Below are 71,389 nucleotides of genomic sequence, written 5' to 3' on the forward strand. Positions count from 1 at the left end.
TTAAATATATCAATGTCACATTCTGCAGCACAGGATGCTTCTTTGCCCTTCAAAAATTGGTTGGAGCTTCTTCCACAATGAAGTGTTGTGTTAAAAAAGCTAGCTGCCATTTTTAGTCTTTGTAACACTGGTTTGTTTTTCTTGTAGCTGTAACCTCCTCTGATAAGATACACAGTGCTCAGGATATGGCTATCTTAGGTGGTACATTAGCAGCACTGCTATTAATTGCCTTAGTCTTCCTTGGAGTGATGATACATAAACAGTATGGAAAACGAGTCAAATACATGATGAGGAAAAAGGTAAGTAAGTGCCTTGTTTGTACCTGAATTTCTTAGAGTTAGAAAGTGGGATCTGAGGAGGTTTTAAAGTGTGGACAGGCTGTCCAGATACTACACAAGTTTGTGTGAGGGTGATAAATCACTCCTGAGACCATGTTTGCAAAAGTAGCATTGCTTTGGTGGTGTTTGCTGCTGTTCTTTTCTGCCCCCTGAGGCTGGAGCTGTATGGTAGATGACAAGCAGACATGGTAAGGAGACAACCACAGCTCCATGGAGCACAAAATCTAGGATGAACGTGACACATACCAGAGGTAGTCTCTGAAAAACATGTATCTGTGGCATAAACCACTGTTCATCCTCCTCCTATAGTCAAAGGAGAGAAAGCCCCCTTCATATCCTATCCTAAAGCCTGGGCTTAGACAGTTGTCTGCACCTGAGCTATTTACTTTTGGCTCTCTCAAGTCCCTGGCAGGCTGCTTACTTTGAAGTTTAGGGTGTAATTCATCTGACCAGATGTTGGTCTCTGCCTTAGGATGGGACCGTCAGGAGCCTTGACTCCACTGACTACAACATCAGTCCAGAGCACATAGCTCAAGTGAGTAACAACAGTCCTTCACCCTGAGTGAGGTAAATCCCATTCCAGAGTAATACCTCAAATGGATGGGTACAAATCAGTATACATTGCTGGTGCTCAGCCCTCCTGGAAAACATGCCCATGCTTATCTGAAAAAAATCCAGAAAGGGAGTCAATAAAAATAGCTGTTCTAGGGAGCTGTATCTTTCCCAGGCTTCAAATAGGTCTAACTGCAAAACAAGCTGAAGCTTTCCTGAGCAGCAGCTCCGTTGCTTCAGCTGCCTCTTCCTGCGCCTCCCCTCCCCCCGCCCCGTTTCTTTCCCTTTCACTACAATCACAAGGTGTCTCTCCTGTAGTTCTCCAGGGAAATCTCTGGGGGTTACCACAACGAATCTTACAAGCCAGATGAACACCCAGATGTGAGCACCAAACAGGATGAGACTTCAGAAAATGGCAGTGTCCAGTCAACGACACATGTGCTAGAGCAGCCAGCACTTCCCTTGCCCTCTTCAAAAGCAAAAGAAATTGATAGCCTCCCAAAGGCTTCTATAACTTCCACCATCATCTTTGACCAGGAAGAGAAAGAGGAAGAAGTGGAAGAAGAGACTGAGCATGAGAAAGAAGTGAAATCTATCCTCAAGACAGACAGGCATGTGGCAGATGATGGTTACAAAGCTGTGTGGTTTAAGACTGATGTGGATCCAGATGCTGGAGAGAGGGTTGCAGTGATTGAGGACAATGCAGCAGATGGTGATGATGACAGTGACCAAGATCTGCAGAACAATGAGGAGGAGGAGGAAGAAGATTATGACAAGGACTATCACCACAGAGGTCTGGGAGTGTCCTTTGCCTCAGAGAGCTCATCACTCCCAGCTGCAGAAGTGATAGCCAACACATCTCGCACAGATGCAGTGACAGAAGATGACAGTGACATATAATGGAAATAGATCTGCACTCCCCTCCCCCAAAATGGGGGAGTGTCAGCTGCTTTGCTGACATGAAGCCCATCTTTCTGCTCAGGGGGGAAACTGGAATGCAGGAGGACAAGGTTGCCTGTTCTGCTTGTCTGAATGCAGCAATTATATCTGGAAGAGATTACAGCTAATTCAACATTTTAGTGAGACCTTGAAATACCACTTAGGATTTGGGGGGGCGGGAAACACATACCTCATCTCTCCACCTTCCTGCCTGTTCCCCCTGGGGCCCCTTACATCACATTTCCCAAACTGGCTCCAGGTAGAGCTGAGATGTAGCTGAACTGACTTTGAAGCAGTTAGCCCAGCTCGCGGTAGCAATTTAGTTACACAACACAGTGTTCATCTCCCCTTGGTGGGTAAATAACTCAGCACTGACTGCTTGGCTGTTCCCTTTAGGGTGTTACAGTTTGATACCAGCTGCAGGGTGTAAGCCAGCGCAAGTCACCCTGGCCCTGCAGTTGCTCATATGACTGTATCCAGGAGCTCACTTCAGGGCTTGGCTCTACTCTCTGCTGTGCCAGACTCTGTGCTCCCAGCACAAGCAGCTGGCATGTGCCACCATGGTCCTCGTCCTGCCAGCAGCCGGGTGTTTACATGCTCAGGAGCTGCTGTTTCCTCTATCACTGGTAAGCAAGGACTGATCACATGTTCTTTACTGAAGGACTTTGTCCTCAATTTTTCTATGTCATAAAACCACTAATCGTGCAGTACTTCTTTGGCTGTCTGTCTCCTATCTGACAGGGAAAAGAAGAGCTCCTGCCGGGACGTGCCTACAAAATGCCAGGGGTATTTCCATCTCTCTGGGTTTTTGGCAGCAATGGGTGTCATTCTAGAAGTATTGGATGTGGGGTCAGCACGTTCTTTCCCATTATTTCCCTTGTCCAATAAGGCTCAAGGTGTCCCTTTTATCATTGCTGCTGAAGGTGGCAGTCAGTACTGCCTCCAAGTGCCAGATGACACCGTCATTTTTCTGCTCCTCTTGTCTCAGATGCCAACCCCTTTGTATACCACCTTTCTCCATTCATGAGGACCCCGGCAGGCTCTTTTGCTGGTAAAATACCATCTTTTAAGCTTCACCTAGAGCCAAGATGCAGCCTGAGAGCAGAGGTGGTTCACTGAGAGCAAGTCAGCTCTGCTGTGCTTGGCTTATGAGTTCAGGCTTGAGCTGGAAAGCCTGCTGACCTCTGGATTTACTTCATGGGGTGACAGCACCATAGAATGTTGGACCCCTCCTCCCTCAATCCTCCCTCATCTTTCAGCAATATTGTCTTCAATTTTGGTTCTGCCGTAAAACCCCAGTTCAGCAAAGTGAGCACACCATTTCCAGGCAGCATGAGGAGTAAAGTGTTTGATGCTCTGGTCTAGATTTACACCTCCCATCAACCAACCTCTTCCCCCACCTAGCAACCAAAAGCTGGGCTGATTTCCACTGTCTGAGAATATGGCTTGTGCATTTGCACACAAAATTTGTGCTGCTCCTGGTTTTCTCATCTTGGGGCTAGCTACAGCGCAGACATGGACTGTTGCCCCAGTTGCTTCCAGTAAAAAGCTCGGGAGTGTCCAAGGCAGGGATGCAGCAGAAGGAGCTTGGGTCATTAATGTTTATCTCACTTTCTCAGCTTAGCACAACAGCACAGGATTGCAACAAGTCTCATGATAGAGAAGTGAAACCAATAAATAACCCTGCCTTTTCCCTACAAGCCAATCTCCACATTGCTGCCATTACTCCAAATAAACCCTTGAGAGAGAAACCAAAATATGGCTGTTGGGATCCACATGTGCATCAAAGCACAAATTATTTCCAAGGAGGCTTCTATCTTCTTGATCCCTACCTTATTTCCGTACATCTCCCTGTCCCAGTGTTGCTAATGCTCAGTTCTGCTCTCCTTTCTCTGAGGAGTGCTGCCCTTGCTGTGTGGACTTCAGGAGCTGCACTTTTGCTGAAGGTGGAGATTGAGATGTGGAAAGCTTTCCTCCTTACTGCAATAAAGCTATTTGCCCAGAAATTACAAGTACGGTTTGTCTGATAACAGAGGGTGGGGAGTGTGCCCTGTGTTTGCCATGTAAGCATGGTTCCTCCAGTAGCATTATCTCCAGCAAACATTTCCCATGGGGCTGTGAGAACTCTCCAGTAGTTGCTAATTGCTAGCCCAACACCTTCAGCCACCAGCAGGGGTGAGGGTAGAGCCCAGCCTGCCCTCCAAGCTGATGCTACTCATAGGAGGATTCCTGATGGGTGGGCAAAGCTGGAGTGTTTCTACTCTGACCTCTTTTTCCACTTCTGGCTAAAGGTCTGAAAATGTGCCACCAGCTTGCTGTGCACCAAGAATCAGCATTTATGATGTTTCAGTGGTGCTAAGTGCCCAGCTGATTATGGATCATTTTGGCAATGCAGGATTGTGCCTCAGGTCAGTGGCTGACATAACCCATAGAACTTACATAGAACAAGGGATGAACTCTGTGGAAGCAAAGCAGAAAGCTGAACTAAGCAGCAGATGTGGCACTAATGCAGCAGTGAGTGCTCCCCATCAGATGAGGAAAGGGAACACACACAGCACCGTGCTTTCTAACCCATGTGGGTATGGGAAGAGACTGGAAAGGACAGAGGAAGTTTAAGAGAAGGAGCAAAGTGCAGATAAAAGCAATCTGATGTTCACCAGCCCCCCTGCCCCAGTTTTCTGCAATTGAGACCAGTGCTTATCAGAACCCAGTTATTGTTATCCACAGCTATGTTCATGGGTTGCAATTGGCCATTCCAACCCCAATGCATTAATAAGGAGCTTTGAATTATTTTAAAGTGTAATGACCTGAAAAGTGACTGACTGGCATTGGGAAGGAGAACTGCTGATTGTCAGATCCTGTATGCCTTTAACGAACCAGGAAGAACATTTCTGAGAGAAATGCTGACACAGACAGACCTGTTTACTGAAAGCAAGGGACAGGGGGATAGGCTCACATCAGTCCTGGTGCAGCTGGATACGTGCAGTCAGGTAGTGCTGGTCTGGTATCTATAGCAGCACAGTGAGTTTGGCCCCATCAGCTGTTGCCAAAGATGATACCACCCCAGTGATGAAGGGACATAGACATACGCACACACAACTCTCCTTAGACCAGCTGTCCCTAGTGTCTAGTGTGCTAGAGCAGAAATACCTCCTCATTTCCTGCAGCATTTTGCTAGCCTCGTAATTATTTGAGGCACAACTTCCTCTCACTTTTACATTTGGAGACTGTTTTTCTGTGGACTATCCTTCTCTAAATCTTCTTTCTACACACCCAGAGAAAGGAAAAATCCTTTTCTGCTTATCCAGAAGACACTTTCTTGATACCTGTGACCAATGACTGAACTGAATGGTTTCCAGCAGAAGGCAGTTCATGTGGGCTGACACAGTGTAGCTCCTCCATTTCCCTCATTGCTGTGCTTATGCGGTCTATTGCTGCTCGTTGGCACACTATTGTCAGACTGTCTTCCGTCTGCTGCTGTATTGTCTGGGCTTCTGGGCACATGCATTGGCACACTGATTTATGAGCTCCCTCGATTTGCAATCTGTACTCATCTGTTGGTGCTTTACCTTCCCCTCATTGGTATGCTTCTCATGCTTTTGGCCTTTTGTGTTGGCATGCTGTTTGAATCCAGGCACCCTCCGTTTGCATTCCTTGGCTGTTGGTGCTCTGGCTTCCCTCCACTGGTGTGCAATTGAAATCTCGTCAGTGTGCCACCCACCTGCCAGGCTACCTGTTGGCAGTTCGTTCCTCTGCAGCCCCAGCTGCTCAGTCTGTCCCCCTGCAAGCTTTTATGTTCTTGTTCTTTTATCCTGCAAAATTCGTACTGGAAATACCCAGAAGTTTGTGCTTGTTAAGACAAAAGTTAAACCGCAGCACTCAGAAGGGCAAAAGTGTGTTCAAATAGTGCCATCACATGGACAGCAAAGGCATCTGTCTTTTATTCTACACAGCTTGAACGAGAAAGCAGAAAGTGAAGGTGCTTCTGCCAACTCCTTTCAGCACTTGACCCTTCCTTCAGAGCCTTGTGGTGAATTGGGGTATCCTGCCAGCGGGAAGGTTTCACTGACCTTTCCTCTCTTGGGATAACAGCCCCACACAAAGACAGCATGCATCTGCAGGACATAATTATGATTTGTACAGTGAGCGTATGAATTACAGGACTGGCTGCAGCCCTGGAATGAGGGTGTTGAGATGCTACCAGTGCCATGACTTCATCGATTTGCCATATCAGAAGTTCTCACTGGGCATGGCAGGGAGAGGGAAGTGTGGCTGCTGGTCCTCTTTATGCCATTTTTGAAGCCAGGACTGGCAGAGCTAGGATGGTGCTGAGAGAGCGGGACAGTGGGAGGCTGGGGGCTGTCTTCCTTTGCGTGCACCTGGATGGGCAGTAGCGACCAAGAGAAAGTGTTCAGGTTCTTGTCTCCTGTCTTGGGCCTGTCCTGACAGTATTTTGGTTTAAGCAAATCATTTGAACTGGATGAAAAAATAGTAATGACTGTGAAAAAAGGCAAAAAACCCTTTTCATTTTTATCTTACTTCTAAGATGTTATGGCTATTTCTGATTTGTTTGGGTTTTTTTTAATGGAAATAATATACAACAAAGAAAATTACTGATTTTAAAGAGGAAGAGCCTTTTTCCCCTTTCAATCTCACATTATTTTTTGAAAGGAAATGAAGAAAAATGTGAAAGGAACAAGAAGAAAATGTAATCTTTTAAGTTCAAGTCCACCTGAGATTACACTAAATCTGGTTGGATTTGTTTGTCTGTTTAGGCTGGAAAGGTTGACTAACTTTTTGCATTATTGTACAACAATCATGTTCATTTATAAACATTTGTATGAGAAAGAAAAATATACTAAGTGATAGAAATGTTTTTATAAAATTGTTTGGATCAGTCAGAAGACGTTTGATAAAGCAAAGTAACAAAAAATGTTTCAATAAGCTTTTAAATAAATATCATAGGTTCAGATATAAATATTATGAAGAGCACTATGACTTTCCTGAGACAGGCATAAAGTGTCATGCACTGGTTTCTAAATGGACCCTTTTCTGTGCAGGACTGAAAAGCATGTAAGTGCTTAAACTGAAGTGTTTTTTGATGGCAAATGAGCATCTAAGTACCTTTAAAAGCTCATCCTTAAACTCCAAAGACATTCAAATGTTTTTGAAAGTTTTAACTCTACAGGTAGATTTAAGAAATCTCTTTCACCCCATCCACAATCAAGCTCTGATTTTTATTCCTGTACCAGCTTAGAATAATCTTGGTTTAATATCTGTGATGCAGATCTATAAAAAGCCAAATCTGGTCTTGAGTTTTGCAGATGACTGCCTTTCTCTACTGATTATTTTATCTCACTGGAGTAAGACAAAACTCAGAAGTGGCCATTTCATTTTCATTCTTGACCTCTGCAGAGATAAGAAGCAACGTCCCTTCTTGGCTGCCAGGGAAAACTGTAAAGCTGAATTGAAATCAGCAGACCCAAGCAGGGAATTTGAAAAATCAAGCCAAATACAGACATTTTACCTTCAGGAAGTAACAGAAAGAAACCAAAAAATTCCCAGGTGTCTGAAAATCCATTTCTGCTAGCCCAAACTCTGTCCCCATTTAGAAGTGAATAACCTCACAGATTTCATCAAGCCTTCACCGGCATAGCTGGCAGCAAGTACATCCTTTGGCATTTTTTGCCTCCAAGAGAAAAATGTCTTTGCTACACGGCTAATTAGAGTGCAGAGGACACTTCTCAGTTTAATTTTGAAGGGATGGAAGGTAACTGGAGACCTATTCTCTCTGTATGTAGGATAGCAGAACTACCTAGTATTTATCTGAATCAATAATGAACCCTGACCTCTTCAATCACATAATCCAGAGAAAATTATTCTTGATCTAAACAAAAAAAACCTTCCAAATGATAGTCAACTGTAGAAGACCTGTTTTAATCTGATTTGCCTTGGATATACAGTGCTTTTAGCTCCAAAAGGGATTCTTTTTCTTTTAAAAAAAGTTAATTCAATTTTATTCTTGTTTGTACAATTTATTTTTTCATTACTTGGTTACTAAGTCCTCATAAAAGTAAAACTGACCCCAGCAGACCTATAAATGGAAACTTAAAGAAATGGGATCAACTCCATCACATGGATTTTAAGCAAATTAGGGCCTTTTCTTTTTATAAATACATATTTTATCCAATCAATGAAAACAAAGCAGTCCACAAAATAGATTCAAAGGAACAGAACTGGAACTATAATAAAAAGTGAGGCTGCAGAAAAGACCTGTGGAGAGCAATGACGTAGTAGTAATACTTAGATACAAACTGTATTTCAGAGAGTGCAATCCCATCTTTTGCTCCTAAAAGAGGGAACGATCCAAAAGATGGTGGTGTTTACAGCAGCAAAGGCAGCGGCTGAAGCAGAGTGACAACAAGCATAAAGATTTGGTGGGGTGGAAAATCTGCATTCCTCAATCGAAATTGCCTGTTCTTTCCATATGTGCAAGAAGTTTTCCTCCTAAAGCCTCCTCCCAATGCCTCTTTCCCCTGTTTGTGGCTCAACACAGTCAAATTTTACATTATAAAATCAGAAAGTCACATAAACTCACTGACTTGCATTCAAGATTTCACAAGAAGAAGCAATCGTCCATTAACGACATGATCACAGTTTGCCTTTAATATAGGCACCTTTTCTCACCCCCCCCCCCAGCAACCCAAATATCAGGCTGTGATTTTCTTTTGTGTTTGCTTTGTGTACTTGCACTCACAAGATGACTGATGCCTTTTATTGATACCATGTGAATGCTATAGAATATCTAAACAGTGAAGGGTGATTATTAAATTTCATCTGTGAGTATGAAAGTTTCATAACTCACAGGCATCACAAATGCCTTCAGAGACTGAGCCATTAAGATCAGTTGTGAAGAAAAAAATCACTTTTTACTCATGAAATACTCAATTTGTTCTAAGATAATTTTTTTTTTTAAGTTGATCACCTTTCCCATAATACCAGGCAGCTAATCTGTATTACTCAGGAAATTTCTGTCCATGTCTATGGCAATTTTTTTTTCAGCTGCCTCATATTTCAGTTTTTGCAGATATAGAATGCAGAAGGGAGCAAGACATCTGTACATTTAAGACCCTGAAGATACTGGATTTTATTTAGATCTTAACTTTGACTTAAAGAGAGGTAAACAACCAGTCCTAACTCATTTCAGTTAGCCTGCAGGAACAGAAGCCAGTGCTGAAGAACAATGTGAAACTAGTGTGGGGAGCTGTAAAGCATTTCAGCCACCTTATTAGGTTGCTAACTCTGAGGACATGCCTATACCATGTAAATAAGGGCAGACCAGGAGAATTTGGTCTCTCACTGCACGATCTCGCTCTGGCACTGGAAGCAGTGTAGCAATATTTCTGCAGCCTGTTGGGCTAATTAGTTCCCTCTTGCAATGCTGTAGGAGACAAGGCAATTAACCGGGCTGAGCATCACATTAACACAGCAATGCTGCCTCGGGGGGCTGAGCTAGTACCTCTGCACACTCTTTTGTTCGGACCAAAGAGGTTACTTGGAGCCAGTCTGGGGGTCACAAACGCTGCATTGTATTTGACAGGGATACCTGGAAAGTGAGTTTTTTCTGGGATAACAAGGCTGAGCGAATGGCTAGTTGCATGCCGAAAGGCGCGCTCCCCTCAGAGAAAATAACAGAATTATTTTCTGGCAGAGAAATAACCTGGTGAAATCAGATTTCTGTCCGTTAGCAGAGCCACCGTCAGGTCAGACGAGCACCAGCACTGAGGAAGAGAAACGATGGGAACACATGCGAGCAGGAAAATGAGGACGCAGGAACGTTCCTTGTGGTGACAGATGCCTTTTATATGAGATTAATTATACGGTCATTAATTCTAAAATTAATTATGTATTTCTCCCTGCCGGCAGCACGCGGCGCGAGCCGCCTGAGGGAAACTATAATTCCCATGATGCACCGGCGCGGCAGGGCGGGCTCGGGGCGGAACCAATCAGGCAGGGCGTGGTGAAGGGGTGGCCAATGGGGAGGAGGCTGGCGGCGGTTGGAGTTTGAATTTGGAAGGGGGCTGAGGCAGGCCTGCCGTTAGGGCGCGGGGCTCGCGCGCTCGCCGCGGACCTGGGACCCCTGCGCTTGGTGCGTGTGGCTGTGGGTTTTGGCGGGCGGCGCGGGCTGAGGGACGCCTTCCTCTTCCCTCCGGTCGCTGCCAGGGGAGCGCGGGGCTCTGCACCCCGGCGTGAGGGAAGAGGGGCGGGGGCGTCCCGGGGACGAACAGCCATTCTGGAACTGCGTGGCTAAACGGCTTCTCCTCTCGCTCAGCGCTAGCGGGGAGCCTGCTCGCTTGCTGCGCGGTGGGGGGAGAGTCTCCGCCGCGCTGCTCGTCCCCTCCCAGCAGGGAGGCAGGGGTCGGGACTCGCCTTTACCGCAAGCCCGCTACAACTGCTCGTAGGCGAAAAGCCAGAGGGACCTGACTCGGTTTACGGCGCTGCCGAGGGTGCCCTCGGCCGGAGGTCGCCGGTCGCCAGCCTCGGAGAAGGTGATCATCTCGCGGGAAGGAAGGGAGCACGCAGATGGGGAGGGAAAGAGCTTAACCTTAGTAGCCTCTCCTGCTAACATCTTCCTGAGATTCTTTATTGTAAAGAAGTGCTAAGCTCTTGTTTCATATAATTTCCACGGAGGGGAATTAAATGCTCAGTTCTCTCTAAAAGTGGGGGACCTAAACGGTGTGCTTGTGGCCACACAGAAAGTGTGTGGTGGAGCGGCTAAAGAAAGCCAGGTCTGTCATGTTTCAGGTCAGTATCCTACCTAATAAATCAATTCCTTATTGTTTTTATTATTAACGCAGAATCTAAAGGAGAGGCTGTCATGTCACAGGACTGCAACGATGAGTGGGAGCTGAGCAAAGAGAATGTGCAGCCCCTCCGGCAGGGGCGTGTTATGTCCACCTTACAGGAAGCCCTGGCTCAGCAGGAGACCTCCACCCACACTGCTGTTCAGCTGAAAAGACAGTGAGCAATGTTTTGACATCTTCTTTCCCTTTATCTTTCTGCCTCTTCATCATTTTTTTTCTATGTCTTATTTAACTGTACTAACCTCATAGGTATTAAAAAAAGCATAAAAGAACAGGAGTTCAGTAACTGCTTTCTATGCTGCTATCACACTCCAGGTATTTAGGACTACTTGCTATGGGTGCTGTACAGTATCGACTGCTATTTTTAGGTTTGCAATGGAGCATTTAAACAGCAAACATTGGGGAATAGATTATACACAGTTATACACATGCATTTATTGGATGAATAATTTTTTTTAGGGAGTTTGAATCAGAAATCCGATTTTACTCTGGAGATGATCCACTGGATGTCTGGGACCGGTATGTTTCCTTTTATTTCAGAAGAAAGAATAGAAAGGTCAGATGTCCTTGTTAAAGCTTTGGAAAAAAGATATTCTAATTTAATAAGAAACTCATTAAAAGGTAAATTCTGTAACAGTTTTTTTGACTAATATGTTGTTTTTCAATACCATGCCTAATTTTTTTTCTAAATCTTACATTGTACAGAAACAGAAGCCTTGTATCTTACTCCGAACTGACTTCCTATGAATATATTCCATCTCTAGGTACATCAAGTGGACAGAGCAAACGTTCCCTCAAGGTGGAAAGGAGAGTAATCTCGCCGCAATATTGGAAAGGGCAGTGAAAGCACTCAATGAACAGCAGCGATACTACAAAGATCCCCGCTATCTTAATCTCTGGCTCAAGTTTGTGAGTGTTTTGTGAATACATCTTGGGTGCTGCCTTTTCTTGGTACTTGTCATGTCATTTGCACACAGTTAAGCTGATTTTTGTAACAACAGAGTCAAAGAATATGTTGTACAACTAGTGCAATATTAGAAGTATCTCTCTGCAGACATGTTACCTACTCTTGAATTCCACTTCTCATTTTCAATAGGATCTTAGACCTTTTTTAGTATTATTCAGTTTGGACAGCTACAAACTCCCGAAGTTTTGTTTCAGAAAAGCTAGTTTGAATGATGAGTAGAGCTTGATTATTTATTTAAGGAGGAAAGAAAGTGATTTAAAGATACATTTTAGGTGTTATATCTGCCCTACCAGTTATTTTAACTTCTAACTGCCTTGTATCCACATCCTGTGTTTAAGCAATACCAAGCTGAGTGTGTTCTGGTCTTGCCCTGTCTCTCCATTGCTATAGTTTTTGTCGTTCTTGTCTTTGTAAAGTAGCTTTTCTCCAGTTTTAGCTCCCTGAGCTGATTTACCAGTTCTAAAAGTGATAAGAAATGCATTGTACTTTATCTAAAGCTAAAATAACTATTCTCAGGATTTCCAGTATGACATAGTTCAATCATTGAATTATCTTAGATTAAAAAAAAAAAAAAATCTAAGAAATGACTGACTTTAAATACGTGGGCTAGAATTAAGGGATTGGTAATAATATTGAAAAATATATATATGCAGTTAGAGGCTTTTATTGTTATTCTTCCCCTATTGAATTCCTTTCCTTTACCCTGTGCGCCATGACACGATACAATTTTATGTCCTGGCCTTACAGCTGCTCCTGCAAGACTTGTATTGAAATCAATGGGGTCTTGCAGGAGGCATCAAAGGGCAGACATTGACTTTGGAATCCTTTGTAGTCCAATGTGATTACTCAAATACTTTGGTTGTTTCAGGGAGATTGTTGTAATGAGCCCTTGGATCTGTACAGTTACTTACATAGCCAGGAAATTGGCACAACACTGGCACTATTCTACATCACATGGGCAGAAGTACTTGAGGCTAGAGGAAGTTTTAAGAAAGCAGATCTGATATTCCAGGAAGGTCTTCAGCGCAAGGCTGAGCCTTTGGACAAACTCCTGTCCCATCACAGGTAAGCTTCCAGCTAAAGGTAAGAACTTAGTCTTATGTGCTTCAGTGGATACCTGCTATAGTGAAGTTTATGCTGACTTCTCCAACGTTTTTCTAAGGCAATTTCAGGCCCGTGTTTCTCGGCAGACGCTACTGGGGCTTGAGGAAACTGCTGATGAAAAAGATATGGGTCTTCTGGGAACTGCAGAACCTCAGAGAAGCTCATTGGCAGATCTAAAAGGCAGGGGGAAGAAAAAAGTGAGAGCGCCAATTAGTCGTGTAGGAGATGCACTTAAAGGTACATTCAGCTGCTGAAACCACATATTATTGGAAGAGTTACACCTTTGGAATTTTCACTTGAGTGTGATATTTAAAGGTTAATTTGCATAAATCTTTTTGCTTATAGCCACGAACCAAACCAGAAGCTTCCAGACTGTAACTTCTCAGCAGTTTTCAAATACTCCAGGTTTTGCCGTGTTTGATGAAAATTCAGCTTCTGGACCTGAGATTCCTGTACTTACACCACAGCCATGGACAGCACCTCCAGCTCCGCGGGCCAAGGAGAATGAACAAAGCGCAGGACCTTGGAACTCTGGCAGGGTAAGGAGTCTCAAAATGGACTGGCAAAAAAGAGGAGGATGTGTTTAAGCTGATGACTCCTTCTGATCCCTGAGACAAAGGTCATGTTCTTTCTCCCTTGCCTGGGGTTTGTGTCTATTTGTAACTAAAGATCTTCCTAGCTTCTTTCTGAAGAGTCTCTGGCTATGCATAACCTATTCAAGTTTAGCAAGCTGATCTTGCTAGAATAAGTTTATAAAGCTCTCTAGAGTTCTTAAATCAAGAAGTTATAATTCTTGCTAATCAGAAAAATTGGTAATGATAGCCTGCCAAACTGTTTGGAGGGCAAAAAAGGAAGAGAAGAGGGAAAACCCTAGCCAAAGAAAGTGAGAGAAACCAGGCATTAGTTAATTCTGTAAGAAAGAAGAGCAAGAGTTAAATTGCTCATACAATCATACAATACAACCTAAAGGAAGAACTTGTTGCCTATTTTCTTATGAAAATAAGGTATGTACAGCATTCTGCAAGTCTGTTTTGAAGTGCTTGTAAGGAAAACAGAAGAGTGGAGATCAAAAGAGCTGAAGAACTACAGGATCAATGGAATATTTATCCTGACAATATAGGGAAGCTTGCCAGTAGATGAAAAAAGGGTGACAGAAAGTAGGTTCCAATAGTTTAAACTAATGCTGGAGACATGAAAAGAAGCAGCTGTGCTACAGGTGTTTAATCTGTTCTAGAGAAATGATCCAAGACATTATCTGAAGGAAATTAATCCTATGAAATCAAGTTTGTTTCATAGGTCCTTAGATAACTCCCAGAGTTCCCCTGTTCTTTGTAGATTAGACAGGAAGAATAGAAGGTAATAAGATGATAAAAATATTTTAGACTTCTCAATACAGAAATTGTTATAAGCGAAGCTTAGAAACAAAAACTAGTATGAGGGGAGGAAACAAATGGGCTGAAATTGGTGGAAACTCCAGAAAGAATTACTGTCAGATACAAAGCAATTTGATTAAGTGAATGGAAAAGTTCAGTAAATCACAGGTTTAATTTAGCTGAGAAAAATGAGGAGGAATTATTAATGTAAAACTTCTTTTATCGTTGCCTTGCTTTGGGCTGCTTAACACAGTCATTCTGGTCCCCAAATGCTTCTGTATTCTTTTAATATTTGTCCTTAGAGTTATCTGTTCCCACTTTCATGAAATTTGTTAGATTTAATTTAAAAAGAAAATAAAAGCTGCAACTAACAAAAGAGTTGAGGGTGTTTAATTCCCCTTCACTGGAGTGTGGTGCTCATTCTGGCTTGTATTAAAGTGAAAGAATAACCTTTTGTGAACGCTTTGAGATATTAAAAGCTGCAGAGGAAAGGGGCTTCTCTTTTACGGCCAGTGCGAAGATGGCCAAGTAAACAGTTTGAAAAATGGTAGAAAAGAGAAGTCAGTTTGTGAAGTATCTCCACCATGTAACTTTTTCTGTTTAAGAGTCTAGGGGAATTTCAAGTAGGCAGATGAGTAGCATGTTGTCAGGCTAAATTCCATCTATCTTCTGTTAAATAATGGACCCCAGAAGCAGTTAAGGGATTTTTGTGGTGTTGGAATGGCCTCTTAGAGGAAAATTGAGAAGTCTGGAGGTTCTTGATGGACAGCAGAAGGAATACTGTCATAAAATTAGGACAGTCTTGGCTGAACAATGAGGACTGTAGCATTTTTGGAAAACAAACAAGAGGAGCAACCAAATACCCAGCTTGACCAGCATTCCTTCAGAATAACAGAAACTAGGTACTGATGAGGACACGCAGGAGGAATGTGTCTTGCTTTTTTAGGTGCTAGTGCTCAGCTGATGGTCTGTAACTGTTTATATATCAGAATGGAATTAATCTTGTAAATTAATGTTGGAAAAGTCTATCACGGTTAACTTTTTTAAATAACAAGAAGTACAAATGAGCCAAACACTGGGAAAAGGGAGATTCAGAGTATAGAGGAATGTAGAGTCTAAAAATGAATCTTTAAGCTGTTAATGTTGACTTTTCCTTCCTCAGCGTCCTCGCAGCAGTGCAAATTCTGGTATAGAAGTGCCCTGCCCACTGCCCAGTTTCACCCCGTATGTGGAAGAGTCAGCTCAGCAACAAGTCATGTGAGTCTTCAGTTTGAAATGGAGATTGCATTTGAAATTATCAAAGCTGCTTTGTAAAATTCAGACTCATTTTGCCAAGTAGCCAAGGCTCTAGATCTATAAGAATTTAAAAATATGTCAACCTGGATGCCCTTAGTGCTTTAGCTTGGTGGCAGAGGCTTCAGTGGAGGATGCATAAGGACATGGGAGGTATTTGACTATCACTGCTCATTATGTGGCAGTCTATATCATATTTATATATGCTAATTAGTTTAATAGCTTAACTCAGTGTGTTCACACAAAACCACAGTTACCTCTCTTAAGATGCTGTTTGCTATGAAAGCAGCCCCAAATTGAAACAGGCTTATTGCTGTTTTCCTCTATCTTGGGAACTCTATGCTCATTTTATCTGGAGTTTTATTCTGAAATAAGCTATTCAAAGTTCCCATGACAACAGTGTTGGTTGGGTTATGGAGCAGTATGCTGTTTTGCCTGAAATTACCTTCCTGCTTGTACAGTGCTCACTGAAATGCTGATAAATCCCAGGAGATGGGGTTGCTCTGTTTTGCTAGAGCAGAGGAAAACGCATTATTTTGCAAAGCTGCTTAACTTTCTTGTTCTGTGGCTCTTCCTAAGAGGCAAGTGGAAAAGAATGTTTGATATTACAGACGGCTGCCGTGGCTTTGAATTGCATATAATCAAAGAATGTTGAAAGGTGGCTAACAGCATGGATTTTTCCTGTGGCTTTTGTATATTGCAGAAGACTGCAGAGTAACTCTGACCAAGGATGTATCATAATTTAGTTTAAGAATATGTAAAAAATTAAGATTCTGTCTAAGCTATAAGAATATTTCTTGCTGCTGAAAGTCAGTGATGCCATGGAATTAGATCTTTTGACATGCTGGTCTCTCTTAAATGAACACTTACTACACTTACTATCTCTTTAGCTTAGCATGTTTTCATACCAGGAAAGAAAGGAGTGGGTGGGAACTGAACATCATGTGAAATTAGCTGTAAGCAACTTGAGCAGAGAGTTTGTACGTAGCTTTATACTATGTAGTTGAAGGCTTAAAAGCACATTTTTTTTTTTCCTGCCTTTGAGTCCATTTCCTCATGATGCCATGATCATCAACCAAATCAATTCAAAGTGTTCTGTTGAAAATGTGTAAACATGATGCAAATGTGCCATCGGTTGCCATCTGGAGATTTGGGTAGAAGGACCATGTATTGATCCTGGGAATAAGCCCCACCCTCACAAATAAAAGCTGCCACCCCCCCCCCCCCCATTAGGAGCACCTGTCTGCCTCATAATCTCCCAGATGGCCTCAGAGTTGTGAGTCCACATGCAAAAGAAAACAGGTATCTTAGAACTGTGCACTGTTTTCTTTTGAACTATTTACCCAGACCACAGTTAACACATCTTTTCAAGGTCAGTTGTTCAGATCATCTTCTGTTGAGGTACAGATAATTGCTGGAGTCATCTGGATTACTGGTATCTGTAAAACTCTACAAATTTTGGTTCCTCTCTCCTGAAATTAGCATGCTGCACTTTGTTGTGGTTTAACCCCAGCCAGCAACTAAGTACCACACAGCTGCTCACTGAATACCCACCCTCCCCCCCCCAGTGGGATGGGGGAGAGAATCAGGGAAAAAAAGTAAAACTCATGGGTTGAGATAAGAACAGTTTAATAGAACGAAAAGGAAGAAAATAATTATGATAATAACAATAATAAAATGACAATAATAATAACAAAACAATTGGAATATACAAAACAAGTGATGCACAATGCAGTTGTTCATCACCTGCTGACCAATGCCCAGTTAATTCCTGAGCAGTGATCTGCCCCCCAGGCCAATTCCCCCCACTTTATATACTGGGCATGACATCATATGGTATGGAATATTCCTTTGGCCACTTTGGGTCAGCTGTCCTGGCTGTGTCCCCTCCCAACTTCTTGTGCCTCTCCAGCCTTCTTGCTGGCTGGGCATGAGAAGGGGAAAAATCCTTGACTTAGTATAAACATTACTTAGCAACAACTGAAAACATCAGTGTGTTATCCACATTATTCTCATAGTGAATCCAAAACTTAACACTATACTAGCTACTAGAAAGAAAATTAACTCTGTCCCAGCTGAAACCAGGACACACTTTCAGAAAGCACTTTCAAGCGAAGAAGTTGACTGCTACTGACTCCTTTCACTGTACAGTGATGGGGGGTTTTGTGGGGTTTGTTTGTTTGTTTTTGTAATGGTGGACTTCATTTCTGTCACTTGGCATGCAAAACATTCTCTTTGAGCAAATTCCCCTCTTATTGCATCTTAAGTCTTCTCTTTTTTTCTTAACCTAAAATTCCAGGCTTAATCTAGTCCAAGATCTTCCATTTTTGAGTCCCACAGATTCTTTCCCCCACTCCCCCAGATAAACTCTCTTTCGTAGGACAATTAGGGACTTGTCACCTGTGTGGTCACACAGATCAATGGAGCTAAAGTAAACATAAATCCTGCTCCAAAATGCACAATTCAGAGTATCATAAGAATTTTGACTGGGCCTTTATTAACTCTTTGTTTTGAGGTTGGGGTTGGTTTTTTTTGATTACACAATTCTGACTTGGTATGCTTGCCTCTTATGTGCTGTCATCCCATTTTTCTTGTTTGTTTTTTTCTATGAACAGAACAGAATATTTTTACGCTATTCTACAACTAGATTCTGAAATTAGCTATTTTCTCTCCTATGCTTGCTTTTCTATGTTACAGTGATATATGTATAATTAAAGTAATAACTGCGTGTTTTTTCAGGACTCCCTGCAAAATTGAACCCAGCATAAACCGTGTTTTAAGTGCTCGCAAACCTGAGAAAGAGGAGGACCCACTACAGCGAGTGCAAAATTATCAGCAGGACACTCAAGAAAAGAAAGAAGTGGTGATGTACTGTAAAGATAAAGTTTATGCTGGAGTTGAAGAATTTTCTTTGGAAGAGATCCGAGCTGAAATCTACAGAAAGAAAGCAAAAAAGAAAACTGAAGGTATGCTTTGAAATGGCATGACATAAGACTTTCTGAGATGGAATCATAAAATTATACTTACTTCTTATCAGCATACAGATGTCTTTTATTGCAGCTGCTTTTCTTTTTCTACTGGAATAGTTATTTAACTGCTCTGAGGTATAGGGAAAGTAACATATCTGACAGCTTTATATGTAAGCTGTGAAACGGAAAAGACCAGAGTTTTAGCCCTTTAAAAATAATTTAGGCTTTAGCCACAGATTGCATGTGAAATATGCGTTGTGCCTTATAAGCTTTTCTTCCTTAGAGGAGATGCAGGCCATAGCACAGAAAAAGGAAGAAATACAAAGGAAAATTGAGGAGCTGGAGAAGAAATTAAAGACGAAAGAAGGTGATAAGCAGCAACAGCTGCGTGAACAGGTATTGTCCTAATTTAACTGGTCTTTTACAAATAGCTACTATTTTTAGTAAAAGTACCAAAGGAGGAACAATATCTAATATGTTTCTCTTTGGCTAACTCTTTTTAAACTTTTTCGAAAGGATGCTTCAGTCTATTGTACGCATACATCACCAGTAAATGAATGCTCAGAGAAATATTTCTTTTCTTCCTCACTTGTCCCCAAGCCATATGCTTTCACTATAGGAATGTAAATCAAAGACTTCAAGTTTTGTAGTGTTACTTTACAAGTATTGTTAAGTTATTTAACAATCAGATAAGATATACCTTATGCTAAGGTATAAACTTCTAAATTTTTTTTAAGTGAAGGCATGCCAAATGCTTAAGGGCTAATTGCTCTTTCTTAACTCTTATTTATGGGCAGTTTCCTTTTCTTTTGCACTACAAATTCTCTATATAAGACAGGAGAAGAAGCTGGAACTAGGGAAAGAAGTGAAGGGTTTCAAAGTGGTGTGGGCTAACCCCAGTAGGAAACTAAGCACCACACACCTGCTTGCTCACTCCCCCTCAGTGGGATGGAGGAGAGAATCAGAAAGGTAAAAGTGAGAAAACTCATAGCTTGAGATAAGGACAGTTCAACAGGTAAACCAAAAGCTGTGCATGCAAGCAAAGCAAAATAAGAAATTTGTTCACTACTTCCTATTGGCAGCCAGATGTTTAGCCATTTCCAGGAAAGCAGGGCTTCGTCATGCACAATGGTTATTTGGGAAGACAAATACCATAATTCTGAATGTCCCTCATTCCTCCAGATTTTATTGCTGAGCATGATGTAATATGGTATGGAATATCCTTTTGGTCACTTTGGGTTTGCTGTTTGAGCTGCGTCCCCTCCCAGCTTGTTCTGTGCCCCCAGCCTACTCGCTGGTGGGGCAGCATGAAGTACAGAAGACCTTGATGCTGTGTAAGCACTGTTCAGCAGTAGCTAAAATACTAGTGTGTTTTCAACATTGTTTTGGTAAAAAATCCAAAACATAGCACCATACCAGCTACTGTGAAGAAAATGAACTCTATCCCAGCTAAGACAGTACACAAAACCATATCTGATTGATTGATCTCCAAGTTTTATAGACATTAGTATGCTTTATTATGTATTAGATTTTTTTTTTCCTTTTCCATGCAGACCAGTGTTGAACAGAGTGTCTTTCAAGCAAGTATACTTTGGTCTGTCACTGCTAGGTAGTGTTAAACCCCAGTTTTCTTATAGGTTGCAAATAACAACTAAAAGTTAATTATTTTAAAGCTTTTCCTTTTCCCAATGTCATCAGTTGGGCTAATAAAGTATGTTTTCTCTCTCTTTCTTTCTTTCTTTCTCTCTCTCCTCCTGCCCCCCCATTTCCAAAACAATGCCTTAGCAGTAAATATTTTAAATAATGAAATACAAAGTGTTGTGGATTTGATGTAAGCTATATAACTGCTTACATGTGTCTTTAATGGTTGCAGAATAACTAAAATATCCTATGAAAGTTGTATACGGTTGCCAAGAGTAAAATTATGTATTTAAACTACTGTAAGAATGGACTTTTTTTCATGCAAGTAAATTAAGTACAAATAAAAATAGCTAGAGACAACTATTAATCCATCTTTAATGACCTACACAGGATTATCATAATGTTCTTGGAACGTTGTTGCATGGCTTGTGATTTCCATCGTTGAAGAACCAAAATATGGTTTTGTTTCTACAGCCAACAGAGATAACAGAAGCTTCACCACCTTTGGGACTGCAAGGACTTACTTTTTCCTGTGCAACAGAAGTTAGGGAGAAACAGCCTCAGTTGCAAAGGTAATACAGGGTTTTCTTTGCCAGCAATGAGAAAATTTGTGGGGATAATAAGTTATGAGTAACATGGATCACTAACAGATAGCCTCTTTCTGCAGGCAGAATGGAATACACTCCTAGGCATCAGCCTGTAACCAGGATCTGTAATCTGTCTTTATATATTCTCAAATTATTTCTCTGAGGGATCTTAACTTCTTACAAGTAGCATATGTCAGCTTGGCTTGCCTTTTTTACAAAAATTGTTTATGTTTTGTGAAGGTGTGTAAAATATAAGAAAGAAGTTTGTCTCTTTTTTTACAGTGAATTCCAGGTCTCTGAAGATACTGAACTACATAAACCATCTTGTTCTGAGGGTAAGTATTTCAATTTTTTTACCATTAAGGAGAAGGCCGTGTTAAGGGGAAGCGTTCTTTTATATGAATAGCAACACTGCAACAAACTAAAACCAAAACTCTAGGTGGATTAGAAGAACGAAAATGAGAACGTGCTAGTAGTTCCTTTAACCATCTTCAGCAAAAGACTGAGCATCTGAGAGCTGACACTATTTGAGAGGACTTTCAAGCAGAAGAGCTTTTTTTCTTTTAATAGCTGAAGGGCTTTCTTCACACTTTCATATATGCAGTCTTACTAAAATCTGTAAGAGAGTTTAACACTAAGATTGATACTATCTTAAGTCCTTCTTTTTCCTCAGAGGATTTGGCAGAGGAATACAATCAGAAATTATATATTCAGTCTTGTTGTTGGGAAGGGTGTGTGCTGAAGAAATTTACTTTTGACCTGAATTGACTGCTGTTACTGTTGACAGACCTTATCCAGTCTCTTGATGTATGCCCGGATACACAAAAGGGAAATGTGTTTTTAGACTCTGAGGATGAACAGGAGGAACAGAGAGATGAGGCCAACCTTGGAAACAAAGGTACAAATTCTGAAGCATATTCTAAAAAGAGCAAGCTAGCTAACATAATATGGTGGTAAAAGTGTGGTTCATTAATGTGACAAAACCAAGCCTTTTTTAATAGGTTTCATTAAATGTCAGTTCTGTAACTTCCTGCTAGGATTGGTATTTTTAAGACTGTGTGTTAAATGTTTAAGTAGCATTGGATAGAGTGTTGTGGAAAAACTGTTGATATAATAGAGCCTCTTGTTTTTTCTTTACAGATGTAGCTCTCCTTCCTCCACCCAATCCTGCTACATTTTTCTCCATATTTGATGAATCCTCTACTTTGGCAAATGAGAATATAAGGTAGAATTATTCAAGACCTAGGTGTCAGATGGAGGGAAAACTGAAGTATCAAACCACTTTCTGTAGCAACTGAAATACAGTACTGTTTCTTTTATGGGTGTGGGGTGTTTTTTTGTTTTGTGTGTATTTTTTTTTTTTTTTATTTCATTACTCTACTTAAGAAGTCCACGATGAGGAAATACTCTCTTCTTGTTCCTCCTCAATCTAGAACTATTTAAGTTGCTATATAAACCTTCTTCATTCTGGAGAGCTGTATATATTGCAGTTTACTGGTAGTTCTGTAGTAGAAAGTGGTAGATTGAAATTGTCAGTAGACTTAAACTCTTGAGAGGAATCTCTGTTGAAGGTCAGAAGCTACTCTAATAAATATTTAATGTCATGTAATTTTGTCTTAGTTGTTCTGCAGATCATGTACAGAAAAGTGCCCGGCGCCCTCTTGCTGTTCGTAAACCTTCAGATTCTCTAACTGCAAAGGAAAATGTACCACCAGAAGCCTGTGTAAGGAAACAGTTTACCCCATTGCAGATTTCCTGTCAAGGAAAAACTAACATAGAATGTTCTACTGTTGAACAGAGTGAGATTGGCTGGGCTGACATGATGTGCAATAAGCTAGGATTCTAAAGTTCTTTCTGGTGTGGCAATACTTGAATTGGGTGATGTTGAGATTACACTGGAAATTTCATGTTTTTATTAGGCTTTAAGGTGGCCAATACGGAGATGATGGTAAGGAGTCTTCCAAATTTTAAGCAACAGATGAGTGGCCAGGATTACTCACGCTGAAACTTAGAAAAGTTTGTGCGATTAAGAGTTGCACTCTTAAACGCTGCCTCCTGTTCTATCTGCTTTCTTGCCATGCATCCAAACAAGCATCTCAGCTCCTGTGTTCCTCACCCCAAGTACCATACGCTTGACTCCTTTAAACCTTGGTATCTTGCTTCCAAAGCTATGTGTCTTTATGTGGCAGTTTTGCAGATATTTAAAGCTTTCAGTAGAGGCAGTAGTTGCTGTCTCACCAAAGGACTTGTCTATTGCAGCATGCAGTAACTTTAGACTGGTTGAGTGAGAGGATTTTACGTACAACTACAATATGAAATACTTAGCAGGGTTAAGCATGGTAAGCATCATGCTGACTTTGGTTCTAGAGTCATTCTGGATAACTGCATAGTTCTGCTTCACATGTTCTGTGTGTCTTCAATGCCCAACATTTTAGTAAACACTTTAACGTGCTTATAACTGAACTGAAATGCACTTCTGGGGTCGTAGATACTGAGTAGCCTTCAACAGTCCATGGCAGCTCTGCAGCACTCTAGAGGGTAACAAAGCTACCCTTTCTAGTTGGAAAAAAAAAATATGCAACTATATTACGGTTAGGGTTCAACTAGTCAATTTGAATGAGCAATATAAGTAGAGTACATGAAGACTGAGTGTCAGATTCATGGTGGAAAGTGGTGGTGTGGAAGACAAGGGAGAGAGAAATGTACAGCTTTTAAATAAAAGAAAATTTGACATAAAATCTGCAGGCTTTTCACTGTCTTTTCCTACTTTTTTCAGGATGAGCTGAATGGAATTGAACCTTTGTCTGAAGATGCAATTGTGACAGGCTCCTACAAGAACAAAACCATTTGTGCCAACCCAGAAGACACATGTGACTTTGTCAGGGCTGCCCATCTTGCCTCAACGCCCTTTCATGGGGTGTTAGCTCAGAGAGTCCCAGCTCCTGCTTTTTCACAGAGTGTCCTGAAGGAAGACTGTCCAGAATCTAAGAGTGCATCTCTGAATCAGGAAACGCTGGTTTGTGAGGGAGTGTACAATGAAGCTCGTTGTGTAAATAAACTGAGGTAATTAACAGCAAAGCATCTTAAGCTCCTTTTCCTGTGTGTCTTTTGTTGGTTGTGGGTTTACTATTATGTTGCTGAAGAAACATTTTTCTGAAGAGATCAGAATATATTGAAGACAGCCATTCCTCTAGCTCAGGGTCCATTTTGCCTTTTGCAGATTTAAGAGGTAATAGCAAGAGCACTTGGCTTTTCGGCATTACTGCTGCAGGACTTAACTCCATGCTTTTTCTACCAAATAACTTGCAAAGAAATTAATAAACACATTCTGTCTTTGTAACCAGAGATTAAAAGTAGAATCATCAGTTCCTTTTATACTCATATGCTTCTGTAGTTATTTTAGTATATGAAATGCATCTGGTGGTTATGGCTTAGATTTCTTCTACAGAGGAGAGAAGCTGGAGAGAAGAAAAAAACTGGCAAACAACCTCCTGTTTCTTATCATTGTAAAGAAGAAAGCATCTGTTGTATGGGGGTTTCTTAATTTAGAACTGAGTTTGATTTGCTGGCTGTTAGTATGTAAACATGTATACCATGCTGAAGGTGTTTGTTTACTTGGTAAGTTCCCTGGGAAGCCATGCTGATTATAATTAGGAAGGAAGAGCAAAAGTTATTTCCTGCCCAATGCTCTGTTGCTTTAAAAGCACTGTAGGTCTGAATTTTGGTAACGAAGGGAGTAATAAACATTGAGTATGTCTTCTATTGTAGCAGTCATATTTAATGGAAGAGAAGATAAAATTCATCTGTGGACTAAGATTTTGAGTAGAAACAATCATTTGAAGCTAAAATGAAGCTCTGACATAACTATTGGTTTTCCACTAAGGATGGGAAAGGACTTTAAAGTCTGGGAGTGCACAGTATCCTTTCATAGTCACTAGGCTGGCATTATCTAGACACTGTATCCTCTGAAAGTCTGAATAGTTGATGCCTTTATTTACAGCCCGATCATGGAAGCAAGCCTGGAAGATACTCGCTTGTCAGGTTCTTCTGTCTCCTCAGGATCTTCTCTTTCCTCTGTTACACAAATATCTACTATTAAATACCTGCATATCCCTGAGAAACTGGAACTTGCTCAGAGCTTGCCTGCTGAAACGGTTACTGATTCTGGAGGTATCAGTGAAAGCATTACTGGTTAGTACTAAACTGAGTTTCACTCACAAATAACTTGCAGTTGTCTCTAAACTATGCTGCGTTTTCTGTACTTTCTATATTCTACTCTGTTTTTTGTGTATTTCCCATTACTTTGACTTATGACTGAACTTGTGTCTTGCTTGTCAGAAGTGGCAGTGAGGTATACAGTGTAACATGCTTGTCAGCATTCAGAAGATGTAAATATTAAGGTGATGGAGGAATTATTTAAGTTATTAAAGCAGGGAGTGTGTATGAGTAATGAGGTCAAATTCTGAAATGAAAACATTTGGACTGGATGGTAGTGAGAACTTCTAAGACAGCTTTGTTTTTGTCTTTTTTTTTTTCTTCTCTGTAATCAGCCCATCAGGAGAATACACAGTATAAGTGCCGTGTTGAAAAAGGTGAATATGAATTTTAAATCTAGTGAAAATGGCATAATTTTGGTTTTAAATTTGCACTCTTAACGTTGCTGTAAACTATTGTGCTGCTTCACAGTATGTTTTGTTTTCCTATTGAAGGAAAACAATAGCAGTACTTAAAAATCTGGCCCATAGAATTAGGTTTGTGTTGAATGACGGTTTTCAAGGTGTTTAACCTGCTTTAACTCCTTTGATTTCGGTTTATGATATTTTAATTAGAATTGTTTATCTGAAAATTCTCAGTGTACCTACTCTAGAGAAGAGTATGTTATTGTGTGTCTGCAGACTATTTTATGATGAAGCAAGCTCGGGACCTGGAATGAAAATACAATTAGGAGAAGAGTGTCGTCACTGAAATAGCTGAAATATTTTGGATAGATCTTACACTCGTTTTTTATCATATGCACTAATCTTTAGAGCAAGGTGAAGAATCTCTATGGATTCTTTTCAGAAAAAGAAGGCATTTGTTCAGTTGTTTTAATGATACTTTCTTAAACTTTTGATCATTCCCATTGCTTTTTTTTTCTTGCTTTCTGCACATCTTCCTTGAACTGCAGTTCTCAACCTGGATGTAGTAATTCTACTGAGGACTCCTTAATGCTGCGTAGAGCAGAAAAATTACTTCAGATGTCTGTCAGTTTATTCCTGTAAAATATGCTGGTAAATTACATAGGTTTGTGATGGTAAAATATTGGAACACCTATTTAGCCTTCAACCTACCATATTTCCTGGATCTACTTTCACAGAATTACTTCCTGAGCAATATCTTACTGCAATGCTTTTCAAATAAATATGAGTATAACAGTAGGTAATGATACTCTGATTCTTACCTCTGTACTGTGAAAGCTTAAAATGGTGCCATGTGTTACTAGTCATAGTCTTTGGGAAGGGAAGTCAGTAGCAGCTATCTAGTTCTGCTGTGTTTTACTCTGCCTGATCATTTGAGATCAACACTTTTCAAGCTACCTTGGTTTTGTACAGATTAATTCCTCTATTGAATGTTTTTTTTTTCTTCTTTGTCCTATTATGCAGGAAAATAAACCCAGACCTACATGTAATTATCTTATGTGTCTTCCAGGAGGTAAAAGCCATTAAATTCTTAATATTGCAATGAGAAGCAGAGTTGGAATCCAACTTTGTTTTCCTTTTCTTAAATAAAACTCCTGTTGTATTCAAAGGAGTGAATGTCAATAAACCCCTTCATTTAAAAAATCACAAATTGATCACTTACTCTGGACGTAGGCTTAAATAAAAAAGGAGTATTAATTTGCAAAATGAGTTTGAATTCTGCTGTGGCTGAGCAGATGTACCTAATCTAATTCATAGCTTTGTCTCTTCTGAAAGATACACTTTACATGACGCTACCATAGAATCATTGAGAATTCATGATGAGATAGTCTGTAAGGTAGTTTAAAAGGTGGGTGTTTATGTTCACAGAACAAGAAACTATTGGAAAGAGATTAATTGACTTGCTGAAAGGTGATGCAGTAAATTAGTATGCAGATAGAAAGCTTCCAATATCCAGGTTACTTCTTCTTGACAGATATAATCAAGTCACAGACTCAACACCTAGTTTCAGTTCATCTGTTTCTATTACTTGTCTTCCTAGCTGATGATCTAACACAGTTTTTGTGGAGCGCTGAACAGCGTAAAAAGCTTTTAGATCCTATGCCAGAATCATTGACTGCTGCTCCAGATTTTCATTTGGAGACTGGTGTGCTGCCTGTCATGGAGTTTGAGAAAGACATTGAGCTAGGTAGGTATGCCAGACACTCTACAGTGCAAAGGATCTATTTATGTGCTAACTGGTTTGAAATATGCTTCATATTCACCCTCACTAGTTTTATGTCATGTAGATGGGGAATAACTTGCACAGCCTGGGTACATATATTTGCTGTGACAGCTCATAAATGTAAACTTTCATAACAGGAAATGAGACTTACTGTATCAAATGGGAATATTGGAGCAATGAAGAATACAAGATGGTTTTTGCCATTCCAGCCAACTTTCCCCAGTTGGATGCAAAGGGATTTGCAATAAAGGTAATGCATACGATGGTTACTATACAAAAGTGTAAAATGTTAAAATCTCCTCAGCCAATATAAAATAAAATGTAGTAAGTTTGGTCTTAATTTCTGAATTCTGTGCATGAAGTTTGCTACTTCAAGTCCTCTTTCTAATTGTTGATATAGAATAAAAGTTTCTGACTGTGGAAAATATCTTCCTTGGTAAAGTGGGGAGGAAAAAAAAAGAGGATGAGAAGAATATGAAGATGAGCAATTTTTGCTTTATTCCAAAACTAAACGTTCTTCTTATGTACCTTCTTGTAGGTGTACTCTCAGCCTGTGCCTTGGGATTTTTATATCACGCTTCAGTTACGGGAGCGTTTGAATACTGACTTTGACCAAAGCTTCAGTGAGAATTGCAGCTGTTACTTGTATCAAGATGGCTGTGCTATTTTGCACAGGGATATAAATCGCTTCACGCTTGGGGTCAGTGCAGATAAAGTACAATTGTAGAAGATATGAACTCTTGCATAGAGTACCATTAGTGAGTTTTGTTTGTCATTATGCTCATTCCTGAAGATAGCTTCACGTGTTTAATCCTCCTATCTAGATCCTCTGGGTTTTGTTTTATCTATATACAAGTTAAGACTGTCTATTACAGCCTTAGTTAGAGCTGGTTTCTCATTCATAGATCATGTGCTTCTCAGAGACAAACTTGAACCAATTTTTCACATTTTCTTTATTCACGAGTGATAAATGACCTGAGCCAAGAGCCACATGTTATTCCACAATAAGGTTTGCATCTAAAACTCTTGTTTAACTTGGCATCTTTCAATGAGTTCCAGTCTTCCAGTCTGCTGTAGCAAGGTCATAACATCTAGTGTCTTGCTGAAGGATTTACATTTTAAATGAAGTCTTGTAAGTGCATTTTGAATTGTTGCATATAAATAGGATACAAATTAAATAGTAATCTCAGTATTCAGTTCCAATTTCCTCCTGATCTTTTGTCCACTTCTGAATAATAGGGTCTCCTAGGAGCTCATGGTTCTTTTAATTCTGGCTGCACTGATCATGGGCAAAATCTGATTATACTGAATTTTAGGGTAGGACTGTTATCTCTGTACAGATGAGTAGGGAAAAAAAGGTGAGCTATAAATATTTCACTTAATCTAACATAGAATGACATATATATGCACGTTTATTCCCTGTTTTCAGGATGTTATTCGTGGCTGTAAGTCCATGACGGAGGAAGTTATCCTACTGGTTGTTTATAATCTTCTGGGTGTGGTAGAGAAGCTCCACAAAGCAGAGATTGTCCATGGAGATCTGCGTCCAGAGGTGTTCTTTCTGGGAGACAGGTTTGTCTCTTTATATGAACATGGGAGGATATAAAATACTCAGTTACAGTTACAGCTACAGCTCTTGTGCTTTTGTAATTTCTCCTCTTTGGGTGGGGTATTGGTATTGCAGTCCAGTTTTTTTAGGCTACAGTGTATCCTGCAAATAGTGAAAACACTTTGTTTAGGAATAAACCTTTTGTTTATTTCTATAGAAATAGTATACAATGCTGTTGTAAAACTTATAATAAACAAAATGTTTTTGCTATTGCCTGTGTTCTCAAGTTTGTACTTTACCAATGTACTGTACTGGACAGCTAACTGGATATTGGTAAATAATTTGCCTTCTGGTTTTATGTATCTGGAAAACAGGAAGTTAGAAGACAAAGGGCAGGTGGGAGTGGAATATCTAGACACTCTCTTCAACAGATTGCTTAGCCTCCACTACAGTCCAACTTGTAACTTGATGCACAGAGTTTTCTTCAAGCTCTTTCCCATATTATGTTAGCAAAGTCACATATCCCTTGGAATGTGATCTGTGAACTAAGTGTGGGAAGATAGTAACTTTGGAATGTCTAATGATTTAGATATAATACCATTAGAAGAAATTCACTAAGGCTGTTCTTAGTCTTCACTGATATGTTAAAAATAGCTATGAACTTTATTTTGAACCTACAGTCATCTAACACGCGCACCCCCAATACACGTTATTTATAATTTCTTTATAACTTATATAATTGATTTATAAATTACATACATGTACTACTGAAGTTCTAATGTTTTCTTCACACACCCCAATGGATTGTCTTGCACATCCCTTAGGGTGCATGCTTCCTATTTTGGAAGTCACTGATCTAATAGTGGCTTGATGGACTTGGATATGTGATCTGTTTATGTTGTTGGTTGGCAGTACACTGTCATCTATACAGATACTTCTTACTGCCCTTTCTATTTGTCCTCCCTAGTGTATAGACTAGGAAAGGTTTATTAAAGTATTATGAAGCTTAATTCTTTCTTGTATAAAGTATTCCAAGATCTTGAAGGAGAGGGAGAAGTGCTAAACATTGCACTATTCTGCTGTTCCACTGTGTTTCAGATAACTGTGAGAGATATCAAAACAGTGTCATCCTTAATCCTTTAGTGTTTCCCATTGCTTACTCAGGAGATACCAGTATCATCTCTAAGCTTCAGGCTGCCAGCTGGTTCCCCATCCAGGGGTAGTCCTTTCAGCAGTAGTTCTTAAGCTAACCATCAGAGGGGAGCATTGACATAGCTAAGACTCACCTTCACTATGCTGTTAAATTTCATTTTTTTAAAAAAAAAAAAAGTGTGTTGGATTGCTTTATGCTTCATTTGCTTCCTCTGCTCAGGATCTGTGATCCGTTTGCTAACGATGAGATGACAAGAGCTCTGAAGATAGTGGATTTCTCTCACAGTCTAGATTTGAGATTACAGCCTCGAGTAAGTTTGCCCAACAGCTTTCCCATATCTCGGACCCCTCACGGACAACAGCTTCTGGTGAAAAGTTCTCTTCCTTATCAGGTGAGTCTGTATGTAGCAAGACATGTTAGTTTCTGTGTTTCCTTTACAAAATCTCTATTTTCTTAAGTTATATTTTGCAAATGCTGTGGAAAGCTCTGATCAGTAAATACTGAATAAAGAGAATTTTTCACCTGATTAAATCTTTGGCGTTAAGTGAAGGGACTAACAGTGCTGTCGAGTGCCTGTGACTGCTGTATTTATTTAGGAACCTACAGTAAGACCAGAATTTTACTTTTTGAAGTTTTCTTGCTTAGCAGGTCTTGAAGATTCTGATGCAAAGACTGGTTCAGACTTAAATGTGTAGAAGCATCACCAGCAGAAATCTGTAGTGGATTGCAGAAATTGACGGAAGTTGAGCTTTCTGATGTTTGTTGTTGTTGCAGGTAGACCTGGTTGGCATTGCAGATATAGTCCATTTGATGCTGTTTGGGGTTCATGTCCAGGTCTATCAAGAGAATTCCATCTGGAAAATCAGCCAAAATGTATCAAAGTAAGTCCTTTTGCAGAGGAGGCTGCTGGGAAAGAACAGACTTCTAACTTCCTTTGCTTTCTTTACAATGGTACCATCTTCAAAGCTTAGAACACAGAACTTTGTGCTGTTATTGCCAAAAGCATTAGTTCTGTAAGGACTTAAATTTTGATGCTGCTAGACTTGTTCATTGTACAGTAGCCTTAGTGCTGTGTAGTAGACAATTTTAAACTGAATATGAGCATAACGGTCCAGTTAAGATGATTTTGCTTTTTCTATCCTTTCAGACCACACTCCTTTAGTCTCTCTTTTCACTTGATAGACCAGGCTTGGAAAAGTTTCTAAGTGGGTGGTGGGTGGGTGGTGAGGAAAAAAAATTACATGAGCATGTTGCTTTAGAAATGGAGATTATTTTGGTTTTCTACTTTTTTCATTCTAGGCTATATTGAAGGGCTACTAAGACAGTAATGCCAGGGTTCTGTCTGTAACAGCTGCAGAAATACTATACATGCACAAGAAGGAAAATAATTTAAAATTATAATTTAAGATGCATGTGCAAGCAGCTTCTTTTTGGAAGCTGCTGTTTGTCCTCAGGTATTAATTTCTGCTGCTCTCTTTTAGCCGCATGTTTTGGCTGCAAGACTACTCTGCCTTCATCTACCCTTTGTTTGTTCTTAGACTAAACACTTGTTCATTTTGTTAGTTGTATCCTGCAGAATTTTCTGCCTTAGCATTTCTTAAGGATTTTCCAGAACTCTCTGCTCATGACAGAAATTACTTGACAGATATCTGCATTCAAGATCATGGTATATTAGCCACACTTACTGTGTGTATATACTTCTATAACCATTGCTTTAAGAAAACCTACTACCAATCTGGGAGTTGTCCAGTTCCCTAGCAACCTGCATGACTTATACCTCCTAGTTTGTATTCAACCTTCAAAAAAAAAAATCTCATCTTCTTAAGCTGTGTACAGGGGAAAACCGATTTTTCCTTTACTGGGCATATATCTGTTTTTTCTACTACTGATACCAGTAGTTAAAAGGCTACAGCAGGCTTCTGCTGAGTACTCACCATGCATGCCATACTGTACCCTGTAGCTTTTGTTTTTTCTTTAGAGGATCAGCTTGCAGGACTAGGCTGTGAAGAACAAAATCACCAAGGGCGATTCATCTCTGAAGAGATGAATATCAATGATGTATAGGCTGGCAGTAAATATGTATGTTATACTGCCTTTGTTTCAGAAATGCTATAAAAAAAGGGGGGCAAAAAAAAGCGCAACTAAATCATTGATGGAGACTGGCTTTTGCTCTCTACTGACAGATATTCTAACATTACATATCTTGTAGCTAAGTAACTCTGACCTCTGAAAAATAGGACTCCTATATATTAATTTCTATCAGAACATGATCTGTTTTTAACAATATTCTGTTGGGATAGAAAGACAGATTTCTGATAAGCATTGCCTTTTTTTAAATTAAATTTTTAGTATTTATTTATTTTTTAATTCTTCAAGAGATTAAATTGAGATACTGCAGGTGAAGCCACAGAAGGCCTGAGTTGAGAAGGTAGGAACAGTGTGTTGGGGACCTGATCAGGATGTAGGTATGAGAAAAATAGCAATAACTGTCTGGATAACTGGAGCAGGAGGAGCTGAGTAGCAGGTATAGAAAGTCTTGAGTTTGGAAGAATAGGGCTGGCTGTTATAGGGAGTTTGGAGGAGAGGAGTCAATTGGAAAGGAATTTCAGTCAAGGCTGGGGACACTGGATCGAAAGAAATAGTATTCTGGGTAGAGGTAGAACTTGGAGGGAGACTTGGGTAGAAGGGGAGTGAGACCTGTGAAGGACTAGAGGAGACTAAGGAGGAAAAAGGTAAACCCTGGGCATGAGTTCTGTATAGCTGTAACCAGGCTGTAATGGCTCATCACTTGCTTCGGTATATAACTTTTTTCGGTTTATAACTTTGCTTTGGAGTTGGGAGTCCAAATAAGGAATTTCTGTTTTCCATCCTGTCTTCTGCTTTGCTTCTGAAAGTGTGATAGAAGACTTGCTCATCTTCTACACTTATTTTTCAATATCAAGTCCAAGAAGTGTTTGTATAGGTGCTTAAGTTACATGTTATACTGAAGTCTTATATCAACAGTGTAAATAAGGCATTTCATTATGCAGGATTAAGGAATCTGCACTGGATCTTTTTTGCATTCACATGTAGATCTTTTAGTGTGTCTGCCTCTTATTTGATGACACTTCCTCCAGTCAATTTGAAGCTTTCAGTAAATTCTCAAGTAATCTCCGACAAGCAAGTTTACTGTTGCGGGGAATCTTCATCCACCAGAAGGGGCTGCACAATTAATCACTTCTCTGTGAGAAGAGTCAGCTGATGGATATTAATCTTGTGCTTTATCCTTTGCATACAGCCACGCATGGCAGTGACACTTCCAACACCCATGAAGACACAGGATTCTTTTTCCTACTGCTTTTAGTGGTTCTACTTTTCTCTTGTAAAGATCATGTTACTTCTGTCCTTTCTGCTAGAAGTTCTATAAGTGACTTGGAAAGTAGTTTTTTGTTTCTTTGGGGGTTGGTTTGGGTTTGTTGGGGGGTTTTTTTGAGGGTTGTATTGACAGGTTATCTTTCATCAAAGAATATTGTGAGAATTTAGGCAGTGACAAATAGAAAGAAGGCTTCTTACTAGAAGGCTGACTGGTGTTAAATGCAACAACCATGACAACCTTATCTCAGGAAAGCTTTTAAAAAAGGACTTAATTATTTTTTAAGTATTAAAGATAGTATAATTACTAATAAAGCCACTAATATTACTAGCAGTTCAACAAAATATCAAAGCAGTGGGGAATTGCATAGCAAAGCACAAAATTGTTCTTCTAAAGCCAATGGCACTAATAAAGCAGAACCCACTTACAAGCTGACAGAATGAAGGCAAAGCACTAAAGTCAATGTTGTAGTAAAGACTTCTGGAAAGGTAGAATGAGAATTCTGATCCAAGTTTTTGGTTTTGGGTTTTTTTTTTCCTTCAATCTTTGAGCATTACTGTAAGGTTGACAACCTATTTTACAGCGGAGGGTGTTTTAGCGTGTTACCATTATTACAGAATGGATTTGGAGATTTTTTTCACTTCCAGGAATGTTTTTAGTTTTTCTGTTTTCACTATACTATTTTTGGAAACTTCATATGCACAGGCTTATGCGAGGTAATATATAGAAGCTGTGTTTGAATTTTTAGGACTCTTTTTCTTTCATAACTCCTTAGACATCCTTACCAACGTGCAACATCCTTAGCTATGCCTCTTGTCTTAAGTCCATGAAAGAAATGGCCTCAAGTCTTGCATGGGTTTTTTTTGTTTGTTTGGCTGTTTTTTGGGGTTTTTTTTGTTAGGTTCTGTATGACTTCGTTATTTTAGAAAATGTAAGAGTTTAATAATGTAATATAGTACCAGCCAGATTCCTTCTGAGATTATGGCTGCTGTGGTGTCACTCACATAAAGCAGAGGCAGATAATTTGTTCAAAAGACAGTGTAACCCCTGGCTTGAGGGAGAAAAGTACTTCAGTAGTCAGAAGCAGTGTGGTCTATAGACTTCAGTGCAAGACTAAAGAACAAAGGGTTAGCTCTGATACCAGTTTTCTGAGACTTTAATGAGTCATTTAACCTTTTTATTCATGTTGTGTGGGTATATCTATGAGAGAGGGGATTTATTACTATTAATTGTCTTTGAAATGTTATCTATATGAGAACTCTGGCAGTTGGAAGGCAGGGAAAAAAAGGAAAACTGGCTGTAAACCACTTTTTTTTTTTTTTATTTCTCTTGCAGCTTTCCTTTAATATTGACCTGTGAACTTAACTTGCAAACAGGGGAATAAGATTTACCTCTACCCCTTATTCGTCAAAGGAATCTGCCAACTTTGTTGGTTCAAAGAATGCTCTTAACTCCTTTAATTTAAAAGTGCCGTGGCTCAATGTGAATGGTGATAGTGGTCAGGTACAGAAAAGGTAACTGTAAAAATAGTGGTTTTGTTAAACCTGTGATACAGCCTGTCTAGTTACTATCCAGAAGCCTGTTGGAGAAAGGGGCCCACACATATAAACTTCAACAATACGTTCCTAGTTTTCCTTTACGTTTAGTCATGTGAGTGAAATTATTATTTCAGACTTGGTTTTCCCAGGGCATTTAGTGCTGAATATAAATGGAAATCTTGACAGACATGTCATGTATGCATACTGTTTCACTGAAAACTGCTCTCTCTATTTGTTTTAGGACTGTTGACAGTGATTTCTGGAGTAAACTTTTTGGGAGAATTCTGAATGCAGATGGTAAGTCCACGGTGCCTCTGCTGAGGGAGTTAAGAGAGGAAATAAGTGGCATGTTTGACAGCTGTTTCCAAGAACGCCTTTGTGAATCTTTAGCTGCACTGGGAGAAACTTTCCTCTTGGAGAACTTCCTGTGATTTTGTAGAGGACAAATACATTTTGTATTATAGAGAGGAATTTGTTGTTAACTTTTTATTTATTGTTTTTCAAATGTAAGCATGAACAGTGATTGTAGCCATTTCTGCAATACTTCACACGGGACTCACTAAAGAATGTTGATATTGCATCAGTGCGTAGGTGATCTCCTAAGCCTGCTACATGAACTAGTCCGTGTCTGAGCAGCTTGCCAGAGAAAATTGGTTGTCGTAACTGTTCCCTTTTTGTATAGCTCCTTAAAAATGTGTTTAAAACCTAGTTCACACTGCAGTTTCTGAAACGTCTTTGTCCTACATTTAGTTGATCTTTTAATCAGTATTTCATCAATAAAGTTGTATTTTGATAGCAACTCTGTCATATTAAATATTACTGTCAGATGGTTTCAAAAGACTTGATTTAGTATCCATGATGGACTGCTTCTGCCTGACTGGGAATTGTTTGTGACTGCTAGATACAAAAGCCCCTCATTTGGTGGCAGCTTTCATAACCACACAGGACTTCCTGGACACTTGAACACAACTTGAATGATTCTACTTGGAATGTGCTGTCATGGATGATTGTCATAAGAAAAAGTAGATGAAGTCATGAATGAAAAAGATGCATAGTTATATTTATGCTTCTCAATGTGTTTCATTTACTTCTGCAAGGGCTAGAGTTACTGAATTGAGCATCTTTCAGAAATCTCACTGAAGTCTAAATTTGTCCTGTGCTGAAGTGTTTGCAGGTTTTTTTTGGGAGGTTTTGTGGATAGATATTTGTGTTAACCTTTTATGCGCTGTGTTATTGAAACCAATACAAAGGCTTCATTTTATTCAAGAGAACAGGATTTACAGGATCCACAACTAAGATGCTATGTACCTTAAGTGTAGAGGAACTTCTCAGACTTGGGATTTACTTCCTCACAGCTTCTCCCACATATGAAAGTGAGAGTAGAAGACTGCATCACTAGTGGCTTCTTCTCCCTATAAAACCAAATTGGCTATAAGTGGTTTTTCATTTGGTCAAATTCTCTGGCCATGGTTCTGCTTGATTCTCCCCTGTTTATATGTTATCTCTAAATTCTGCTCCGGAACTTAATTCTGTATTTTCTAAGTTGTTACAAGCTAGCTTCTTTTTTCCTGTTCTTTCTGCATATGTCCATCACGACTCCTCTTACTTAGACCTGTGTTTTTTGCTCTTGCAGATACCTAATACCTTCTTTATAGTCCATTCATGAAGGTTATATACTCTCGTAATTCAGGAATAGGACTTAAATGCCCTGATAGACAAACTTTAATATCTAATGGAAACTGCTGCTGAAGAATTTTTTTCATATGTTAATGCCTCAAATAATGCTTCCTGTAACGCAAGTCATTAGTTAGTCATCTATTGAGCAAGCAGATGAAATAATGATCTATCTCTAGCCAGAGTTTGGAGCAAAGATCACTGGTAGAGCAACTAGGAGCTATGCATTGGACTAACTTTTGTTAGCTCTAAAAGGACTTGCATGTTTGTTAGTGCTTTCCTTTAGTTGAAATTTGTTTTCTTTTGCTGATCTTCTGACTTCCTTTTAGACAAAATCTGGGGGATCTCACTTACTGTCCTCTCACTTTCAGCCTTTTCAGTTTATATCCTGCAACACTGATATGAAAACCAGATAGCTTAGGAAGAGAACGCTCATAACAAAGTATTGATCATCCCAAGGACTTCTCAGGCAAGACATGTTTCCAGTCAACGTGGAACAACTTCACTACCTCTTCACCTATTTCATAAATCTTATTCACCAGAAAGCTTTTGAGAATAGTGAACACACAGATAAGAGCTCTCAGAAGTTCAGTAAAGGAAATTTGTTACTCAGGTCTTTAAAATCTGTAAGTGCATCTATTTGTCTTTAACGAAGTCTACTTTAAAGCTGAAATACTCCATTATTACTCCTATGTTGACTTGGCATCTGTTTTCTTTCTGAGCAAAAAGTGTGCTAATCCTTCTCCATCTACTAAGACTACCTTCGATCAGTTGCATAAAAGCATGCCTCGTTACTTTTCATGTATGTCCCAGACAACACAAGCACCTCAGTTTATCATAACTAGAAGATTATTGAAACTCCTCTTCTACCCAATACTGTAAAATAAGAAACATTTACCAATGGCATTACAAACTTCTCCATAAGAAACAAACACACACACAAATAATGAAGAGGAACTAGCAGCTATAAAAAGAAAGAGCAGACATCTCTCTTCTGCTGCTTGTTCACAGTTCAACTCTGATGGAACTCTGCATCTCTTCCACACAGGTTAGTCTCTGCCTACCCTATCCGATAAGTTGATTGCACCAATATGTAAAAGGAGGTCAGGAAGCTCTTTCAGACATCCCTGTTGTATCTCTGTTCAAGTTTTGTTCTTGAAGCAACTGGGTGCAACCATGATCCATTACATTCCTTGGTCTTATTTTCTTTTGTGCGCTCTTATTCATATAATAAACAGTATATTAAAATCTGCAGTAGCTCAGATTCCATCACCATATTTTTTTAGTGATAACCTCACTAGGACTTCTAGGCCTGGCCATAAGGTATAATTTCACCCTACCCTCTACCTCTTGTGGCACTTATTGTCATCTTGGCATCTGTAGATGCCTCTTTTCCTGTGAAGATGTTAGGACAATTTTGATCTCTAAGCATCTTGTGGGCAAGGCTGGTGTCTCTTCTATTTCATGACTGGTCTATTACAATCATGGCCTGTGAGATCTCGGAGCATGCCTGTCTTTTGCACAATGATTCAAAAAGTGATGCTTAGGAAAAACTTGTCTAAGGTTGGAGGCAGACAGCTACTTAAAAAAAAAAACAAAACAAAAAACCAAGCCAACCAAAAACCAAACCTACAACATGGCTTCATGCCTGCTAATGTGTGCTTTGTAACAGAGGGTAAATAGGTTTGATCATGTTCAGTTACCAGAAAGTAATACCATTGGCATCTGGAAAGGAAGGTGCCAAGTTGACTAATGTTTCCTGGGGGAAATGCCACATGCTTGAAATCTTACATATCCATTCTACTTGTCTTTGGTTCTTCTGTGTGTGATGTGAAAACATCAAACTCTTATTAAAATAAAATAAAGGCTACCTTGCCTAAGTAAACTGCTTTCAGCAGAATGACATTTCCTTAATCGTACAGTTGGTGGATATAGCACAAGTTGTGTGGTGTTTGTCAATATGAATCTTGGTCAAACAAAGCGCCTACTGAATTTGGCAAATCTGTGGTTAAATTTCAGAGTTGGAAGAGCTCTGTTGTAAATGTAGGAGATGACAGACAGAATTGTAGAAGGAGATATACTATTTCAGTGTCCTAGAAAACCAATTATTCTTAAAAGAAAAAAAAGGGGGACCTTCTAATATATTTTTTTAAATTGGAAAATGGAATAAACTTAATGTAGCTGAAAGAAGAAAAGTATGTATCTATGGTGTCTGAGGTGTTGCCATTGTTCCTTAGCCTGCTTTCCATTTGAACACAAAGTTGGTTTTGCATGTATGTTAACTGGAGATACAGCAACAATATTCTGCTCTTTGGTTACTGTGTCAGTAGTAAATTTTCTTCACTGAAATTACTAATTAGATCCAATTCAAGTACAGTCTAAACACTATGCGTGATACTACACATGGAATAATATTGTCAAGGTGATGCTTTTTCTCCTACATGGGTAACCTGCAGTAGGAAAGTTGTGGGGTTTTTTATGCACAGCTTATTTTTGTGCTTCTAAAACGTTTCAGTAGTATCACAGGTGTTTGACAAGAAAGGTCAGAAGAATGGAAGTGATTTTTAATGTTGGACACTGCCGGAAAGCGCATGGATCCTGCTTCTAAAGCCTGAGAATCTTGGGTTTTGCCATTTTTCTTATGATCCATGTGCCAGCAGCAGCATTCTAAGCTTTAGATCTGGCCCTAGAGTTCTGACTGGCCAGAGAGTGGGAAGAGAACAGGAGACAAAGCCTACCCCTAGTTCTTTCTTATTCCTTGCTGGGATAGTGCTACAGTGAAAGGTTCTTCAAAGGGTAAGGGTACAGAAGAGCTGAGCTTTTAACTTTTTCAGAAATTAAGAGCGACTTGAATGATGTTCTTGATGGCTTGAATATGCACTTCACAGAATAGGCCTGCAAGCAGTAACCCACCGAAAACCCAGAAACTTTCACCTGAGACTACGGAACACTTGGTCTGCTTGTCTGCTGATGAGGCTCTGGAATGTTTGTCCTTTGACACAATTTGTTGGTATTCATAGGGACCCCCTATTTCCTCTGCATTTGTATAAACTGTCTGCTTTGATTCAGAAACAGTAAAAGAGTTAAGTCAATAATGTTGTTCACTCTGTTATATTAAGTGCAAAGCGGTCTAGAAATAACGGCAGAAAGTCACTGACCCCCAGCAAATGCTACAGATAAAAAAATCTAGGCTGATCAAATGTGCATGGGATGTACATAGACTGTGAGTGGAGTAAAACCCACAGGTCTGAGCTATTTTCTGCTCATTAAGCTCTGGTAGCTGCATCTGGGTTTGAAAGAGTTGCTTCCACTGTTTCTAGGGCTCATCAAGATCACTGTCTACACCTGTGAAATGCAGGTGATACAGGTTACCTCATTAGTATTTCTGTATTGTAATGACCAACAACGTTACATAACCTTATTACTTCTTGACTATGTCAGTGCAAATGATAAGAAAAAGCAGCTCTTGATAGTGAACAACAGAAAAGTGATTAAGAGAAGCTGTAGAAGCCAACAATATAAGAATCAGAGTTCTAAAACAGTAATACTAAAACAGAACTTACTTTTTAAAGTATATCTACAGATATTTACAAAAGGTCTGTTGCAAGCTCTGAAACTAACTTGCTAATATATCTTAAGAGATCATTTTAAGGAACTGTGTCAGCTAGTAGTGCTTATCACCTGCTGTCCTAAAAAGGTATTTAATTTGTAGGAGATTAAAAATCCTAAAACTGAGGTAACTGGTAAAAGTATTTATCAGCTCAGACAGATACATTCCAAGTGCATTCATATCTGAGCCTTCTCCTAGCCTGGGGTCTGTGTTAAATAGAAAGATTATGAAAACCACATAGTAGAACTATGCACCTGTTGACTGATAAATTATCAGAGGTGTAAGTTTGTACTTGTGCTAGCAGGTGAGATTACTTAACAGAAGATTTCCAGAATGAACTAGAAACAGTAGCTTGCACTCTATCCTAATGTGTGTCCCCTGTAATACTTAGATGTTTCTGTATAAATTCAGCTGATGAATAAGGAGAATGCATTTCATGTAGCTGGTGCATTAAATCCCACACTTGAATTTACAGCTTTTGATATGAAATCATACAATTATATAATATTTTGATTATAGTCTATGTTATAGATTCATATAAATTCAGGAATTCTTAAAATAACAAAAATTTGGCAACACATAAAAGTAATTACGTTGGATTACATCAGTAGCCTTAAATTACACGGGACAATAGTTAGATAATTTCAAGACTAAGCAGAACTGTTATGTTTATGACTCTTGTCAGGCTTTTATTCTGCAAAATGTTTAAGAACTTGCCAAGTTTTAGACACATACAGAACCCGAATCTTGAGGGCTACATCTCTCCTGTACAGCAGTGTTTGTACCATAGTCATCCAGACTAGCAAATCTCAGAGCTCTTCTTCCATCTGATAGAGAACAAGGCATAAAGAGTAGGCACAAAGATCTATCCCTACAGTCAGGACACAGATAGTGCATGCTCCCGGTAAGTGGGAATGCTTCCTAGTACACATGTTGGACACAGCCAAGGAATTTTTGTTTAAAGGCTCTCCTAAGCATAGGTTTCTTCTTGTTCTCAGAAAATTCTATTCTGGACACTGTGAACAACTGATGTGATTTGAATCTGAATGTGTGGAAGGTTTTGAACTATTTCAATAAGCTGAATTATTCCAGTGTCTAATACCTTTATATTAATTTAGGAATTAACTTCCATTATTTTCTACCTATTGGATGTGTTGCTTTCCTTGCTGCAGCATAATATGGTCTTACATAAGAAAACAAAGAGTCTGTTCATCAACCTCATTGAAGTTTTGCAGAGTTGAGAAGAGACAGTACAGTCATGTTTTAAAAGAAAATTTTAAAGAGGCTTTGGTGAGCCATTTGTCCTATCTTTAGTCTAAAATTGAAAGAATTATAGAAGAAAAAAATCCTAATTATTTTTTATGAAGAACACTGTCACTTCACATTTTGTGTCCTTCTGACTGACCTACCAGACTATGGATTCTGTACATCAATTAATTCTGCTTTAGTTCTACCAAACCTACTATAAATGAGATCCAACTGTTTTTTAGTTCATGAAATTTATGAATACTTTTAAAAGTAGACAAATTACAACTCCTGCATGCTCATCAGCAAATAATTCTAAATCTTTCCTCTGTGCTGTTGCTGATTTCCCAAATAATAAATATTCTAAAATGGCTTTGGGCTAAACTGTAACTTGTGAGGTGTTGCGCTCCATGCTGTGCACTAGTGATTTCCCCAGCGATGCTTCAGTGCCAGCGATGCTTCGGTGTACAAAACCTTAGTGTTCTTATTCGAAGTGAGTTATTTGACTGTGGTCTTGAGAATTGGTGGTTAGAGTCTCTCATTTAGCCTTGGGCTATGGGCACTGCAATTGCATTAATGTGCATGTGTTTAAAAAGATTGCCCTTAAAGATTGCTGAAGGAAGACTGAAGCTCCTTTAACAGTTTCATTCTCTTGGTTCTTACTATTTTAGACTCATTGCCCCTCTGCTTGGTTAATCTAGCAGAATACCATGTTTAGAAACTGAGAAATAAGGAGGTTTCACTTCCATTCATTCTTTATCTGATAGAATATTTTGAATTATTAAACAAGCGTGTAAACATTGAGGTCGTTCAGTTAGACCAGGGAAGAGCGCTGTTCCTTTTGTTAGTTCTAGAATTATTTATTCCCTACTCTCCTTTTGTAATAAGTACCATCTAAAGCTATTTAATTATTGATCCTGTGGCTCCAGCTGGTATGGAAGGGTGATTTACAAAGCAGGATCAGCAGCTAAGTGACAAAATGCTGACGAAGACAAATGTTAGTCTTCCGTTCAGTTTCTATGCCTGAGCTTATGTTTGTTTTTGCAGTGCTTTGGATTCTCTCGACGCACAGTTCTTCAGTATCTCTTGAATTGTACCATTTTTTCTTGAAGCTAAACTAGTAATGTATTTTGATGTAGTGTAATGCTTTAATAATCATTCACTCAGGAATCATTTCATAGGGAAAAAAAGTGTTGAGTATTGCAAAATTCAGTGGTGGCTGGATATGGCTTGTTGGTATGTTTCCTTGATACCCAGTCAAAATAGATCCAGTAGAGGCATTCTGGACCATTCTGCCACACCATTAGATTTGCATTTACTCCTAAAGAGCCAACCTGGATTAGTACTTTACCTGTACTGTGAACTGAACTGACTATGACTTGTCCTTTCATTAGTCTGTTCCCATGGCTTCACAGTGCAGATCTGCTGATATCCTGCTTGAAAAGATAAGTATGTCAGGGATTAAATCCAGCTGTAAGTAGGCACCTATTGTTTTAGCAGCACATCATCTACTCCTGCTATATTTGTAGGGGAACCATGGAAGACTCTTCTTCATATTGCTTTAGCGGAGTGTGCCATATTCTTTTATCCTGGAAACTACTGCTTAGATCCCGTGCAACTAAAAGCAGAAGTTTTTATATCAAGATGTAAAACATAAGTGTCAGCTGAAATTTGTCTTGCCTAGCCTGAAACAGAAAACATTACTGGCAACTGGTGTGGGCAGCTGCAAAGATAGTCTCTCATTTACTTTAACGTATGTGGAATGTGTAATAGGAATAGTCCACTTTTATGCAATTAAAAAATTTATTATTCTTCCTCATCTCCTGGGAAAGCGTATTTTTCACGTGGTGAGCTAGACAACAATGGAAAACTCACTGTGATCTTGTTCTCAGTTCTTTCAACAGATAATTCCCACACAATTGAACATTGGAGCCACTTTCATTGCTTCTTGTTTACGAGCATTCATTTCTGCTACACATGTGCTCCATGCACCAAGATCAAAATGGTTTTTTTGCTTCCTATCAGCTAAACTGAGGAGATTTATATCAAAGTGAGCAGTGTATCTGTATACTTTTAGACTGTCCACAAATCACTTCATAACTTTCTCAATTACAAGCTTAAGTTTCTGTGGTCTTTCACTATATGGCATACTCTTTGCTTTCTTAAGCTTTATTGTGATTACCACAGCAATCTTTCCTAATGTATCAATATCCTTTCCAGAAACCAATGCGTAGCACTATGGGTGGAAGGGGAAGGCAGAACAACTGCCATGTGATTAGGCACACACTGTTGCATTGGATGTGAGACTCATGGAAAAAAGTTACAGTTTTCCTTGCTTCCCTAGTAAATTCACACTGGTCCCTTAAAATGGAAGACAGCAAATTTGGAAATGGTATTTGTGTAGTTGGACTTGTTGTAAAGGGGAGGTAAGAAAACTATGCTTCTCTTGAATCTTCTTGCTATTTCATTATGGTAAAAGCCAAGTTGTTGGGTATTGGGCTGCAGAAGCTGTGGATGTTTTGGCAAAGCCCTGTTACTGTTTCAAACATTTGTAGTTTTGTTAACCTTCTATTACTGAGACAAACAGGGTTCCAGACTAAAGACCTACCTTCCACTGTTAGCATTGCTCCGGGCTTTGCATGTGATGCTGGAGTAATCATTTAAGTCCTGGGGTTTTCTTGTTTATAAAACTGGTATTATACTTTTATGTATATTTTCATATCTAAATATACATATTTATAAATGTTTCACTTCTGTGGAGGAGAAATGGTTCATAAAAACAAGGTAACACTTTGATACATTTAGTTGCTGGTTTCCTAACCTGCATTTGGGTTAGTAATTTCTGTTGCTCCCTAGCACTGTAGTGCTTCTGGGCAGTTGAAATGTACAATGGAACCAGTAACATTTCACCAAAATAGGGTTTGGTTTTGATATTAGTATTCAGAGAGTAAAATAGGGGAACCATTGCTCTGACCAATGCTGTTGTTTAAGCTGAAGCATAGTTGTTCTAGCAGCTGTTAAGATCCAAGCTGTTTTCTTTGAAAACTAAGCTATTTTTTTAACTGAAAACTGAATTTTGGACCTTGACCTGTATCTTGGTGAAATAATTCTTCTTAGCATCCAGCTTTTAGGAATGTCACTGTCCTGTCAGATTTCGGTGTGATAGATGGTTGCATGTTTTTGTTTAGGTGCCATACACGTAAATAATACTCTTTTGACATCTATGCTAGCTTCCCTGTCATGTTCTTAAACCACCCTTTATTCTTCCCAATTTATTCCAAATGCATTCTAAAAATTTTTTTGTTCGTGTCTAAGTTTATCATCCTCCCTTTTCTATCTCTTGTGTTTTGCAATTTTTATATGCACTAAATATTTCATTATATGAGGGTTGTGTTAATGTGCAGTGGTGCACCCCACATAGTCAAGGCAAAACCAACAGTCACAGTTACTATTCAAAGTGATTGTAAGCAGTATGAAGCCTTTACATAAAAGAGGGTATCTGTCCCCTCTCTTTTTGTGACATGCTATTGTCTTTCCTTTCAGAAGTGGCTGTATTTCAGTAATGCTGCATAGATTTTTCAGGATAGAAGTTACTTACAAACACGAGCGTTATATGACCTCAAAAATAGCTATGAGCTGGAAAGCTAAATCCAGCTCTAATGAATGAAGTCCGAAAGCTGACAGCATTCAGCAATTTCACGGACTCAGGATATTTTCTAACAAGAAAATTCATTTCTGAGACTTGTTGACAGAAACATCAAGAATGGAACTGCTGCCTTTGCCTCCACCCACCCCAGCAAAGAGTGGGGGGAGAAAAGCAGCTCTTTATAAATAGCTCTGTTCCTGTTGTATTTGTAAATTCAGTGCTTTTTGTGTCAATGACATCACCCTCTTCTCCATGGCAACTCCCTACGATGTCAAAACTGCACGGCACCGTCAGAGAAACTTAAACCAACACATGAACAGGTTGATTCAAGATGATATAATTGAGAAATAGTGCAGGCGGTGACAGGAGGGGGTGGGAAAAATGAGCAAACAAGCTACTGTCAGCTCTGCTTCTCTGGAAAGCTTGTATCCGTAATGATTGTCTCCTAAAACTCTGCCCTATCTCTTCTTTTTGTAAGTCCTTGTCAGGAGGAGGAGGTGGGCGGAAGGCAGGCAGGCATCTTATTCTCCATCTCCAGTGTGTCTAGAGAGAAGCAATACAGGTGACTAAGCAGGAGGAGCATGACTGACTCACTCCTGAGTTATTTTCTCACTCCCCTTCTCTCCCCCCTCCCATCTTTTCTGTTTGTTTTTTAGCTTTCACCCAACAGCTTGTATTTTTCCCCAGGCCCTGATGAGAAAGAATTAGCAGCAGGCTTTCTTGTTACCTAATGTTCACAAAAATGTGCTTGTGGTTATCCAGGTGAGGAAACAAAAGCCAACCCTAAAAGCAAGTCTCTTGGATACACCACCTTTATCTTAAAAAAAAAAAAAAAAAAGTCTTTCTCCTTTCTGAATGTTGTCCAGGAAATACTAAAGTAACTGACATGCCAGAAAACAGTAAATAACTGGCTTCTTTATCAGACTACCTATTGAAAATACCTAATTGCCTCACTGGCAGACCAGCTGGTTTTGACTTGATTTCTAAACTCACTGCAGTGGGGGGAAGCAGTTTTACTTGCTGTCTTGATTACTGAATTGGATTCTGCTGGGTTCCATTTGGGGCATAAGCAGCAGGAACATAATGGTTACATCTGCAGAGTTTCGGGCAGTGTAAACTGTCACTGCTTCAATCAGCTTAATAAATCTGTCCTAATCTACATCCCTATGAAGTCTAAAGCCTTAGAACAGTTTACCTTCCTTCTTCTGCAGGGTGCCATGAGGTCTGTTGCTGAAATTTAGCCTGCAGAAGTGTCAACTTGATATTATATTTTGCATTTTTGAAATTGCATGACATGGATGCAGGCAAGTTATGCAAGATCAGCACAACACCCACAGAGTTCTTATATCCAGAAAGGGATATGGCAATGCTTACGAGATTGATAAGTAACACTTTGGTTTGCCTGAGCGGTGGAGTAACATTATATTTGCCACTCATGGTCTGCAGTTTATTCCTCTACAGGGCACAGGAGTCTTTAATCACAGATTCTCAAAGTGTGAGGCTCTGTTATGTCTGTTAACTCCCTCCCCGCCCTGGAGTGGAGCATAAGTCAGCCATCCTGTGATTTCAAGCCTTCACTGGGGGGAAATGCATGTATAGTCTTTATACACTAGAATTTTGATTAGTATCTTGCACTTGCCTTTTGTGCAAAATGTCACTCGACACAGAGTCCCATCCTCTTTGCTGAGATCACAGCATCAGCCCACGATAAAAAAGGTCCCAGAAAACATTGATTCACTGCATTACAGAATCTTGATAGTGGTATGTGTCTACAATGAGTTCTCATCAATTTTAACTGCAGGGTTTTAATGGAATTTATTACTGTGGTCTCCTCTGTCCTCCAATTGTGAGGATATTTTACCTTCCATGAATTCTTCTAACACCTCTGCTGACTGCCAGAAAGAGGGGGCGTGTGGCACTCTAATACACTCCTCCACAGCAGCTGGCATTGGGGTAGTGCTGGTGAGTAAGCAGCTGCAAGCTTGATGTGTTTGCATGTGTATGAGACTGAACCAGGATCTTTCTGAAGAAGCATTAAGATGAAATTGCTGAGAATTTTTGCCTGAAGCAAGGGATGTTTCCCCTGTTTAAGACAAGCAGCAACCTGCTCTCAGAAGGAAGAAGGGACTGAATTCACTCCAGAAGTATTTCTCGGAGATCTTTTTTTCAAGGTAAGACTGCTATTGTGGGAGGTAGATAGGGCAACAGGGTCCAGCATTCTGAACACTAAAATTGAGATGACTTCTAAAATTTTTTTACCTTCCCAAGCTGTAGAACTGAGATAAATCTCTGATGTCTCTGGTGCTCCCTTTTTAGGCTGGAAATTTAAATCAGCCAATAAGAACTAATTTGCTGAGGTCTGAAGCCATAAAAAACGGGTGAGGGGGGATGCTTTTAACACTGCCTTTTGCCTGCCTGTATTCTACTGGTGAATAAATGCCATTGACTGTGCTTCTAAATCATGTACTTAAATAGTAGAATGATGGGTGTTGTAGGAACAGTGGGTGAATGAAAGTAAAATTCAGTAAATAGACATGAGCTTATGATTTATTAATTTCATTTAGTGCTTTTAAAAATTGATAGAATATTTGTCGTTCTGTAGGAGGCAAAATGGAGATGGTTCCTGCCTTGGGAACTAGAACTTGAAGGTTTTTAATAGGCTTGGTTTGAAGAAATGCTATTGAAACAAGAGCAAGGAGATAGGATTTTTTTTTTAAAGCATCTATTTGAATTACACCTGAACAACCAGTTTATCACTGTTGAAAACTATTTGTGGAGAGGCCAGAAAGTAGTAGAGGGCTCCTTGTCCCAGCTGCAGGCAACTTGTTTGAAATGCCTTATTTTTAAGGTAGGAAAAAAATATCTTGAATGTACAGAGGTGGCTCTGGAAAACAACGGTGAGTAACACCTAAAAAATCTTTTATCATCAGTATCCCCTCCTCCCCAGTATAAACCAAAAACTGAAACTCCTCCTAGTTGGGAACCCTCCAGACTGAGAATTGTATGCTTAGGTTGCGGTGTATAAATTATAGTCCTTGATGAAAGTACAGCAGAGCATGAATTTTACAAAGGTGCTGAAGCCATTAAGGAATGCACTTGCTGAGCCTAGAAGTGCAGGGAAGAGTGTAGGCGTGAGACTACACTTTCTCTTTGCAGGCTAATTGATCTAATACTTGTATGCAGTTCCATTTTGCTCTTGGAAAAGGAATAAAATGTTCTCATAAAAGCAAAAACATCTTATGTTTAGGGAAGTAAGTGTAGTTAGTAAACTTTTGCACCTAGAGCTGGGAAAGAGGAAAAAGCCTTGTCAAGTCTGTGAGAAGTGAAATCAAAATGATCTCTAACTTGTTGCCTCCTCTTCCCTTCCCTATGCAAGGTAAGGAATGGAGTGGTGCCTCAAGGGAAAGCTGTGCTCTGTGAAGGTTGCAGAGTGGTTAGGTGAGATTGCCTGGGGAAGGGTACTTGTGCCCAATATTCAGGCAGGGAATGATGGCCAGGAGAGAGTTTGGTGCCAGCAGTCATAGCGTAACTTTATGCTGTCTCCGCAGCTGGCTTTGCCAGGCGCTGGAGCAGTTAATGCATTTGGATGCTGTTGCTGCAGTTTGATTCCACTTTGTAGAAATAGTTGAGATGAGGATATTCCTGCCAACTTCACAGTCAGGAGTCATCAGTTCTGCCTCTGACACTTGGGGAGCATGAATGAATAACTCTTAAAACATTAATCTAGGGCAGCTTCCAAGAATCCTGTGTACTGAAGTCTAGAATACATTGTGATCCGATTCATTATCCAGGGACAGCAAAGACTTTGAAGAGGTGTTTACCCAGTGTGTGGATGTACTGAACTTCAAACTCCCAAAGAAAACCTGCTTTGGCAACTTTCAATAGTATATTTGGAGAGGACAGACACAACATTAGAGGGTAGAGGAGCCATGGATGTGCAAGCAAGGCTACAGAGGAGCAGGGAAACCAAAGAGGGACAGTAGTAGCACCATGCTGTGGGCTGGTGCATGGGACAGCGCAGCAGACAGTATGGCTTTGGGGGGTATGGAAGATGCTGCTGCTTTTGGCATCAATTTTAAACTGGAATTCTGCATAACTAGTGTTAGGCACCATATTATCCTCCATGTGATGGTTCTTTACTTTAGTAAAATCTTGTATTTCTTTTTGCTGATAGGATTTGGTGGGAGAGAGGGCTTTTTGCAGTTCCCGAGAGAACTGTGGAGGGAGGGATAAATAGGAAGCAAGTGATACTGCTGGAGAATACAAAGCATAGCAAGCTAGATAAAGGTGATCTTAATTGAGGAGGAGGATTGGTATTTAATTAAAACTACTGCTAAAAACCAGGCTCTTAGTAGTAAAATAAATAATAGCAGGACGTGAGTAATTCCTCTCGGGGGAATGTCGGAGACAAAATTACACTAATGTAATAATAAAAAGGGCCTGTGTGCAATTGCTCAGAGGAATAGTAACAGGATAGAATGATTTTTCACTGCTAAGAAGTTCAAATGTGGTTCAAGTCAAAAGGGACTGAAACCTGTTAAAGCACATGCTCCTCAGGGCTCTCAGGCCATTTCAGAAGGCAGAGTTGTCTGAGTTACTGAACCCGCCGCTGATGCTTTACTTGGCAATGCCAGCAGAGAGGCGGGAGATTGAGCTCCTCTGCTTTAGCAAATAATGGCAAGTTAAGTGTGTCACTTGTGCTCCTGCTGCTCAGTCAGTGTGTTTTCAGTAAATTAAAAATAAGTATTTCAGGCCCAGACTTAGGACAACTGAGCCATGTGTCATGCATCTGGAGGGAAGAAAGGACATTAAACCATCTTTTGCTTCCTTATTTCCCTCCCACCCCTCATGTCTAATCATGAAATCATCTCAGAGCTCTGTCTGCATTCCTCAAGCTGTGATGCCCATTCTGGTAAGGTGGTTAAATAGCGTAAACTCATTAACCATTCTCAACTGAGTAATACACAGTGACATAACATAATTTCTTTTCCATAGCTAGCTTGCATAATGCTGCACTTCAGTTTTTGTTACTCTTTCCATTTAATCCTTTTCATTTCTATGACGTCCATCTGTTTACCAGACAAGGTTTAGAAAAAATTGAGGAAAAAAAAAAATAATCCCAGAATACAAAACCAAAAAAACCCACAAGTCAGTGTAAAGGGGATTTAAAAAAGAACAGAGGTATTGGGACACTGGAATGAGAACTGCTGTTGCCCGAGGCAGGAAAGTGAGAGAAGATCCTGGATATTTGGGGACCAGAAAAGCAGGTCGTAGAACCTTTTTATTTTCTTCCTCCTTTCCTCCCCCCTTACCCCAACCTGGAAAAAGAACCCAACTAACCAACCACCCCCACCTCCTCCCCTTCCAAAAACCCCCCCAACCCCTGAACCCAAAAAAACCCCCACAAACCACCCTGAAACAGCTGGCATTCTGGCTGTCTGAAAGCTGTCTTGTTTACAAAGACTGGCATGCATTCCTGTAGTCAGTTGCTGGTCACAAAATTTCCTAAAAAAAAAAAAAAGTCTCTAACAAGAATTCATGCTCCTCTGGACTTGCTTAAAGTCTAGCAAGGAATAGTGCTGCTTCAACCAAAGAGTACTTTTGAAACAGTGGAGTGATGCATTTTTTCTCCCGCAGGTAGCCAGGAGGAAGGGAGAAGGCCTTGTGAATCTCTGAGACACTCAGGTTACCATTTGCAACAGCAGTGCTTTGCACTAAACAAACACAGCCCAAAAAACCCAAGTTTAGTCAAAGGAAAGAGTAAGGTAATAGTGGTTTGTGGTAGATACGGAAGGTAATTCGTAGTCTGCTCTGAAGAATCAAGAGTGTAGCCAAACTACAGCTCTGAGCAATGTCATTTGTAGTGGAGACCCAGCTGAGGCACTGTAGTCAGCATCCATTGGCCAAGGGCAGATGTCCTGCCAATGATGTGGACATACTTGAAACACTGTTGTATAAAAAAGATGGTTTAGTTCTTAATATGAAACATAATGTTTCAAACTAGAAAGCAAACATGCTCAGCAGTATCAGCAGAGACAAGTGTCTCTATGAACTGATAATGTCAACTTGATAGCTCTGAGCTCAATTGTTTTTCCCCTGAGACTCTGGTTAAATTGGACTGTCTATAGTGTCAGTGTTATCTTACTGATGGCCTTCTAGTTTTCTGACTTTCCTTTTTGCAATGCAGAATACCTTATAAATTACTATATTTTGTTTTTCTTATACTCTGTCACCTTTTTCACTGAAATGAAAATTTTCAAAGATCTCTCTAATCTCTTCTAAATTTGATAGTATTCATGTTACTGTGTCTAGAAGACAGTACTAAATAGGCTGTAGAGCCTTGGTTGAGTTAGTGAAAGAGTATGGATCAGGCCACTGTCCTCCCTGCTGTGTTCTAGGTACATTTTTTTCTCACCTGTGTCAACCTTTGATGTTTCTTTCAAAGCTGTGACTTTTCAAGGCATAGCAGGAGCTGAGGGCCTTTTATAGCGGACCTGAAGAGCTGTGTTTAGATGGGGAGAACGTGTATGAAAGTCTTTCCTTGATGTGGACCAGGAACAGAGGGGTTAATATGTATAGTGGCCAGAAGGCACTACACAGAGCTTAAAATAACCAAGATCAGGATAATTTGGCTTTAAAAACCATCTGGGTCTTGATTCAGTGCTCGTTAAAATTCATAGTAGCGTTATGATTGGCTTCTGGAAGAATTAAGCAGGTTGTTACACTTCATAATGAGTACTTTGGGCCTTGTCCAAGAAAGTACATAAATACATACAATAATGTTAGAAATTAACTTCTTTCCTGTAACATACAGCTTAGAATAAGAATCTTTCTAGCACTTGTGGAAGTCAGTGAAAAAACTTTGGTTTCAAGGGACTTTGGATTGGATCTGAAGAACAGATGTTACAGCTGACTCTGGAAAGAAGTCTCTCTGGGCAAGCCATCTTTGAGCTGTTCATGCTACAGCAAGCTGTCCAGTTTGGGTACACACATAATTAATTTTCAGAAATCAGAGCTCCTGAGTGTGTAGTGAAAGGTGTGGAAAATCAGATTGCAAACCTAGATGCTGTTATGGAATATTTGGGCCATAAAATGAAAAATGCATGCTGTGTTTATTTCATTAGGAACCGAAATGTATAAAGTAATGTCACAAGTAGTTTAGATCTTGTACCACCTCATCAACCATAGATGATGTTAGTAGACAAGATGCTCCTGTTTGTGACTACTGCTGAGGAAATGTCCTGATTTCTGACACTTTATTATAAAATACACAGTTTGGTGTTAACAGAGAAGAAAATACTAATTCTGCTGGTTGCTCCCAGTCAGGAATTTGCAAAGCTCTTTGGGCTTTTGTTTTCTCTTCTAAGTTCGAAATATGTTCTCCCTAAGTTTCTGCAAAATAGCAGCCTGAGTGACATAAAGCTGAGCGAATAACTTATTTAAAGAACATTGCCATTTATTTCTGTGTCATTTAAAGGCACGTTTTTAAAACAGTCTCTTAGAACTCAGGGTTACCTAAATTATCTGGCGCTACTTCTAATCTGTGGTTTGTGATCACCTTCATAACAGGTTGTGGCTGTTCTTGGACTGAGATGGCTATTTGTTGAAAGAAGGAATGGAAGAATTTTCCAGATAACTACCCAAGTATTTCTGTAGGGAATCTTTGCTTAAGCACTTGGGCACAATTGTTAGCTAGGCTTTTGGTTTTCATCAAATTTCTGAAGAACAAAACAAGAAAATGCTCGTTTTAAGTCTGAACAAGGATTTGTTTTTAAAGGTCATGTGGAAATGAACTAAGTTGATACTTTTTTCATTTGAACACATTTCTCTGAATTCATTTCTTTATAGAATTTATTTGGTACTCCAGAGAGCACATGAACAAGAAATGTGTTTTTGAATTGGTAGCTGGATGAATGATGATTAAGTAGAAGGTTAACAGAATTTTTTTCACTTATTTTTATGATGCCATCTTCAGAATCTCTAGATCTGCAGACTAGGAGACATACCATATTTAGATCGATAGATAGACAGACAGACAGATATCAGTGGATTAGTTTCTGCTGTTATCTTGAAGAGGATTCTGGTTCAGTTGTTCCACTATGGTTTCACTCCTTACAGCAGCCAGCAGGACCTAGATGTGCTCCAAAGCAAGGACTTTTGTTATGATTGCAGCCAAATGCCAGCAGGTCCACGTGGTCAGGTAGATTGTATGAGCGTGTTCAATTTGGACTGCATTAATCATGTGGTAGGGTTTTGGTATAAAAATGCTCTTACAATACCAGAAACAGCCAGCATGTTTCAATCTTTTACAACATTCGTTGCCCGACTGTGTGCACATTTTAGTTTCTTATTGTGGAATCTGACAGTATTAATAGTTGCACAAATGTTTTGGGTAGTTTTGAATTTTTTTTAATGGAGAAAATGGTGGTTGGAAGCCTTATCATGTGCCCACCAGTCTGTGTTCTACTGAAACAGTGTGCTCCAGAGCAACCAGCATCTTATTCTGTCTTATGCTAGTATTCAGGCTTTTATAAATTGCAGCCTGAATGAAGACTGGAGAAGAGAGCTGAGGATAAAGAAAGTAAAAGGCTTCTCTAACTACTAGGAGTAAAGACCAAAAATCGCTCTTAGGGGAGGTAGCAATTAAACAACTTTTTCTCTTTCCTCTGCTCTAGCAGTTAGTACACAAGACAAGGATGTCATAGCTAACATATTTTTCTACACTATATAAATAAATATCTAAGTGGTGATTATAACCATTTAATCCTTTGCAACCCATGCTGTGGACTCCAGTGCATTCACAGCTCATGGAGATAAGGGAAACTGAGGGTACAGTATTATAACATGATTGTTTTAGTGGCAAAACAAGAAAGCCCAGTTCCTGCATTGCAGGTCACTGGCTTCTGAGTTGTGGTGGCATGACTGTTTGTATGGCTGAACTGTATGCCAGGCTGCTGAAACAATCTGAGTTTAAAAATAAATGAAATATTAATAACAACAATAATAAACCCCGCCAAACTGGTTTAACTCTTCACCTACCTCCTATTTCCAGTAAAACTAAAAGCTTTTTGATACAAATAGTTGTATTGATTATCTGCATGGTAAGGTCCGCGGGCAGCTGTACAGTTGTACCAGCACAACTAGGGGAAATGAGCTGCAGTATAAAAGTTTGAATGCGTGGCATGCAGCAGTGCTAAACAGTGAGAGGAAAGCAAATGCTCAGTCCAGCCTCAGCAACTGGAGGGGGTTGAGATAAATTTTGGAGTTGAGATAAATTTTGGATACTCATCCCCATTGCAATGGTCAACCATTCCCCTCTTCTTTTCCTCAGATTCCATTCAAACAGCTGCTCTCTGCCTCTACCAGCCTTCCCCCAACCCATACACCACCTTCATACAAAGCACCCTCCTGCACTTGCTGTAGGGTGGCTGCTGCTGGGAGGGCGACAGTGACACCCATTCCCTTGCACAGGATTAACGGTGCAGCTCTCTGAGATGGGCTGCGTGCGTTCAGCTGCTTAAGGCTGTGTTGTCTGTGAGGGCAGTTGTTCCCTGCCTCCACAAGGCAGCAAGTGGGATGGGAGCCTCCTGTGCTGCACAGAGCCACATGGCTGGATTTTGACACGCATAAGCTCCAGCCCTCAAATTATTTTGGGCTCTTGAGAGTTGGGTTTGAACGTACCCAGAGGTAGAGAGTGACTAATAACAGCAAATGGTGTTAGACTTTTGCTACCGTTATTTTAGCCACTAGGAATTCTCTGAATTCTGGTTAATACTTTTGCAATAGCTGACTGACCTAGTTATTCTGAACAGAAGCTGTAGTCTGTATTCCTCTTGTGTCAGCCAGGGATTTCAATCTGCATTTCTATAGCATCTTTAAGGATCGCAGCATGCTTGAAAAAACAACAGATTAAGCCGCCTCTGTTCTGTGGGAGTTAAGCATTGTCACAGTCATTGTACCAGTGCACAAAATGACTTTCCCAAGGTGACCTGGCAAATCTGTGGAAAAGGTAGGCTACACTGACTTTCTGCTGCGGTGCTGCCATTGCAGGACTGATTGTCCTGACTTTTGTGGGAAGCAGCACATGCACCTTTTGTAGAGGGTGGCACAGACTTGTCTGGTGGAGCATGACGTTACTTCTATTATAACCTAATATGTCTGTAAATTTTTGCAAGTAAAAAATCTGGAAGAAGTGTGAGATGGCTGTGATCCAAGCTGTATTGATAGTATCTGCAGGGAATGTCTACCAAGCCACAGGAATTTAACCAGTAGCAAAAGAGCGTGTGCTGTGTTCAGGTGATCCTCTTGAGCTTTAGTTTCAACTCCTCATCAGAGTGGGGGTTAAAATTTTTAAAGAGAGTCTGCTGTTTTCTTACTCTCTTTAAGCTTAATCTGCTTTGTTGCCTATGTTCTCAGCTCTCGCTGCTCCAGCCTATTGTTCTCAGTCTGGCAGAATTTGTAGGTCCTCATGCTACTTTCCTTGCTGGCTATGCTTTGCTCCACCAGTTGGAGTTGCCTGGCCCAGGAGAGCCTGGCTGTGATCCTGCCCTAGTGCTGATGAGACCCTGAAGCTGCACAAATTTTCTTCTTTCGTGTGACCCAGTGTGCATTGTATTTGGTGGTGTGCATATAGTGAAGGGGGACTCCAAGCACCGCACTGCCCTGCCAGATTTGAGCATGGGAATATGTCCTGATCTATAACAGCGTGCAGTGCTCTAGCAGAGGTGATGAACTTGCTAACCCAACTTCCAGTCTTCAACTCTGGTGCATTAGTTTTTTGTTTTGAATGGGGCCAAAAAAATGGAAAATTGATTAGATTGTAAACCTCTAAGATGCTTACAAGCACACTGAATGAGCTTATGCAGTGGGAGTGCAGATGAGGCTTTGTACTGCTGGGATCTCCAGGACACTACCTTTATAATGTCAGCATTGCATAGCAAGCAGGAGGACAACCCTAACATTAGAGCTAGCAATCCAAATAGCGCTCTCTTGAAATTTTCTGCCCACCTCTGAATGCAATAGCCTTGGGGAAAGTTAGCTAAACTGTAAGCACTTATTTAAAGTGAAACTGCCTCTGGATTGCTCCCTCCTTATCTCCAGTCCTGGCTAATGTCATGTGTTGATTATGAGACTTGCAGACTTGATTCCTATCTTGTGCTTCCTCCCACCAGTTGATGCTGATGCTTTGTGAATTTGCAACACACCCTTTCTCCTAGTGACCCCTTTGTCCCAACTGTTGGTGTATTTTTTCACTTCCCTGGCCAGCTTACTCTGGATTTCAATGGCCATGAAAGAGAAGAGGGTCCACACTTCTTTGATGGAAGTGCATTTGTGCCTCCTAGCAAATCCCAGAGCTCAGAGGAGCCCTGCTAGAAGGTCTAGCTCTGAACCACAGCCTAGCTCCATGGGTGGAATTGCCTTAGCTCCTACTGAGATTTCCTGAATGCATCAGATTTACTGTGCCTTGGCACAGTAGACTTGCCAGTAGGCTTCTCCTGGAAGCTTTGTTGAAGCAGGATAAATTTTTCTTAACAGCTTGCCCACTTCCCACAAGCTCCAAACAAGTGGCCAAGTATGTTTCTCCTGGCTGAGGTAGAAGAAAGGCATCATATATAGTAGAGTTGCCCTTGGTGTCTCTAACATTTTGTTTTGAAGGTTTTAAGTGCCCGGTCTTGCCTGTTGGCATAATAAAACGTTGAAAAGGTTTGGGTTTTTTTTTTCCTCTCATAAACTTCTGCTCCAGTAGAGATGAAATGGGCTTAAACGGAATCTGTTGCAGCAACAGTGCAGGACATGAGGTACTGGTGCTTTCCTGATGCAGTGACATGGATGGGCAAGGTGAGAAAAGAGGCGAGATCAGCAGTTTTGATCTGAAATTTGCTACGCTTTGTGTCTGGGGAGGGGACATGGAGTATGGAATGGCCATTACTGTGTAGATAAATCAGGCATTCTGCGATGCAAGCATTTAGTCAATGTAACCTGCAGCTATTCTTGCTTGCCAGTTATGGCTGCCATAGCTAAGACAGACAGGACCTGAATGAGCAACATAAAGTATAGCAACTGTGGGAGGAGTGGGGTGTGTATGCATGTGTTTATATAAATGTGTGAGTATAATTATTTATATTATCTTGTGCAATTCTCTAGGTAAGAAGGGAGCAGTGGGCAGGGAAGGAGCAATGAAATATTTAATAAAGGGACAATTGCTAAAGGGGAAAATTAGAGATGCATCACTTTTACTGGGAAATTTTTCTTCAAAGTGTGTAGGACTGCTGGGACCAAACTTGTGAATAGAAAGACTGGAAAGTGTCCTAATTTTTCATTAAGATTGTAGGCAGGAAAGGTTCACACCATCTCAAAGCTGCCTTGGTTTCATCTAAGCTTGTGTCTTGACAAGTAAAATCAGGTTCTTCCATTTATAAAGAACTTGCGTCTTATTCTAGATGACTGTGTTAGCATGTAAGCCCAGGAAACATAATACGTATGCAAATCTGAAGCCAGTTCCAAGCCTGGGTGACTCCTTGTAGAATATAAATGACGTTTCTTTGTGACGCTCCCAAAGCTATCGTTGCGTAGACAACCCCTCACTGATTGGCACATCAGCAAAGCACATATGCCACAGATGACAATGATGGTTTGCACACACTTGCATTTCCTCCGCACTTATTCCAGAGCAGGATTATGCTCTGTTTCCTCACTTCTGATCCTCCACTGCACTGCTTCTGCCTTGCGAGTTCCAGTCTTTTGGAGAAAGAATGTTGTCCCCCTCTCTTGATTGTAGTTTGTTATTTACTACTATTAACATGAACTTTTCCTTTTTTGATTACATCTGTGTATGGGGCCTGTCCCATAGGAGGAGACAAGCTAATCCCCAGACAGAAAGGAACCTGGCTAACTTTATTTCCTATACCCTAGGGACGCTGCTGTGAGGTAGCAGGCAGGAAACCTCAGTCTCTTTGGCAGGCTCTGGCAGGCAAGGACCTGCAGTGTAATGCAGAAGAGGTGACTGCACTTTGAGGAAGCAACCTTCCATAACATCGCTAGCAGGTCTGGAAATGTGGATTATGAACCTCAGACCATCAGCTACAATGACGGGGTTTCCTTTATGTTCTCTATATGAACACCAGTTCTGTTCCTTCTCCATAATATTACTGTAGATCTTGTGCTGCATTCCAACTACATCTGTGACTCTTTTTGTTGTACAAAGATACTGCAGCCTAGTTAGGTGGGACAATTAGGTAGGAAAGAAAATGGGAATGGGGGAACATGGCTAAAAGGTCACTGGGCTGCCCCACCTCTGCTGGACAAGCCACTCCTGGCAGAAATGATGACAGCCTAATGATTATTTGTAGCATGTCATTCATTTATTTATTTTAAGAGTGGTTCAACAAAAACAACATTAAAAAAAAAATCATGGGGGTGTATTTTTAAGGCTTTTATCTTTGCTCTTTGGACCTAAAAATATCTTAGGGTTAAGCCAGCATTGTTAGTGGTCTAGAGAGACAAAGAATCCTCTTTATTTGCAGTGCAGAAAGAGCAGTTGATGGGTTTGCTGACATGAACTCTGACCTCTCCCGGGCTGTAATCCCTAAAGTGTCCTCTAATGATGCCCCCTTTCACCTATGCCCATCCACCACTGCTAGTGGTGGAGCTGGTGTCCTATGCAAGAACGCAAGTCGCTTGTGGAAATGTCTGTTTCCAGGAGTCGGTAAACCCTGAGGCACGGCACAGGCAGCGCAACAGGATTATAGGGTGATACTAGACTTCAGACCTTGCAGCACTGACTCATGCTGAAGCGACAGGGGAAAAGTAAAAGCGCCAGGTCATGTGCTGCTCATTTGCAATGCAAATAAATTGGTGAATTCTTCTATAGCCAGCCATATAGCAAGCAATCAAACCTTTCCTGCCAGGAATGACAAGGAATTGGTGGCAGGTCCTGAAATCTGCAGCCAGGCGACACAGGCAGAGATGTCGGGATTCGTTAGAAATTGCAGCAGTTCTAGGCCCTGAGGCTGTGGAGCCGAGAGAGAAGAGCTAACGAGCAAGTCAGAGCTTTAATAAGTCAGCAGTGAATTGGGGGGGTAAAAAAGGGTGGAGGGGAATGGGAGATGATCTCCCCAAGGTTCTTGCCTGAGACCCAGCAAACCTCAGTGCCCAGGTGTGACTCTGAGATCTTTCTCTCTCTCATCCCCCTAGGGACCAAAAAAGGAGAAGACGGTGAGGAGAAGGCAAGATGGTCCCAAGAGGCTCTGCTGTTGGCATCTGTCATTTTCCTTGGAACAGGAGTCTGAGGCTTCTCAGCGCTGAGTGCTTCTGTGTCCCATCTACTACCACACCCTGAAATCAAACTCGGCAGCTTAGGTGAACGAGGCACTGTACAAACATGTCAGACTTGCCTCCACCCCTTTTTCTTCTCCCACTTTCTCCTGCCGTCTTTCTCTCTCAAGTTTATCGGCGAGTCAGCGGATTCCGGTGGCAGAGCATTCCCACCTTACCTCTGGTTACGGAGCCATGAGGAGTCAGGGGTAAGCTCCCTCCCGCAGATTTGGGGATCAACATTGACTTGCTTGCTTGCTTTAAAGCAGTAACAACACCATCCTAATGGCCGCTGTTTCGTGCGATTTGTTTCCTCTGTTTACAGAGGACTAGGTTTGTCAGTTTGAACTAACATCTTCACTCCCCAGTGGCTGTGCTGCTACGGCTTAACCCCTTCCCTTCGGAGCTAAGTCTTGCCACTGCCAAGAATTAGCGTAATGATCACAGTGTGTTGGCAGTGCCAGCCTAGGGCAAAGTAAGAGAGGAATGGTTCGAGGGGTCATACAATTTTTTTTCTCTCGAGGGACGGTTCTGGAAGAGAAGAAAACCCGGGAGCTGGATTCCTTTGGGAAGGAGTTTACTTCATCTTTACTCCTATAGCCCAGCAACACCGTCCTCCAATCGGCTTTGCTGCATGACAGTGGGAGAGTTTCCCTCCAGACCCTTCTTTCTCCTCTCACTTGGAATTGTCCTCTACCAGCACTGTTGGAGCAGGACTGCCAGTAAGATCTTGCATTTTTTGCTTTCCAGTGTCTTTTAGGTGGGCTGGTTTATGGGTCTGTGGTGCCTGGGATCTAGCAATTTAGCTTATTGACACTCGAGATGATGGGGAATGGGGAGAGGAAAATGCATTGTTGAATCTTGCAGGGTGATGCTCTTAAAACATTGGGGTGAAAAAGGGGTTAAAATTACTCTGGATGATGCTTGAGAAAGCAGACAGCATGTCAGGAACATGCATGCTCATTGCCTTTATGTAAGACATAGCAATATCTCCTCTTAAGTCTCTTGAATCTGCAAGGACCCTCACCATATCTTATGAAGAGGTCTAATTGACTCACCAGTTAAAACCCCTCGTGTCCGTATTCCTGACCTTCTGGCTGCTGTGCTAGCCAAGATCCTTTCAGCACACCTACTGAAACTACATTGTAGTACTCATGTGTGTATGGGTGTGTGAGTGTATTTTGGCTCTCTGAAAGCTGGCTGATCTCCTCCTATTTAAGTTACAATCTACAATTCTATTGGGCATTTGTACTTAATTATTTTTGTCAGGTGGTAACTAACATAAACAGCCAGGTATTTACAGCTACAGAAAACAGTCCTGTCCATTTTTTGCTGATGCGTTTGCTCTCTTCTTTGCCAGGACGTTAATGCTTTAATGTATTTGGGGACAGAGTACTGAAAAAACAGAAGAGAAGTTTGTGGCTGGTGAGTGTGAGTTCTTGGGTGAGGCTGGGGGAAGGACGTAGAGTAAGAGATACTTGCTGAGTCTTACTCTGCTTTTCTGAGTTTTGTGCTTGGGTAAAACCTGAGTCAGCTCCTACGTTGCTGCTGGGGAAAGGAATGTGTTGCTGCATGGCTGTCTCTCAAGCCCTGTCCCACTGAAAAGTCTCATTCTTGATGGTGTGATGAAGCTGTGTATTGATTTTAATATTGTACACTGCCTTGGTATGTACATCCTGTGTGCTAAGTGTGAGCAATGGTTTATGTATCTAGTAGCAAACCTGATCAAACAGTGGAAAGAGCTATCAGCAAACAGTTTGCTGGATTAGCAACTGTGCTTCCAGATGGAAAGTCTGTTCCCTGTACAGGGGTTGTTTCTGTCTAGATGGGTGTGAATATGTATGTACCTGGAAAGAATATCCTGGGTCCTGCTGACAAGGCTTGCAAAAGTGAGAAACATAACTCTTGCTTGGTCACAAAATGGTTTTCATTCACAAGGAGAAGCACTATAAAAGTTTGGTTGTCCTGCCTCCAGTCAGAAAAAAAGAGCACTTTTTAACCTACTTCTCTAATGTGCTTAGGGAAATTCATAAGCAGAGAAAAGAGCTAAATACTTTGTGCAAATTGCTTAAAACAGTTTTGACTAGCCTACACCAACTGCAAGTAAAAACTCAGCCAGGTTCTGAGTTCCGCTTTGCACATCATGTTTTCTTGAGGGTACCAATAGAGGTACCTTGCTGAAGTTTCGTCACATTCAGAGCTGCACAGCAGTTCTGTACATGTACAGGACATCAGCTCTGAAGTTGGCAAGAGCAGCTGAAGGCTAACCAGTATGTTGTGCTGCACAGCACTGATAGCTGGAGAGAGTACAGCAAGCTTTCATATCTTGCCAAGGGAGGTTCTGGACTAGGGGAGCAGTTTTCTTGTGTGTTATACTAACCTTGCTCTTGCACCAGCCTCATTGGTTTCTAAGTTATAACCGTATAAACTCAGTGCAACGGAGTACAGAATCAGGACTTGGCTGATGCAGGTCTAGTTTTAAGGAATTTCTCAGTATAGTTTCTAAGGTTGCAGGAGGATTACCTGGCTTGAGGACTAATGGACTGAGATTTGGTCATCGGTGATGATATTGTTTTGAGACTGATCTTCCATTTGTCTGGCGTAAGAGAGCAATGAGAATGTAGGGTGATGATAGACTAAAAGTTCAAATCTATTTCCCTCAAAAAAATCTCAGGAAATTACATTTACCCTAGGGCTGAGCCATTTTAACTTGTACTGTTAGTAATTAGATTATTTTGTAATTAATTGATGAACAGAGTGTAGCTGTAGACAATAACTGTTATTTATCTCTACTTGAGTTACAAGTGCATCTCAGGTTTTAATGTATGGAGGGCTATGGGAACATTCATACTCGTGGCATGTGTTTTTCCTTTCCAAACAGAGCAGAATAACTGATACTCCCTAGGACAAGACTTGTCTGTTATGATTTAAATTTCCGTATCGGTGTTGGCAGTAGTGAGCAGGAAGGCACTGAGAGTCAGCCAGGTTGTGGGGTTTAAGCTAGTCTGTCTATGTTTTGGGGCACACTGCCTGGGCTGCAGTTTTCCCATCAGTTATCCTGTGGGAATAACACAAGTAAACTGCCTTGCACAGCAATTAAATATGTATGTATCTCACTTTAGGAGAACATGATGATCATAAATAGGGACTAAGATTGTTTAGTGTTGTTTGGAAGGAAGTTTAACTCTTGCATCTCTATACTTGGGTGGTCTGGGGAATCACAGTGGTGTCTCTGCCAGCCCTTTGCCATGCTGCTGGAGTGAGGACTGTAATCTAGTACATGCGTGATCGCCAGTGCCTCTGCTGGGACAGGTCTGCTTGCAAGCAATGGGCCACGCTCACTGAGTGTGCGACTCTTGCTTGGCTCCTGCCTGGTGCTTCCCTAAAGTACAGTCTGTACCGTGCACATTTGCAGCGCAGAGCTACAGCTTGCCTCTTGTAACCCGATGTGCCAGAGGCAGCTGGGTCTGCGATCCATGACGTGGCACGGAGGAGCACAGTGAGGTTACAGTGCTCAGATAGAGCCGCAGGACGTGGGACCCAGTGTTTCGAAGTGCTTTGTTTTGAAGTAGAGTGTTCCCCAGATGCAACCGAGTGCCTTGGCTCCTTTGTGTGTCATGTGACCCAGCATGCCAGATGTGGCCCCTTGTGCTTGTCCCAACATAACCTCCTATGTGATATGTAAGATGTTGCGATTCATGTGAATTTTTGGAGACAGAACCTTAAATGTTCTTATTCTAATCTCAGTAGTATTATTATGCTCATTTTGAGTGGATCTGTCACACAAGACGGTGGAGAGTGAAGCTCCATATCCTACCCTGTCTTGAAGCTCTTTGCTATTCTGGATCAATAGCGAAATACAGCCACTTGTTTTTAACCCTGATGGATCCTTCATGGCAAAATAATGCAGTAAACCCATTTGAAATAATGCAGTTGCTCTTTGGACATGGAACAGTGACATGTGCATGTGTAAGGCAGGTGTCAAAGAGATGCAGTGCTCTATGGTTTTCTATACCCAGAACAGGATACAGCCATGTCAGGTGTTTAAAAGGTGGGGAAAAAGGGTCATAGTTGTTACAGTGGCTTATGTCTCGGCCTTATGACCTGCAGCATACATCTGGCTGGCTTTGGGTGAAGAAGATGCAATGAGTCGCAGCCTTCTCTTGGCATTGCAGTGGTATTTGCTAGCTGCAACCCTCTCACAAACCAAATATAGATGGGAAAAGGCTAATCTTATAATGAAGGCATTGGATTCCAGTTGAGGTTTGGGTGTGAATTCTGTCTGTGCAGTTGGTTTCTGTCATGGTGTCTAGACCTACGTGCTGGTGTCAAGATCAAACATGTGGTCAGAGCATGTCTTGGCTCCCACTGGTGCTGTGCACCCATGTTTTCTCTTCATGGAAGCCAGGGTGTGTTGGGTCTGGATCTGGCCTTGATATGAAGTTAAAAAGCAGCCAGGAGACATACCTGGAAGCTCTTTTAGGTTTGCTAATCTAGACATAGCTGGGAAGAAACCAAGCTAGTAATTTTTTTTCTGTCTCGTCTGCAAATGAGGATAATAATTCCTTTTCCTTACCTTTTGTCTGTTTAGATGAAATCTTTGGAGGGTGGGGCATGGCTTCAGAGACTGGCACAATGGGACAGTGACTTCAGCTGGGATTTCTAGAGGATTGTAAATAATGGAAAACTTTATTATTTGTCAAGGGAAAAAGCCCATTAGCCTCTGGGACATGTCTGTACTGGTTTCGGAAAGTTCAGGAGGTCTTTTCTTTGCAAGTGCTTTTATGTGTCCCAGAATGAATTTGGTCTAGTATAGCTAAAACACACCTAAAAGTATGTCACTGAGCAGCGTCCAAAACAAGCTTAGCAAATAGGCGTTCACTGTGTTTCAGATTTTAGTCCTAATTTATGAGCAAGGAAATGGAGCAGGGGAGAAAGAGGCAGCACCATAGCTTTTAGACCCTGTTCAGTGGAGGCACAGCAAAAAATGTCAAGCAGTTGTGTTCTTTTTCTCATTTGTCAAAAATAAACCCACCAATATAACAAATATGTCTCTCCCTAAGCTTATTTCTAATGTAATATTAATCTGTGCGCTCATGTGTGTGTTTGGGCAGGATTTAGAGCATTACATCAGTTTGCTGTGCTGCTAGTTTGCTCCAACACATAGCTTTGCTTTTGAGGGCTGGTAAGGGAGACAGGGGAGTGGAAGGAAAGGACTTGAAATAGGGGAAGTGATAGCACAGCAAGCAAATATCCCCTCTTGCTTTAGGAGCCAAAAAAGTCCCTAAAACAATATTTCTAAAACTAGAATTTCAGACAAATGTAGAAGGTATCATCATGACAAGGCTCTGTGCTCTTAGATTCCATTTCAGATTTCAGACCATTTTGCTTTTCTTTCCCCCTTTCACTCACCCTTTGTTGTCATTTCTTGCTGTGTGAAGTCACATTTAGATTTGTAAACTCCTGAGGGAAGTAACCTGTCATTTTTCTTTGTCTGCAAACTGCTATGAACGTTTATGGCTTGTTATAAATAACAATGTCAGAAACCTCAGGAGGGTAAACGTTAGGATTTTAGAAGGTATGAAATACAGTGAAATACCATGTGTGCATATTCACATGTACATATGCACGAACACATGCATGTATGCAAACTACATGCATTGGTAATGGCCTATTTAACTTGCGCTGCATTTGAAATGTATTACGTGACAGTGACCTGTATAGCAGAGTATGTAAATATGTTTTTCTTTTTAGTTGGTGTGTTCTCTGGGATCTTCTTCATCTTCCTACTCCAAACTCAATCTGCATATTGCAGTTCCTCGGGTCCTATAGGAAGAGTTCTCCTCCTCCCGCCCTCTTCTTGTAGCTGGCCAGAGTAGTTTGTTATATCAGCTGAGGGAGTACTTGGAAATCATGGGAATTGCTTTCTTCAGCCCAGGGACCAAGCGTTATCTCTTGTCCGGGGTGGGAGGAATGTAGCAAGCTGTGTCCAGATCTGTGATAACAGTGCAATAAGCACTGATGAGTGAGTTCAGTTGCTGCAGCAAGGAGGGGGAGGGAAAGCTTATTTTTAACTGGAAACTATACAAGTGAGACTGAAGTAGCTCTCTGCTGTCTTGCTGTCAAGTGTACGTGTGAGTGAATGAGCGTATGGACATAGTTAAGTACCGTGCATATATACTAATGGAGTATGTAATTGTATGTGTATAGGGTGGAGGCAAGTCAGATGAAATGATGGTGCATGCTAGCTTCTTTGTCTGAGCGTTTGAACTCATGTGTTGTAATGCACAATTCCTGATAACATTTATCTACTTCTTTTTTCAGTGGGGTTGATGCTTTTCTGTGCCTTGCTCTTCGGGTTGCCTGTCTCACAGCCATTCCTCTTTCCCTTCCTAACTCTCATTCCCCTTTCTCTCTTCCATCCTTAATCTTCCCACCCCTTCCTCTCATCTGAGCCTGACCCTTCTCTCTTCTTGCCCCTCCTTCCCAGCCGATCCCTCCCCTTGCTCTGGATCTGCTGGCTGTGGGATTTTTTCTCATGCTCACTGGCAGATGTGACAGCTTTTGGAACTGTATCATCTAGGAACAGCTATATCTGGAGTTGAAAAATCTAACGTGGTTTCCCAGGCAGCAGGAATGGATCGCTGAGAGAATTTCAATCTCCGACTGCTTTTGTCTTGTGGTAGTGACTTTTATTATTTATGTTTGTGACATTTCTTACAGTACAGTTGTCAGCAGTGAATGAAAGACTGAAGTCTAGTAGATTATTATAAAATCAGTGTCACAGTATTTGTATTATTATATTAAAGAGATGCTGTCTGTGTTTAAATACAGGTTTAGCTTGATTTACAAAATCTTATATGCATAAAATGTTCTTATGAATTTCTTACTGAATTAGAAAAGACCTGTTTTATGTATTTTATTTAAATGTTCTTTAGCTGGGTATTGGAAATACAAGTAAATAGCTCTTGCATGAAAACCAGAAAGTGAAAGGAGACTGGTTAAATACAGACCTTCTCAATTAAATGCAAAACCTACACAGATTATTAGAATCCACTGGATTTCAAATAACTATTTATACTGTATGAATTTCATTTGATCTTAATGCAGTGTACCTTTAAACCACCTGTCTGATATGGCAATGTCTTTATAATGAAAGATTGATGCTTATAAAGTAAATGTCATTGGATACCCAGGGGTATGTTGTATTTGGAGTTGATTACATTTTGTTGCTTTTAAGATGTCTATTATAAGCCAATAAGGTAGATGTAGGCCATGTCAGCTAGTCACCCTAAAATTGATCATGAACTTAGTAGATACTTCTTTCTGGGTTTAGAAAACATGCTTTTGTATATAGGATCTAAGTGTAGTCCAGGTGTTGATTGACAGGTACAGTGATTTAATGTAAATATACAAATGTAGTGTTTATGCTTATGCAAACTGATATGCTGGCATAGAGCCACTGTTCTGTTTGGGGCCAAAATATCACCCGGGCTTTAAAAATTTGCATTTTGAAGTAGTTTAGCTAGAATCATTCTCCTTATGGGGAAATGATTGAAATGTTCAGAAACAATTGGTATTACAAGTGCTAATGGTTGTGGCATTTGTAACACCACATTTTACAGGACCCCTTGCCACCTGAAGCACTTAAAGAGCAAACTTGAAAGACACTGTGTGCTATGCCCTGAATATTTTCTCATTATGAAGATGAGATGAGGAAGGAAGCTGTGAGAATAGGAGCAGGGGAAGGAAAGATACTGGTTGAAATAGTAACATCGCTCTGTCTGGAAATGCCCCTGTTCTGGTGGATCAAGTAGCTGTCACGACTGACATGTGGTCAACGATTCAGAACTGAAGCACTTGATATAATACTACAGATGTACTTTCTGCTTTCCTTGGAGGCTGTGAAAGCTCCTCAGTAGCACCAAGCTGTTGGTTTGAATAGTACTAACACCATGAGCTATTAGAGTATCTTTCCTTTCCAGTATTGTCTGCACTTTTTCCTTAAAGAATTGCCCTATGACTTTAGTCTTGGTTATTAGTTAATATGCAGCACTTAAGGGGCGTTAAAGATGAATCACTGTGTTTGAGTAGTTGCAATACAGACCTGGAGCACAGAAGCTCTTCCCATAAGCTCTCCATTAAGATGTATTTGGGTTTTCATTGCAACATATTCTAAGCAAAGATTATTCTGGCCACAAAGCCTCTTCTAGGCAGAGCAGTTGCTTCCAGCCTCTTTTGTAAATGGTTTTTTTAGTTGCCTAACCTTTTGCTTTCTTTTCAACTGTAAGGTATCTTTAGTAGGCTTCTGGACACAGTATTACAATGGACATTGTCAGTGTGTGAAGTCTGTATTTCACCAAGGATGGATTGCATGATTGGGGGTTTAGATGGTGTAAAGGTCCTTCTGCGACATACAAACACTTCCCATTCCAGTGACTGCAGGATCATGGTAACCAAATTTTAAGCCAGTCTGTATGCATTTTCAGGATCTCAGTCTAGCACTAGGAAGCAAAGTCGTTCACCTGGTGGCTGCACTTTGCTCCCTAAACAACTTTTAAGTGGAATAACCTGGAGAACGTTTGACATGTATTTCACTGTGGGGGAAGAAAGCACAAGGCGTGCTGATTTTCGAGACCAGTGTCCAGTAGAAGTGTGTCATGTCTACACCACAACATGTTATCTCTGTATGTGTTCTCTGTCTCTGACCCTTGTAAATATTTATTCAGCACGAATAGTTGGAAGATGAGGTCCTGTACAGGGGAAGAGTGATCACTACAAAGTTGAAGATTAAGTGGCAAAAATCCTCTACCTGATGTCAAGGAAGAAGTAGCAATCATCACTTTAAGCAGTATTAGTGAGAGGCATATGCTAATATTAAAGTTGTCAGTGGAAAGGGAAGAGCGTATAAACTTTTTTTTTCCTACTGGTGGATATTAATTGCATTAAAGAAACCTGTACAGCTTTTTCCCAAGCTAGAGAGCTTTAGCACTGAACTACCTAAAATGTTTTGGCACTGGGTCTCTGTTTTATCTCATCTCTCTTATGGCTCTCATTGTGCAGTTCATCCTGTGCACTGACAGAAAGCATCTTGGAGAGGAGATAAGCTCTGGAGCACGCCAGTTCCATTGCATCCACAGAACAGTAATCTGCCCATTGAACATGTTTCTCCAACAGCAAAGAGGAAAATGTAACTTGGAATACTTGTAACTTTAAAGCCATCAAACCAGTCAATAGAATCATAGAACAGATCTGTAGTCCAACCCCCTGCTGAAAGCAGGTTCTGCTCTGAGGGTCAGACCAGGATGCTCAGGGCTTTGTCTTCAAGAGCAAACTTGCTCTTGAAAATCTCTGAGGAAGGAGACTGCACAGCCTGTCTGGGCAACCTGCTCCGATGCTGGACTCTCCCGGTCACGAAAAAGTTTATCCTTCTATCCAGTTGGGACCTCTCTTGTTTCGATTTATGCCTGTCATCTCTCAGACTGCCACCACTCTCCACTGTGAAAAGCCTGGCTCTTCATAGACAATCTCCCTACCTCTGAGCTGTTTCTTCATGGAAAGAGTAACTTCCCTCTCACCCCATCTTCCCTGTCTGTCTTTTGTGAAGAGGTTGTGTCCATCCATCGCAGTCCTCCAGTTATTCAAGCTTTCCCACCTCTGTGACTGTGCGCGGAGCTCCGGTTCTTCCTTTTCCTTCCTATATTGCCAATTTCAAAAAGGTCTAAAACTTTTGGCTTTCTGTCTATCTACATCTCTTTTTTTTTTTTGGCATTAAAGTCTAAATTCAGATTTTGAATGTCTCTTGTGTTTGGGTATATTTAAGTGTTAGCTGGTTTTGGCTTGTTGCAATTGTAATGGCTGTTCACACAAACTGTCTCTCTCAGCCCCCAAGGGAAAGGAATCTTAGTTTTTAATTTTAGCTTCTTCAGCTACCTGCTGACAGAGTTTGATTTCCACCTACCACCTTCTCTCTCTCCCCCAAGCCCTCTGTCTAAGCTAGAAAAACTGAGATCCAAAATCAGTCCTGGGCAGCTCTTCCTTTGGCAACAACTCTGTTGTCTTTAAATGGGAATCAAACATATATTACTTACTTGGAGTAACCAGTGAGAAGACAGCCTGAGCCCTGTTCATAACCATCCTTCATTCCAGGCTTGTAGTGGAATCAACACTAACTGGCTGGACTCTAAAGCAATTTAACCTAGGTACAAGCCTGTAAAATATAAATATGTGTCTCATATTTTTATATATATATATATATATTTGAAACATTTATATCAGGCAATATGAATTTGTAGAAATAAAGGAAGCCAAGGAGTTCAGCCGTATTCGTAACAGGTGTCTGCTGCTTTTCTGAAATAGGAGCACTGTTTCTCAGTGGGCAGAGCACTAAAAAGGTCACTAGAAATCCTAGCTCAGCCACTGACCTGCTAGGTGGTCTTGAGCAAGTCATTGCTCTCTTGTTGCCTCTATTTCCTCATCTCTAAAAGCAGATGATCAACTCTGTTGTTAAAGTGCTTGTCACCAGGAAATGTTCTTAATACAATGTAATTAACTAATATAATTGATACGTGATTTTATTGATTGGGCATATTGGACCTAGACATGCGAGAGCACTGATGGCATTGCCTTCTCTGATTCAGGCATCATGTTCCGCAAGAAGAAGAAGAAACGCCCAGAGATCTCGGCTCCACAGAACTTTGAGCACCGTGTCCACACTTCATTTGACCCAAAGGAGGGCAAATTTGTGGGCCTGCCACCTCAATGGCAGAATATTCTAGACACGCTGAGGCGCCCCAAGCCAGTGGTAGACCCTTCAAGGATCACGAGGATGCAACTCCAGCCTATGAAGGTAAGAGAGGAAGACTGCTCTTTCCTGTCCCCTGGGCTTTCCTCTTCCTTGGGGAGGTCCAAGTTGAGGCAATGTTTCCATCGCCCCATATATATTTAAATGGGGCTAAGGGTGGGATCTGTAAGGAATTCAGTGGATATCAGGGTCTGGGCTTTGATAACACTGTCTTTTTTTGAGGCGATAGTAACTTCATTGGAAATAAGGGCAGTAGTATCCTTAACTGCAGTAGTGTCACTGTTCAAAGAGCCAGCTGGCTGCCTGTCACTAGAACAAGGACCCGTGAAAGCTCCCGTGGTAGCTGAGAGAGCCCAGGATGTGTTCAGCTGTTGTACAGGAAAGCAAAGAGGAGAATTCGTGGAGAGACCTGTTTTAGCAAGTTTGTCATTGTCGTGGGTGAGCAAATTTGGCTGGTAATTAAGTTGACAGGGAAGCCTGAGTGGGAGAGAGTGGGGTAGCACTAGCTTGCTGCTCATGGATGGCTAAGTGAATGAGAGACAACAGGGAGCAGGACTAAACTAGGGTTTAGGCTAAAAGGGTTTATAAAACAGCATTTTAACAGGAAGTGGGACATAGTAAACAGGAGAATGTCCTTAAAGCAAGTCCTTCAGTAAGGAGAAACAAGTTACTGATCCTTGTAGATGGGTGAATTTAGATGGCTGTCAATAATGGCATCTGGAGGCTGTGTTTGTAAGTGACTGCAGGGACCTGCTGCGTGAAGAGAGGCAGATTCATGATGACCTCTTGGAAAAGGAAATGAAAGATGGTGACAGAATTATTGTGTTTAAAGTCTTGCTACCTTGTGGGAAGTTTTTGTTCCCAGTTAAAAAAAAAAACCTACAGGGGCCTAAAAACTGAAAGGTAAGGTGTAAAATAGAGATGTTACTACTTGGATTTTAGGAGGGACGTAAAAGAAAATAGTTGTCTATCTGATTAATATATTTAGCTTTTTGTGTACAGATGCTGAAAACATGGGGACTAAATGGGACTACAGTTTAGTATAATGCAAGTATTAATGCAAAATCAAACCTGCAATTTAAATGGCACATCAGGATCTTTGAGCAGAATGCTGATTTAGAAAGGAAAAACTTGCTCAGGAAGAACAAGCTAAAGAAAAAGGGAGGAGGTATTGCCTTCTGTTTTATTGTGTCCTGAATGTGCTTTGAGGTTCAAAATGTAGTAGAAGATAGGACCACAATCCAGAGAAGAGATAAAATGTGTAATAAGAGACCAACTTGGTTAGATCAGGAGCTCTCTAATGAGCTTAAACTGCAGGAGGATTGCTCAGAAGGGTGGAAACTAGGTCAAGTTATAAAGGGCAAATAGAAAAAAATTTATGTAGGAACAAAACTGGAAGGCCAAGGCACAAAAAGGGATGTTATTCTCAAACAACGTAAAGGGCACTAAGGAGACAATCATAAGTACACTGAGGAG

The 71,389-nt window shown here is 40.6% G+C and overlaps 3 protein-coding genes across 4 annotated transcripts in view; all 3 read left to right on the top strand.

The window, feature by feature from the left end:
- CDHR5 (cadherin-related family member 5) overlaps positions 1-1,790 on the top strand; it is a 14,213-nt gene extending 12,423 nt beyond the window's left edge. The window contains exons 14-15 of the mRNA XM_010564385.1: positions 148-299; positions 1,209-1,790. Coding sequence (XP_010562687.1) covers positions 148-299; positions 1,209-1,790 — 734 coding nt within the window. The remainder of the gene's footprint in view (positions 1-147; positions 300-1,208) is intronic.
- Positions 1,791-8,523: 6,733 nt separating this feature from the next.
- BUB1B (BUB1 mitotic checkpoint serine/threonine kinase B) lies at positions 8,524-59,084 on the top strand. The gene is made up of 25 exons (XM_010564386.1): positions 8,524-9,711; positions 10,688-10,850; positions 11,153-11,212; positions 11,458-11,602; positions 12,529-12,725; positions 12,823-13,001; positions 13,110-13,303; positions 15,300-15,394; positions 18,170-18,396; positions 18,683-18,795; positions 20,515-20,612; positions 20,910-20,962; positions 21,415-21,525; positions 21,768-21,852; positions 22,248-22,350; positions 23,404-23,690; positions 24,628-24,818; positions 26,847-26,993; positions 27,167-27,279; positions 27,568-27,729; positions 28,459-28,601; positions 29,951-30,122; positions 30,506-30,612; positions 34,863-34,918; positions 58,990-59,084. The coding sequence occupies exons 2-25, from the start codon at positions 10,708-10,710 to the stop codon at positions 59,082-59,084; spliced, it is 3,276 nt and encodes a 1,091-aa protein (XP_010562688.1). The 5' UTR covers positions 8,524-9,711; positions 10,688-10,707.
- A 10,670-nt stretch (positions 59,085-69,754) lies between these two features.
- The window catches only part of PAK6 (p21 protein (Cdc42/Rac)-activated kinase 6), a 15,683-nt gene continuing 14,048 nt past the window's right edge, over positions 69,755-71,389 (top strand). For both annotated transcript variants that reach the window (XM_010564322.1, XM_010564323.1), the window contains exon 1: positions 69,755-69,958. In XM_010564322.1, the coding sequence (XP_010562624.1) occupies positions 69,755-69,958 (204 nt within the window). The remainder of the gene's footprint in view (positions 69,959-71,389) is intronic.

Source organism: Haliaeetus leucocephalus, unplaced genomic scaffold, assembly GCF_000737465.1.
Source record: "Haliaeetus leucocephalus isolate CR32 unplaced genomic scaffold, Haliaeetus_leucocephalus-4.0 Scaffold177, whole genome shotgun sequence".
Lineage (NCBI taxonomy): Eukaryota > Metazoa > Chordata > Aves > Accipitriformes > Accipitridae > Haliaeetus > Haliaeetus leucocephalus.

What these genes read in the sequence shown, in the direction of transcription:
- BUB1B (XM_010564386.1), top strand. Translation starts at nt 10,708, where the DNA reads ATGTCACAGGACTGCAACGATGAGTGGGAGCTGAGCAAAGAGAATGTG. An exon ending in GACCTTGGAACTCTGGCAGG is followed by an intron (nt 13,304 to 15,299) that starts GTAAGGAGTCTC and finishes TTCCTTCCTCAG; the next exon opens with CGTCCTCGCAGCAGTGCAAA. An exon ending in TATCAGTGAAAGCATTACTG is followed by an intron (nt 24,819 to 26,846) that starts GTTAGTACTAAA and finishes TTGTCTTCCTAG; the next exon opens with CTGATGATCTAACACAGTTT.